General features: G+C 42.8%; 1 protein-coding gene across 1 annotated transcript; it reads right to left on the bottom strand.

Moving 5' to 3' along the window:
- Positions 1 to 20991: 20991 nt before the first annotated feature.
- On the bottom strand, positions 20992 to 39405 carry smad6b (SMAD family member 6b). Its single transcript, XM_076089916.1, has 4 exons — positions 38607 to 39405; positions 36042 to 36098; positions 35307 to 35384; positions 20992 to 21587 (listed from the first exon to the last, which is right to left on the bottom strand). Exons 1-4 carry the CDS (start codon positions 39403 to 39405, stop codon positions 21046 to 21048), a joined length of 1476 nt encoding a protein of 491 aa, XP_075946031.1. The 3' UTR covers positions 20992 to 21045.
- Positions 39406 to 52409: the final 13004 nt, after the last annotated feature.

Genomic DNA, 52409 nt, shown 5'->3' with positions numbered 1-52409 from the left:
ATATATTTTGCAAAGTTGCAAGTACATTTGTAGCATATAGGTTTGATTTATCACATCAATCCATAACATTTACAAGATGTTTCACTGGCTGAAATACAAGTATCAGCAAGATAGATAACATATCCCCACCTAGTGGCTAAACGCTATTACTACATCATTTAACAGTCGTACACCAAGACACCAGACTGGGTCTGAAGGACTTTTTGTGGCAAATAGTCTTTATGGCATATCCTTCCTTCCTTCCTTCTTTCCTTCCTACCTACCTACCTACCTACCTCTCTATCTATCTATCTATTTATCTATCCATCCATCCATCCATCCATCCTGCAGTGGTGGAAGAAGTAGTCAGATCTTTTGCTTAAGTAAAAGTAGCAATGCCACAGTGTAGTGAAAGTGCTAAAGCATAAAAATATACTCAAAGTAACAGAACTAAACAGAATAGATCATTTCAGAATAATGTACATTATATTATTAAATTGTGTAGTTATTGATGCATCACTTTACTGTTGCAGCTTGTGGAGCTAATTTCTACTCCCAATCTATAATAACATATCATATTTATTTTATGAATCTGCAAAGAAACCAGTACCCTAATAGAGTAAAAAAACTACAATATTTATTTCTGAAATGTGATGAAGTAGAGGGAAAAAACAGCAGAAAATATAAATACTCAGTACAAGTACTTTAAAATTGTATTTACAGTAAATACAGTGCTTGAGCAGATGTACGCAGTTACTTTCAACTACTGGTTTATTGGGACACTTGAATAGAACAGAGTAATCGATAACGGTATCAGTAACACCTCTGCTTTTATCACCACAAGTCAAAATGTGAAAAAGACTTATTATAAAATGAATAGATATTGTCTTGGTTTGTATTATGTGCAAAATGACATTCCCTGTGTGTGTGTGTGTGTGTGTGTGTGTGTGTGTGTTGCATTTTTTAGGACTCACTGTGATTATAATTTATTTGTGAATCAGCGCCATTGATTTATATGCTATTGCATAAACACAATTTACAAGTTTATTGTGAACAATGGCCCATAACAGCATTAAGTTGATTCAGAGGCTTTGCAAATATATCTCCTCATCTTACATATGGATGGAATGCAGCACTTAGCCATGATTCATTAACTTCACCTCCAGGCTAAAATGGCTTTCTGTTTTGGCCTGAACCTCAAGCACTTGGCCCTTAATTTACTATTTTATGGATGGACATTGATATCATAAGTGATAAACACTAGATAACTATTTATCATTTGTTTGTACTTTTTTTTGTATTTGGAAAAGAAAGTTTTGGAAATCAAAGCAGATTCCTTTTAGCTGACGACAGTGCAGTCACTGCGCAGTTTAAACACGGAGCTTCACAATGATCAGACTTTCATTTTTACAACTTCGTCACCAAAGCTTGTGGAACTTGTCATTCTCTGAGATCTAAATACACTCTGTCACTCACACCACCACCAAAACTAATGATTGTGAAATTAGTTTCAGAGCAATCAGGAGCTCCCCTGCTAAGCCCCACTGTATCCATATGCATGAAATTGCTTGCGTTAATACATGCTATGAATCGTGGGTAATGCAGTGAATAATTCTGACTGCACGCAATAATGCTATCTTCTATTAGATTGGGGAATGTTGTGAAACCGGAGCCCTGTGGCAATATGCTTGTAAATGGCCATGTATGGATAATTAAGCATTACTCTTGAACATTAAAACTTGCTTATTTCAGAGAGCTGCAGGCAATGGAGAGCTCTTATTGGACTCATCACTATTTTTGGTGTCTCCCTGTAATGTGTTCTCATTAGTATTAGTATGCGAGCAATTGCAAACTTTCTGATCTCTCTTACTGTATCCTGAAAATGGGTTTTCACTAGTAAAAGTTTATTAACAATTGTAATCTTTGCAAACATTCTTAGAAATACTTTTTTTTCAATTATATACAAAGGCAGGTTAGTTTTTTTGAAACCTCACTAAAATGAGTGATTCTGGGATATTCAATAGTGCAGGAAAATGCATTAAACTTATTGCTTTTTATTGTGTACTCGTCTATGTTTTTCTGATCTTCCAAGAAATATAATGAAATATTTAGACAGAAGTATTTGTTTCATAAGAGGAATGTGCTGTACATAATGACATGCATCTTAATACAATACTGCATTTGTGTTGCAGAGACGCATTTTACACTTCCAACACATATTCCTGATATTGTGACCTTCCAACAAGCGACCAACCTTCAGGCAGTCCTTTCTGAGCAGAATGACCTGCGTTAGCAACAGGAGGCCATGCTTTAGGGAAGTAGATGAACACATTCCTCAGGATTGGGCGATGGCAGGAGAGACCCATCCTGTCCCTCAGCTGTTGTGTTTAGGTAAACCTTGTTTGCATCATCTGTGTCCTTTGCTGCAGCCAACCCCATAGTGTCCACCCACCATCCAATCCACATGGGGTTTGTTAGAACATGGCAGTGTATCTGCAGGCCCGAACAACTAGGCCTTAATGAGTGTGATGTAGCGAGGTCAGTGACATGACAATAAGATTTGGATGAAAGGCAGCAGCTGAGGCAATAGTTGTTTGTCTTCTTTACTTCTTTTTTTTTAATGAGCATTTGGACTGTTTCCTAGACTCAAAAACGGATGCATAGAAGTCACAGATGTGGGGGATAAAAGGGGACGTCTGAAGGGGGGATTAAGACCAAACTGCCTTAATTATGTGTCAAATAAAATAGTGTCTTTAAAAAATCTCCCACACACAACCTCTTCAGTTTTAATTCAGTGGTCAAAGTGAAGAATGTCTGTGACACAGAGGGGGGTGCCAGTAAAACGTAATTACACAAAAACAACACTTGAGGCACTTGATCTTGATCAAGTGCCTGAGAAGATACTTTTATGAGAACATCTGTCCCCTGTCTGGGTGTAAAATAAAGCTCAAGACTTTCAGGTTATCAAGTCACTGTGAATTTTACAAGAAATATGTCAATTGAATTAAAATAATTAGTGTGAGGCAGTTTTATTTGTATGTTTTAAAAAGATTGATACATGGTGGTAAAATTAAATCTTTCTAAACCACAAAAAAAGTCTAAACAGAACAAAGACAAACTTGTCTTTAGAATATAATTTTCCAGCCACAAGACATTGTGACGTCTCCATCATAGCCGAACTCAATTATTGTCAAAATGCTCTTCTGCAAGACCCTGAGGATACCTCTGTATCACAAACATATAGGTATTATATATTATTGTCAATTTTTTCTACAACTCCAGGCAGCTTTAGCTTTTCATTCAACTATGTACGATATGAAAATCAGTTGGCATACCTGTGAAACGTTTTGGATTTGTGCAATGTTTCACAGTGAACAACAAGCCTGCATTCATTTTTGTCTTAATGTTACATTATCCTTACACGTTAATGCAGCTTGAGTGCAGATTGATTTAAAAGTACTATAGTTTCAACAGTAATTTAACAAAATTGAATGCAGACTTAATGTTCGCTGTGTTCATTGTGATCGCTGCTTATTATTTGCAACAGTGAAAAAGTACATTAAAAAATCTAAGATTTGAACAGATTTGCAAAATGTTTAAGTGTGATGTTAATATATGAGACCTACAGTAAATGGCCTATTAAAATCAAATCCACTGGTATGGTCTTTTAATGTAATGAATGTCATATATCTGATTTAAGGAGATTGGCAATTTCACCAAAAGCTTAAAACTTTGAAGGTTATTCTGAATGGGCTTGAAATATCTATGATATCTTTGGGTTTTGTCTTCATCTCGGTACTACAGTACCTATCACTAAATAAAAGAGGTCTTATTATCCTTGTAATGGGATCGAAGTTTAATGTTGCTAAGAAGATGATTTAATGTGGCCTCAGGAAAAGAAAACAATCAGTCTCGTTGTCGTCCTCAGCAATCACCTATTTATCTATTATGCATTTTCATATTGCCTCTGGTCAATCCATTCTTTGCTAAGCTTAAGAAGCAGCTTAGTCACACAAAATATTTGTTTTAGTGCTGAGGAAAGGGAGACACTTGTTCTAAGTGAGGTACAGTCTAATTGTATACAAGAAAGGAACATTATTAATGCCAACAAAATGTCAAAAGCACAATCACAGCGTGCCTTAATACAATCGTTTCAAAGTGTATTACCATTCCATAATATTAACTAACCTACTTTTTTTGCAACAAATGAATGTGTGTATAACGTTTCAAAAACAGAAGTGAGTGCCGAAGAAAAGTGGTAGAGCAGCAGCAGCAGGGAGAGAGACATGTGCGCCAGGATTACTTTGCTTCATTAAATACACAACATAGCTGTGATGCCTGTGCTCTTTCAAATCCATATGTAAACCATTTCCTCCCGCCTCCTCCTCCTCTCCCTCTCTTAAAACCTCCGGCTCATTAGTGCTGCCTTTATGACATGGCTTTACCTAAATGCCGTGGATTTTTCCATTCCCTCTCTGGCCCATTTTCAGGCAGCACAGGCTCCGCTCGGTAGCTGAAAGAGAGACCGGCAAGACATTTTCCTGTTTCAGCAGCATTCCTCTGTGATTGCTCCTTACTGTAGTTAGCACAAAGACTTGGTTTTATGCTTTTAATGCACCCACTGTAACTGATGAATTTACACCACATAGACTAGAAGTGATGGAGTTCTTTGGTTAGACCTCAGGTCTTTGTTGCATAATGACCCTCACTGTTTGCACACTGTCAACTGTAGCAGAAATACGTGGCTAAATACAAATGCAGTTGTTCTGCTACATGTTTAATCTGCAGTTCCTTAAATGCAGACTTGCAGAAATATTATGAAAACAATGTTGACAAACAGCTACCAGTCACCTTTGCTACACCAGAACTGGTGTTCCAGACCCCAAAAAGGTAAAATCATCCAATATCTTACAAAACAAATCTGAGACGACAGAAAACTTACCCAAAACTTAAAAAAAACTAATTTGTGTAACAGACAAAACATTTATTTTGCGACCGATTGGAAGAAGCCTGACTCTAGTTAGGACCATTGGACTAAACTACCAAACTGTATATAAAGTAGATACAAATCGCTCCATCTCCACCGGTTTCAACAGTAGAATGCTGTGTACACCTTGATGCATCAGTATTAATAATGTCATATATGATAAAAACAACACTCACTTTTACTTTGATATTGTAAATACATTCCTTCAAATACTACTTCTGTACTTTTACTCAAGTAGGATTTTGAATGAATGACTTTTACTCACAATGGAGTATTTCACAATGCTGTAGTGGTTTTTAGTAAAGGATCTGAGTACTTGTTCCACCACTGCACATTTTGGGTTGAGTGCTCAAACACACCAATAAATAAAGCATGCACAAATAACACACAGCTTTAGTGTATGTTTGGATGTTTGAAGTGTTCATTTGAAAAATAGTTTGAAAATTGTTCATTTTGAAAATTCACACTAAAATCTTATTGTAAGTTTGTGCCCTCAATACAATAATAATCCACAAGGTGGCAATGTAACACGGGTTTGAATGATCTCCAAAAATGTGAATTTAAAGTGTCCTTTCCTTCAATGGCTGCCTCACTATTGTCACATATTGACATTGATCTGATGAGACATTTACAATCAGCAGAGTGCACAATCTATGAGGACATCCTGATTATGTTGCGTCTTTTCTGACATTTACTGGCACTGTTTTAGTGTGATCATCCATGATCATGATAATCCCAACATGTCATGTCTCTGATGTTATTATGTAAAGTCAAACACATAAAGAGTTTTTGGAGAGAGACAGAGGGCAGGAGAGTAAGAGGCTGAAAGCCTGGGCGCCTGAGAGGGGGGTGAATGATCCAGGTTTCCAACTGGCTCCTGTATTTTACAGAGTGGTTTTAGGGTGAGAAGTTTTTTCCTGTTTATCCATTCAATGGAAATAATATCCTGTAAAAAGCCAATAAGTTTCTGTCTTTGAACTCGCTGAGAGTTTTTCTTCCCCACTGGCTTAGGCTCTTTGGTAGAAATGAGGGTGAGCCGCTTGACGAAGGACTTCCCATCAGCCTCCTCCAACCCTCCACACATGTTTCTGATAGACCTCCAAAAGCCCCAGTAATCCAAGGGCAGCTCATTCAGAGAGAAAGACGGAGTGATAAAAACAGCGGTGGGTGAGAAGGAAGAGAAGGAGATATAGGCGAGAAGGATGGAAGCAGGGTGGGAGCACTAAAAGGGGAGGGAGGATAAAAAGGTAACATTTTAGAGCATGAAGCTGTTATTTGCTTCACTAGAAACGGCACCCTAGACTTCCCAAATTAAAATGACAGGGTTGTTTGTTCCTTTTGGTCAAATCATTTGTCTTAAGTTCATACAGTATATGTTCTTCATAAACTATACACACTGTCAGACAGTTTTATTTGTTGCTCTGAGGAGAAACGTTGGAAGCCCAAAAAGTACAATAGATAGAAAAACTCTAAGTCTGACAAATCCAAACATTCTTTTAACTTACTACAAAATTCCCAAACATTTGTTTTTCTGAAAATAAAATAAAACATTCTCTTTATATTAGAGTGTGATCCTTGACATTACAAACATCTTTGTGTGCTTCACTGCTTTTTGTAACTTTCTTTTATAAAGGTGCATGTCACCATGTGTTTATACAAGTGTTTATTTGTACAGTATCCCTAATTGTCAAGGGTGACTCACACCGCCTTATACACCACACACTCTGCAGGTCTTGCTCGTGTCTCAAACACAATGTAATCCTTCATGCTTAATTTCCTCTCGTCCCTCATGAATCACCCTGAAACCTGTGTGGACAGACAAGCGAGTGTAAACACCTGTTGTGGTGCGTGTCGCTATTCTAAAGTAAATGTGAGTGAGTATCAGTGAGTGAGTATCAGTGAGTAGTATAGGGGTGGTAATGGAGGGAGGGAGTTTGAAGGGGGAGATGCTGGCTTGGAGAGAGGAGGGGGATGGACTGTGAAATCAAAAACAGCTGCAGCAGGCTACAAAGAAGCCTCAGCTGGAATAACTCACTCACAAAAGTTACTCTGCTCTCCTGAGTGCAGGCAGATTGGCGCATCCCCAAACACAAAAGACCAGATCCATCCAGCATCCCTTCTCTCCTGTCCGGCTATCCCTTCTGACAGAAAGGAGCGTACTGCTATAAACACAGTTGAGACAAAGTTGCTTGCACCTAACTTTATATTTAAATTTTACTGGAAGTTTAGATACCAAATTTGTCTGGCAGAATTTTAGGAAAATATATAGAAATTGCCAAAAAAACATCTAGAATATGTTGATGTGATGGAACAGTGCAGCCATACAAAAACAGTCTTAGGTTTAAATGTTTCACTCAGTGAAAACATCATATGAAGTCCATGAAGAGCTGGAACAAGCTGATACAGGATATCAATGATACGGTCAGACATGATAGATATCGATACTGCAATATAATATTATGCACACCATGAGAGAAGAGCATGTTAATCACAAATGTATAACCTTAATTGTTTTGGATTATTTGAGAAAGACTAGCCTTATGTGGAGAATAATTTAGGAATAAAAATGGATCTGCGTGCAATCACAACTCACTTGCACTGTGTGACCAGATAATAATGTATGTAATCCAGCACAACAATTCCTTAAATATGGATAATTGAAAAACGTCTGTTATGGTCTATGAGTTAAACTACAGTTTTGTTTTGTTTTTGCAACAAAGTGACCCCTCTCAGTGTTGTATGATTACACATATCACATCTGATACATGCCACAAGGTGTAATATCAGTCACTGCAGCTCACTCTGAGAGTTGCTGGTGACGTCGTGTTGAATGTGAAATAATGTACAATGCTAATTCAAATGCTGTCGATGTTGGCACAGAGAGGAGGTGAGAGAGAAATGGCGGCTTAAGTTTGAGAAGGAGAGCGAGGTCCTCGAATGCAGGAAAGAGTGACACTGCAAACACCGACGCAGACAACACAAACAAGAGAGTGACATGGTTGCCTATAGGTAAGAAATGAAGTACGTTATCTTGAGTGTGTTCAGATGTGCATGTGTGCACGAGGACGGAAGTGTGCGTGTGCACATGGCTGTGTTTAGGGCCTAGAGGCTTGTTTAGCTGACCTCAGTGAAAGCAAACCTCATGACAGAAGGTCTGGCATTGTCTGTGTGCCCGGGCTGCTCTGGAGCCAGACGGTCTGCCGGCCGCTAGCTTTGCTTGCTTATAACGGCTGAGAACATCCGATCCCCTTGGGGAGGAGGGGAGGAGGGGGGGAGGGGGGGCCTCTACAGCACCACTCGCCACTTTCCTCTCTGTCTTTATCTCTGCTCTTTAGACAAGGAACAAGCATTAGCCAGGCCATCAACTGGTATGTTTATTATGTATGTGCATGAGTGCATGCTTGTGTGTGAGAGGGAAGGAAACAACAAGGGGGGTAGATTGAGAAAAGGGAACAAGTTTGGATACAAAGGCTTGAAATGCGAATGGAAAATTTGGTCCGTGAGAGCACAGAACACACACACAGGGAGGAAAAACTGATTTTTCTTGAATTTCATCTGGCCGATCGCAGAAACACATTCCTGTGCAGGTAATCACCGAACGTCTCAGTGTCAAAGTATTTCATTGATGAGTGTGTCCCTCTTTTTTTTCCTTTTATCCAGTTCACTTCCACTAATTCATCTATCACGCAGAGAGAAGGCTGAAGCTTTGTGCTCTGACAGAAACAAATGGTCTTTAATCACCACCAGACGTCCATGTTCAACCATGACAGAACACTTCCACTCCCTCCCCGAGCTGTGTGTTCTCCATGCCCGTCCAACAAACCCTTCGTGGACTCCACACGTGGCCCTCGGGGAGTGTTGGCCATTCTTGAAAAGCCCATGAAGAAAATATGGAACATTTTTTTATGTTTTTAAATTACATAACTTCTGGGTGGAGTATTTCCCCCCCTGAAGTGTCTCAAAATAGTAAGGTCTCATTCTCCGTGCATAGTGTAAGGTGGAACGCAAACAAGTTGGTTGGGAAGGTAGACAAGCATTACCTCCGCTGCTGCTTCTCTCTGTTCACATGTCAGTGTGGGAACAGGTAGCCATCTCCATGACATGGAAAAATGGAAAACCGAGGCAAGAGGAGGACAAACTCAGATTCACGTGGTGGGAGACAGAAAACAAAAACCTGAAAATAAAGAAGGAGGAGATACATAGAACAGTGTAATAGTCACAATATTACAGATATGAACCCACAATCAGGATCAAAGCCTGAGCCAGGGGCACTTTACAAGATGTCAAAAGAGGATCGACCACTTCAAAGGAGACAACTAGAGATTAATTCATTTTTGCTGACGAAGAGACATTAGAAGGAACATGAGAAAAAAACCACTTTACACTGTCTGCTCAGCACCAAACAGCAGGCGGACAAAGTTAGCGACTAGCTGGTGAACATGGTGGAGAATTTAGTTGCTAACGAGAAAGTTATTTCCCTCGGGAGCTAGCGGAGTCCTAAAACAGAGCTAAATTGAATATTGGACTTAAATTCATCACTACTCAAAATAATGTGGGTGGCACAAGATATATTTACTTGCCCTTGTACACTTTATTATGGTCATGGTGTGATGACATTTCTCTACAGCAAAGCTATCTTCTGATCATCTTAAGGAAACAATCATACCATGAAAAAACAGGCAAAGATATTCAGTAGAAAATTGAATGATGTTATTAAAACCTTATCAAATGGAAGCTGAAATCAATATGTTACTCATTTAAAAATAAAGGGCAGTTAATTCCCCACATTATCGTTTTACTGTATGTTTTCTTAACGCGCACATTTTTCTTTCTCACGAACCAATGATTTCTTTTTGTTAACATTTTCATATTGTAAATCCTTAATAGCCAACAGTTTATCTTACACGCTGGGAACAGCGAGCCCTCATCTGCTGCCCAGATCCCTCAGTGTGTGTCCGGTAGCCGACTCCACACTACACACTTACAACACAGGACAAGGCCCAAACAACGCTGCACATCTGGGGCCTCAGCTGGCCACCAGCCACAAGCACTCCCTCCTCCTTCTCCCCTGGTGTACATTACAGCTCACTGTAAACGTACATTTTCATACCTACAACCTGAACCACAACTCATAGGGACGTTCTTTGTGGACAAAGGTCAAACAAAGTTTACACATAACATGGGAGGAAGAACATCATGGCTCAGTGCAAATCCTGGTTAGTTTGAAGGTCATTTCCAAGCAAGAATAGCATTGATATCCAGCTCATCTCAATTCTCACAGGACCCATGTTACATGAACTCAATGCATTCCGGTATGGTGACGTGGCAGGTCAATGATCAGATAGCGAGTGACTTCAAAGAATGCACCAATTCAGCACAGACTGTTCATCCTCCAGATCAAATGATCACCCTCACAGCCGTGATTTCATCTGTGGGAACAAACTAAATATCAGTTCTTAAATCAGCATGACGATCTGCAGGCGGCTCATCAAAGTCGCTACGAGGTTGTTCACATCGCAGACAGAAGCACAAAAGTACTGTGCTATCACATGAGGTGAAGGCATTTCATTTGTTTCAAAGCAAGTGCGCCAAATTCTTTGGAGGATGTTTTTTAAGTTAATTCACAAGTTGGACGTGGTAGCCAATAAGGTGGAATTAAACAGATCCTTCACTTAAAGCTGGGGTAGGCAGTTTATTTTTGGCATCATTGGGTAAACAAATCCATAAATACCTTTCATCATATTGTAATTCTACTGGTCTGAGAGAAAACTAGACTTCTGCGCCTCCTCTTGGCTCTGTTTTAAGGGTTTGTAAAATCCAACCCGTGTCAGGAGACTTCCATTCACAGGTTATTTCAGAGAGAAGGCGTTCCTATTGGCTGTTCTATAGATTCAGATGCATGTCCTTGCAGATGGTGAAGCCTGATTCAACAAGATATCCTGCAGGAAAAGTTGCTCTTGGCATTGGCAAAAACTGCCGACACTGCAAAGGAAGACGGACTCCTGCCAATATCGGCAAAGTGTTTCAGAGATAGAGAGAAATTGTTGCTAATAGTTTAGCCTTCTGCTAACCACAGCCAGAGGCTCGAGGCTCACAGCTGTGGCTAGCTCATGGCAGCTAATGGCTACGGTTAACATTTGAAGAAGGCTAAACTATTGGCAATATTCTCCCCATCTTTGTATTTTTTATTGTAACTAGCTTGAGCCAGGAATCACAGTACATCATCTCAAAGGGGTGCACAGGTATGTGGTTTAATTAGCACTGAGCCTTTCAGCTCTACCAGCTATTGACAGGCTGCAACATAAGCGTAGCACCTTGATTGTCAAAAAAAGTTTCTCAAAATTGTACTTGAGTAAATATACTTTTCTCTCCACCACTGCTAACATAGCCTCAGTATCAGATGACAAGACATTAGGGTAAATACCAGGCAAACTGATTACTTGATACAAAGAATTATATTCTTGGCTGCGGTTTTCGTTCTGTTTGCTGGCAAAGTCACAACAGTCGTCCCCCTCTTCACAGATACAGACAGAGAGATTGTGTCCCTATTATGTGTGATGATATTAAATATAAGGGGAATCTGAAAAATGAATAGTGTTTTCATATCTACAGTATGTCTGCTTCTTAATAAGCTGAAATTAAGTTATTCAGTTTCATACCCAATGCCAGACGCCGAAATAATCTCTTTTGTACATTGTAGAAGAGCCAATTCTGTCCCGACGCTTTTTCCCCTCTCTTCATCTTCCTTTCTAACTGAACAAGGGTTGACAAGTTCTTGTCGTTCCTGGCCGGTTGGAGGGAGACCCAACAAAAGAGCTCTTGTTTGAGACTTACCCCTGTCAGACAGCGCACTTTGATATTAAAAACTCTGCTGAGAGGGGAGAGTTTGAGTAGGGCGGGAAGAGGGGGAGCCACGAGGGAAAGATGAAAAGGATGAAAACAAACTCCTACTGTCTCCTAAGCCCATGTCTGTAGGTGTAACCTCATAATGGACACACAAATATTTGTCCAGTCAAAACAAAATAAAACAGCTTTTTGACTCCTCATGTAGTAAGTGCGATCAGCCTCAGCCTTTGTCCCGCTATAACAACCACCTGCCTATTCTCTTGTATTCTCACGCAGCATTCACATTGACACAGCGGGCCTCTCTTTAGACGTGGACAGGCCTCTTAGCCTGGACTGGAGCCATCGCCAGAGGGAAGAAATCCCCTGATACTGTACCTCACCGACTGAGGACATGCCAAAGACCTGAAATACTAGCAGATGCCCGGTTGTGCCCAAAAACGTGCGCATGCCAGCAAAAATAAACCAACACTGAGGACCAAATTGACCTTGCCCTTAGTTTTACCCTATACCTGACAGTGAGAGCTTGGCATGAGATTTCAAGACGGTAGCTTTGGATTCATGAAGAAGGACTGATCATTCACACCAGAGCCCTGTGGGACATGAAACACATTACAAAGAAATATGAATTTCATTACATCTCTCACAAACACACAATTCAGACAGATTCAGGCCTCCTTCAATCAGCAGCCTGTTCTGGGGCGCAGGAGGAATGAGCGACGGCAAAGCAGATAAGTCTGAACACTTTCCAAGCTGAAGGGACAAGTTGCAGCATGTCGGCCATTCAGGAAGAAAGCAGAAGCAAGTGTAGTGAGGATTTTCTTTTTCTTTCTGCTTGCAAGGCGCCTGCTATTATCCTGATTTTGAGAAGCCCCGAGGGCAGTTATTACAGCATTTAAATAAATTCCCCTAGATTGCTTCATTTTGTTCATACAGGCCAAAGAAAAAAAAGACTGAATCAATTAGAGGAATGCCAGTGGAGAGAGATGTGCTCAGTGACTGCATTCGTCTGTGTGCTGCTTCATGTTAGACATCCTAACGACAACAACATCCCCGGGTGTCTGATACAGCAGGGCCTACTGTACTGCAGCTGACCTGGCTCTTGTAGCTGGGGGCTCATTTCTGTTAGCAATTCTTTGCCATGTTAATGGTTGTAAGAACATCATCAGACCCGTCAGCTCTGACAGGCTGCTGCCACGCGTACCTGCTGCCACAGGCGAGGGGATGGGCGTTCACATAAATCTGCAGAGGAATCTGTGCGAACCACGCCATCCTGCACAGCAACAAGCTGACAAGAGCAGCAGAGATAACAAAGCAGGCAAGCCTTCATCTTAACAGGTAGCAGCCGGAGAGATGGCAGCACAGAGGGAAGAGTTGTCAGAAAATGAATCTATATGATGAATTACAGCAGGAGGAACATAAACATCCATGTAGGGGCTCATGCAGCACTGACTAACAGAAGATGTGTACAGCACAGTACTGGACTTATGATAACAGTATACAATTTGAGGTATTTATACCGAATATATCTGTTTTATTCTACTTTGTACTACTCCACTAAATTACAGACATAAATATGGCACTTTTAACCCCAATATATTTATTTGACAGCTGTTGTAGTTACTCGAAGCTTCTCAGATTAAGATTTTACATAAAAACACACAACAATCTTATATGATACAGTGCATTTAATAGATTCAACCATTAGTTCCAAGCCATGTGAGCTCATCCAGATGACTGTTAGTTGTTAAAACTTCAACCAAAGAGTGATTTTCTCTCCAAACTCCTCAGATGATTTAATTTAAATAGCCAGGTCATTTCAGAAAATTTCCCACAAGTTTCAATGGAGGACTTGCTCTTGTAATGCAATATTTTCAAATGTTGTTTGACTCTTTTATATTAGTAAATTATCTGAATACTCCTTCCACCACTGAGTCAATGTGTGCACTCTCTCCACACTTTCCTAAGTCCTCCATTCCCCGTCTGCCTCCTGTCTGTCTCCTCTCTCTCGCCACCTCTCCCCTGCTCTCTTACAGCCAGGTGCTGACAGTAGTTAGCGTTCACAATCTTTCTGTTAAGGCTTTAACAGGAGCCAGATGAAAGACAGCAGCAGATTAAGATGTTAAACAGCCTCATATGGGATGGCACGGGACGAGTGAAGCAGTAGTGGCTGGAGCGCAGTGGAAATGGAGGCAAACAAAAGCCCAGGAATGTCAGATGGAGATCATGTTGCACAGCCCTCGAGGAATAAGACATGTTATTAACACTGGCTGCTCTCGATGACTGGAAAGCCCTCTGGGGATGCTTCTGTTCTCAAGGGACCCCACTAAAGCACAGAGTATCGGGATCGAACATCCATCCTCTGTGCCAAGTTTCTGTATTTCTATGAAGTTTGATGCAGTCTAATTTGTTGTTCGATAACCCTCAAAAATGAGTTAAAAATTCAAACGCACTACAAATTTACTATACTGTTACCATGAAACAACTAATGAATTACTGCTGAGAGGTATTGTGTTGCTGATCCATAGTATGGAGGAGATGAGCCAACAATTCCTGGCCAGATGTCGCCTCGGCTACTGCAACTATATTGGCAAAGAGGTGAGTATTGAGTGTAAAGTTTCACTGTTCTGGGGTTGCCAAGCCTGACATAAATTTTGTCTTGAGATAGCATCATAAATTCTGCTTTTAACATCCAAGACGATGTCATAGCCCATAAAACCTTCACGTAGGGTTGGACTTATCTAAGCTTGAGTGTATTTTTTGTAGTTTGATTATTGAAAAAATGTGTCCTTTCAGCTAAAGCCTGAGGATGAAGAAACAATCCATGAAGCTCTGAACTCTGAGGTTTATACCAAAGCTGTCTTGTAAAGTACATTTGTGAAAAATAAAGCAAGACTTAAATCTAATTAGTGATTCCCTTTCCCTCAGGGGGCCCAGTTCAGAGACTGTGAAATAAACACTATTGTTAAGTTAATGAAAACCATTGTATGCGGCTGGATTGGCATTCATATCCCTCTTTCCATTAAAATCACAACAAAATGACTAAAAAATGACAAAGACAAGTCAGTTTTGTTTAGCAAGTCTTCTGCATTGAAATAAAATGCTGCAGGACAGCAGCCCAGCAGGCACCACGAACAGCTAAAAGCTGCAGCGGTTTCCCCTCTCTGAGTTTCAAGGGCATCCGCTCTTTTCAAACGAGACTAGAAGGAGCCCTGCTTTTTTAATGCTCTTTTGGACTCCCACCCACCCTCTGAGCTGATTGTGAATGGCGTTCGTGAAGTAATGAGCGCTTGGTTTGATGAGCCAACTCCTCTCTACATCTGTGTGTCGCCCCTCTATCACACAACGAAACAGCTCACTCCTTTGTTTGCTTTGATACGTTTGTGTGTACGTTTGATGATCTGCAATGGAATGCAATATGTTCATTTTGACACATTTAGTTTAAACGAGAAAAAAAAAAACAGTCCATCACGTGCATGTGTGCGCGCATACACACACACACACACACACACACACACAGACACACATTCCTGGCCCCTCGCTGGCACTCATACACTCAGCAGGTATGTCAGTGTGGAGACAGGCGGTGGTGTGTGCCCCAGGAATGCGAAACCTGACCTCTGTGCTGGAATTTGAGCCTCCTCACTCATCTTCACTCTTCTCAGAGATACGCTCTCATAGCTGGGCCTCACACTGCCCAGCAGAGTACTTAAACTGCTACATAAAGTCATCTCCAACAACTGAAGGGTTGGTTTAAAGTGCTGGCACCGGCTTAATGAAGATCTCACAACACACTGGGGACAAAATAAGCATCAATAGGTCAGCATTAGCAATTCCTGTTTAATGTATCAAGAAAAATTGAAAGGAATAGTTTCACATTTGACAAAAGATGCTTATTTGTTTTCTTACAGATATTTGGATGAGAAAATGATTACCACTTTCATGTCTGTGTATTAAATATGAAGCTACAGCCAGCAGCCATTAGCTTAGCTTAGCATAAAGACTGGAAACGGGGGTAAACAGCTGGTCTGGCTCTGTCCAAAGGTAACAAGACCTGCCTAACACGTTACATTTCGTTTGTTCAATCTGTACAAAAAAAACAATTGTGATTTTTCGAGGGGTTATATGCTGGACTATGTCTTGGCTGCAAGCTTTAACTTCTTGAATTCACAGCTAGTTGCATGGTAACCTCATACTGAATGCACTTCAGGAGCTACAACATGTCAATTTGTGAGCTTTAGAGGTGCTGGTAGGTGGATTATATTTCTTCAGACAGTCTTCAGGCAGTCTTTCCAGTCTTTATGCTTAGCTAAGCTAACTGGTTTTAGCTTCATATATACCGCACAAACAACATTTTTTTGTTTACAAAATCCTAATTTATTCCTTTAAGCAATTCTGCAAAATAAACTACAATGATGCAGCTTTGAGAAAGTTGCAGTGGGCAAACAAAGTGTGTGTGAGAGCCATTTATCTGCAGTCTGCATGAGATGGGGCTCTACTGCAGGCGGGTAAAACATAACAAAACAGAACCAGCGACGTGGACATCTCGGCTCCTGAGGAGAGGAGGAAGAAAGCCCACATGGCCTAACCGCCTCGGCTGCTCCAACCGCCCAATCAGCCCCAGTCCACAGAACCACCGGCACTGCAGGCCAAACCTCAGACTGGAAGCTTGGAAGGCAAAGCAGTGTGACTGCATTTCCTGAGTCCACCCCATTTAAACTCACAATATGGAACATATTAGGAGCCCTGTAGAAAAAAAGGGGGCAGCGTTCCTTGGTCTTCTCTTTTACAGCCCCTCGGAAAAAAAAAAGGAAACTCTGTCAGACTTCTAAAAGGACAAACTGGGCCTGTGGAAAAAAGTAGTTGAGTTCTTGGCAAAATCAATGAGCATGACATACTTTAATATATAGGATTACTTCTCACAACATGTGAGACTCAGCGTTAAGTGAATGTATTTTGTATTACTTAGCAGAAAGTGTAAAACTGATTTGTGATTGGTTCACTCAAAGAGTAACTTAAAAAAACCACAGGCAGGCACAACCACAACTAGCACCACTGCAGCACACTGCATTCATGTGCTATTGCCTCACAATTTAGATAGAAGGAGCTGGAGGGACTTGATTATAGCCCATAAGGCAACTCGATTAAAGGACTGTATAAATAATAAACATTTTTCAGACAATATCACACAGAACTCAGCAAACACATCTTTTCTTCTCACCAGAGAAATAACGCATGCAGACAGAAAAGAAAGAAAACTTGGGCTCTCCAACAAAAAGGAATATTAAATAATGTAATTCTAGCTGTTTCTGCAGTGAATGAAGTCTCGTCCCTTGGTACGGGTTAACTGAAAGAGGAATCCTAATTTTAGGCGGAAAAACATCCTAGTTTAGTTTGAGAAACTGAGCGGTGTCACTTGTCACTTGCTTGGGTGCACTTAAAAAAGAGACGCCTCTGTTAAGTCAGGGTGAATGTGCTACAGTGAAGATGGAGTGAGACTTCACTCTGCTGCCCGCTTCAGCCTTTTGCTCTTTCGAAGCAGAATGGAAACAAATGCCAATTTGACAACATTTACCTGGGAACTTCTTAAAGTTACGTAAATCAACGAGAAACTGATTTTTTTTTTTGCTAATTCAGATCATCCAGATAATTCAAACATCCCTAAAACATTTTTAATATCACTGGATGCAATAATAAGGACCACTGTGCTCTCATGATTTGAGTTGGACAAGGGGAGGCAGCAATAGGCTGTTGATAAATGCTGTCAGAATTGAGCCTGAGGGTGTGTGTGTGTGTGTGTGTGTGTGTGTGTGTGTATGTGCTCACACTGTGGCATTATTTTAACCTCTGTGGAAACTCACTAAAATAAATCATTTTCGTACGTCAGAGAGGCCCCTGTGCACCCTGTAATTACCAAAGGGAGGGTGGGAGAGCATCAGGAGGAGGAGCATCAGGACCAGGCTGCTTTTGGCCTCTGAAAAACCACCTAAATGCTTACTCAGTGGTCTGTTCCAGGCTAAGTTAGAGGCCTGCAGCACAGTAGCAGGTTCGGGGAGATACAAAACAAAATTGTCACTTTGGAAGCAAGATATATCCACACAGCAAAGCAATAACGAACTGCTTGTGATGGCTGTATAGACACAACACACACCTGTGCAGGCAAAGACACATGCAACCCACACCAAAGCACAGACACATCAGTCACGTCGCTTCTCATCCGTCCGTCTTACATTCAGCCTATTAAAGTGGAAAAACACCCAAAAGGAAAAGTCTCCCTTGCCTGGCTTGCTCTGCGTGCCGACCCATAATCCCCTCTGAGAGCGTGGATCCCCTGTGCGCTGGCAAGTGTCAGCAGGCCCAATAAGTGGCGAGCATGGCAGCTGCAAGGAGCCATAATTAACACCCTCAGCCAAGGTGAGAAGACTTCCGTAGGACGGTGTTCATGAGAGAGAGAAGGGGGGCAGGAAGTATTTTGGGCGCTCTGTGTAATCTCCTTTTGTTTCAAAAGGTGCTATTACCTCACTGTTTTTTACTGGGGCCAGATGTGCAGGACAGGGTCATCAAATGGAGTGAATAGTAGCGAGTTGCGGTAGTTCCACATCTGTCCGGCTTAAATGACCTACTAACTCTTTCATACTGTTCGTTGAGGCTGAAATCTCTTTTGGTTGAGATTATTGCATTCATTTATTCTCACATTGAACCAAGGGATGCTTTTGCAGGTGTGCTCACCTTTTGTTAAAAGGGAACAGGTGAGTTTAGTAACTTGATTGTAATTATCAGAGAGACCTCAATCCTTTGTAGCCGACTGTGAACATGGAGAAGCAGGCTTTAGGAGAGGCTTACAGACAAGAATCTACAGTCAGAGGAATGTACTGAGGCTTTGGCAGGACAGAAGCCATAATAACAGGGTTTTGAAACTCAGAGCTTTAAAAAGCAGTTGTCCACATACAAAGCTCAGAGAGACTCCTCTGTGCACAGAAACACAAATGCAGATATATCCACATGTAGCATTTCTGTATCTTTTAAAGAGAGTGCGTTGTGTTTGTGATGCTGTGAAAAGTAGCTACTATGTTTGTTTTCTCTCTAACATCCATTTCTAATCAATGCAGCGCTGCAACTACAGCTCGGTGAAACGGGAAAAAAAATGGAACAAAATGGCGGCCGTTATTTTTTTGTGGCTGAGAGAAACACAGACGTCTCCAGAAAATGATTGAGGGCTGCAGCCTGCTAATCGATACCATTCCTGAGCTCATGGAGCGCACAAAGCTGCTTACATGGCTTTTCTTTTTCTCTCCTTCATTTTGCTCCGAGTCAAAGTCCTCCTGCCCACAACTATTCCAGCTCTGGAGCAGAGCAGGCGTCTCTCAAGAGATGCAGCTTCAGTAGATGTAGATGTGTGTTGTCGCTTGGCCCCTCCCCAGCCCTGTCTAATTAGGCCCCCTCTCATACCCTCTGTGGTGGCTTGTGTAATCTGCCCACTATGTGTCTTCGCTCCTCGCCACCCCATATAATTGTCTGCCAGTTCCTCTCCAGTGGTGATGTGGGCCCTTTTCCCATAACAGAGACACAAAGGAGCAGGATAATGGCCCCCAGTTGTAGGGAAGAGGTAGAGACAGAGGCGGAGTGGAGCCACTCCTCTCTGCTGTTTGAACTCTACACAGTCTTGGCTCCAGACAGTCAGCAGGCCTGGAGGAGGCTGTCTGAGGCTTTACGGAGGAGGCGAAGGACGCAGCACTCAGCAGAGCACGATTGGAAAGTAGTATTTTCGACCCAAAATACGACAACCTGTCACAAAAAAATCGCCCCGTCTTCATTGTGTCTCTCTGCTGAAAGAACATTCCTCTAAAACTTTAAAAGAGCTCGTCCAACAGTTTTGATTTATCTTTGAGCCCACTTTAAAAAACACATTTCCTTGTAACTGCACAGTTCAGCACTCATTAAATCAGAGTGTTACTGAATGCCTCTATTGCTGAATGTTGGCAGAGACCTCTGCCCCCCCCCCCCCCCATCCCTCCTCACTACCACCACCGCCAATCTGACAACCCTACACCAGCAATTATGAAGGAAGCCAGCAAAACCACATCCACCTTGGCTGAAGTATTTAAGATTCCAGTAGGCTTGTAAAACTTCTTGGTTTCTCTGCATACATTCCAGTATCACTGTGGCGGTTTCAGGGTGGCGCATCCCCCGGTCAGTGACAACAACGTCCATTGTGAGACGAGCTGGCTGCGGGGACCTGCGGCCACGGGACAACGATAATGTGCTGAAGTAGAAACACCTTCGCAGCGATCGCCTAACTGCTGACACCGAGTAGTTTCATCCTCCTACACTGTCCACTACTGCACCATCTCTTCTTGGTCCTCACTACGGGGGCTCCTTAGGACCTCAAGGACATGTGGATCAGTTTTAAAAACTAGCTATGAACATGTTGCTATAGATGCTACTGAAATATAAATATAATCAGTTGACGGCTTTGGTTTTTCACCCGCTAGTGGAGACATCACACTGCTCTTCTCAATGACCATTCTGAATAAACCGTGAAATGATCGCACTGATCATTTTCTGCTTGGCAAAGATGAGCACAAGTTCACCTCTGATCTATATAGTATCTGCTCCCTGGCTAACCCTGGATCTAAACGTCAAATACCACACAAGGACATGTACCTTATTGCAGTAGAATACATGAGTATAATACATGATGGTGGACCGAGATTTGTAAAGGTTGGCATTTTAGACAAAGCACAACAGGTCGGGTTAAGTCTACTGGTGACCTTGTGGTATCAATACACTTGTTAAGATATCATGAAAATAAATCAGAAAGGAATATTGAAAGTGTCAATCAAAGAGCTAATGATGCAGACCAAACAAAGATAATTATTATGCGAATCCTTTATTATCAATGTGTGAATGGTGTTAGCTTTTTGTCTGGATATTAATAGTATATGAAAACTATACACCGAATCCAGGCTCATCCTAATTTTGCTGTATAATTTCTCAAGTTGGTATTGAAAGATTCTTTATCTTTATATATATTTATATATATAATATATATAAGCCAAAGTGCATTTCCGTTTTTTTTCCTCTTGTCCATATACACATTGCACCATACATAAATAATTACATTGTAAAAATGACTCCGTATTTACAAGTATAATATATATTTCATATAATATATAAAAACTTTATATTAAATCTAGGTAGATGATATTTGGGATAGTTTGTGGGGTCCGTCTGTGTTATCTATGGTTGTTGAGGAGGATCTCCAGCCAGCAGGGGCAGGAGGTGATGAACTGTCTTGAGTAGCAGGGGCCCCAGCCCTTAGCAAAGCTGATGCGCACACTGTTGGGGTCATAGGGTCCGTCCAAGAGGTCAGCCTCCGTGGTGTGCCTCAGGAGGCACGAACGCTCATAGTCAAACACCTTGATGGAGTAGCCCGGCATCACCTTCCGCACCACCAGAGTTCTGCTGTTAGGCACGTCCAGGGTTGGGGAGTTGACAAATATGGGGTGCTCACTGCGGTTATACGCCCAAACACCATCCGGCTCTTTGCTGAGTAGGATGCCGTAGCCGATTTTGCCTCGTGTGCGCTGAACTGTGCTGCTGCGGTGTTCCAGGTTGAGCTGGCCCAGGCAGAAGCCCGTGCCCTGAGGTAGATCATAGAAGATGCTGACGGAGTGCTCGTACACTGTGTAGAGGCGACCCACGCGTGTGCGGTGCTCCCAGTACGCCACGTTACACCAGTGGCTCTGCTTCGGGGCATCAGGCGACATACTGGCATCTACAAGAGACAGGGACGGTCATTAAACAAAACATAAACAAAAGCAAAGAGGCCTAGTAAAAACGAAGGCTGAAGTTTTAGGGGATTAACTATCTCTTTTTATTGTTCAGAGCAGATGGCCACACTATAAATACTGAAGGAGGCACTGTATTGAAATCTAAGCCTTGTATAAATACCACTACATGCACATCCGTGCAACAGACACACACACGCCAGCACGCACGCAGGCTACTATACATATCCTGGGGGTGGAGAGTGCAGTGAAGTCAGTCCAACTGAAGACCTGCAGTTTCCTCCTCTGCCTCAAGAGGGCACTGTAACGATTAAACACTGACCGTGCAGCACAGAGGCTGTCACGGCTCCTCACACATGCACTTTCAAAACAGATCGTGTTTACTAAAAATGTATTTAGGATTAGACTCAGTGTTTCCACTGAAAATAACCTCCTGCAAGAGTGTGTTGGGGCTGGATAAAAAGTTTGCCTGTGCGCATTAAACACTGCTTAAGACAAAAACACTGTTTTCTTTTTACAGTGGACCAAAGTTGGCACCTCATTCCTAAACATCTCTGTCCAGTAAATCAGCTTGCTAATTCAGTTTTCATGGCTGCAGTCTGTGAACTCTTTCCAGTGACAGCCCTCAGCACTCCAAAGTGAGTTACTGCTCCCTGGGTGGACTTCTATCTTCACTATAGTGAACAGACACACAGCACTGTTGACTACTTTCAGAGGCTGCTTCAGTCCACACTGCTCAAAGCTGTCATACAGTTATACTGCTCGTAAAATCTGTGGTATGAGGAGAGGGGTGGGTGGAAGAGGAAGAAAAAGCACAGAGTCCCATGATCTCACATCCGTCTCTTCACCCTTTACTTCTCCAGAATGAGGGTGCCTCTTTCTCCTCTTTCCTCGTCTTCCTCACATTCCACAAGAGTGGGGGTGACGGGAGAGGGCCAGGCAGGGGGTCCCCCTCCCCCCAGCTCTTCCCCCTGCTGTGGGCCCAGGGACGGCATTCAGCTCCCTGACAACTTAGCACAAGCCCGTGACCCGCTGACCCCCCAGCCTTCATGCTATCAGCTCCCATTAACTCACACACAGAGTGATGCCATTATTTTGCTTCAGAGGGTCTATTGGCACAGAGGATTTAAAGCCTGGGCCTGTGGCCTCATTCCTTTCAGTCTCTCTGCTCTCAGGGCTTAATGACCGCCCGCCCCATTAACAAACGCCTTTAAGGTGGAGCATCGCAGATCCACACAGCAACAAATGCCTCGCTCACCTCCCACCCAACTAAACCTTTCTGCTGAGTGACCCACACTGGTAAAGTTTATACAAAGATTAGCAAAAACGTTGACCAGACTTGCACAGACAAAACGGCTGCTGGTTCAAGGCTCACTGTGTTGTGGAGGGGGAGGAAAAGAGTGAGTGAGTGGGGATGTGTGGGTGGGGGGAAGCTGCAGACAGGCTCTCTGTGTGTTTGCGCACACACTGATGGCTGAAATGACCCCCTCTCTTCAGGGGCCCCAACATGCATGTGCCATTAGTGAATTCCATACTCCAGCTCCTCCACTCTGAGCTCAGCTTTTACTTCAGTGCGGCTCGGCCACACAAAGAACTCAGCCTCAACTTATTTACGGCCCTCTATTGTCTCAAATCAAATGGAGCCCACACATCAAGGTAAACTCACTTTGAAAATGTGCACGCAAACACAAAAGACCAAATGGCTACCGTCTCCTCCTTTTTAGATGGGGAGAATAAAGCAAAAGCAATTTGGTCAATAGTGTCTAGTTTTCACACGTAGCCTGGAACAAAGGTAGTCAGTAAGACTGCCAGGACCAGAAAAGAGGAATGAGCAGGACAAAGGTTAGAAATGTCTCAAATGTTAAGCCTCAGAGAAGACAATGAGCACACCACGAGCCAGGCCTTTTCCTGTCGCTCTGTTGTGTTAAGCGTCTACGTGTGCCTGTGCGCACACGTGCCTGCTTGGACGGGGATGAATATCAGCCATCGTGCTTGTGTTTTTGTCCTGAACTTGTGTGTTTTGGCTAAGTGGCAGTGCTGAGGTGAAGGCTCTGAAAGAAGAACTCATTGGGATCTTTTTAACAGAGCAGATCTATCACCATCGGCAGACTGTTTGGACAATATCACCAGGGCAACTATGGCCTCCAGTGCTTGCCCTACATCAAATGCTCAGTCTTTGACATTTTTAAGGAAGCCTTGATTCTTCAACTATGTTTGGATGTGTCTGAATATGTTGATCTGCCTTTTCCAAATTGATATACGAGAGCATGAGGCCAGCTTTAATTATCATTATAAGACCAAACCTAAAAGGCGGTGAAGGAAGGGCGTGTGTCTTCCTCCCCTCTGACCACAGCAAACGCACCCAACTCTCTGCGACTCCATGTTGGGCTTTCAGAGGGTCTGCTCAGGGCGGAGCCATGACGGGCTGGGAGCAATTACTGGTGCTCTGCATCCATTTAACCCTGCCACCTTTTAACAGCTTCGTTTACCCATTAGAATAGTAGCGTATGTTATTATTGTTATTTTATTCTCAAAAGCCTCTCCTCTTAGTGTCAGTCTCAGAGTCGATGGACGCAGCCACAGTATGGCCGTTGCACTCGCCGGTCCTGTTGATCTGAACGTGAGAAGGAGTTTATCAACTCTGATGACTTACATAACCAATCAAAGTGCTGGTTTAAAAATAGTGCAGATATGTGGATTTTTAACGAACACTTCTCCAACCACAGAAAGCATTTGGTGTGCAGAGCTTGATTTCCACAAGGCGGGAGCTCCATGGAAACCATGTGAAAACGTTGATTTTTCTGTTTCCCTGTGGTCCGTCTGACTGGAGGAATTCGGAGTATCAAAAGCAGGCCATCAGGTCTGACAACAAACACAGACTTTTATCAGTTCGCTGGAACTCAGAAATCAAACAGCGACACATGCTCAAGTGTCTGCAAAACAGACAAAATGTAAAATGTCAGCTTTCGGTATAGGTTTAGCATAAATTATTATGTGAGAAAAAGTGAGAGCACTAGAAGATAGTCAGCGATGGAGGAAGAATTCAGATCCTGTGCATAAAATCAAGCAACGAAAATGTCACTTCAGTAAACGTATTTAAATATTTTTGGCAAAATGTATAAAAATTAAGTTAAAGCCCCTGTGAGTGTTATAATATGATGTTATTCATGTAAAAGTATCTTTTTACTGTTTTAGTTCATGGAGAAGAAGCTAATTTGAATTAGATTTTACATTTTGGGGTTTAATCTATAACAGTGCATCATCTTTTATTAGATCTTCATATATTGTGTTTGTGAAATCTTAATCTGATAACTAAAGCTGTAAAAGTATGTAGTGGAGTAAGAAGTATAAAGTTGTATGAAATGGAAAAACTCAAGTACAGTACAAGTACCTGAAAGTTAAATTTTTGCACAGTTATAATAATAATTGTACTTTGTTACATTACACTACTGATGATAATATTAGGCTACTGCGATTGACAAAGGCCAAAGAAACGGCAAATACTGCTCACGATTATTGCTATTAAACAGTTTTTCATCTGTTATGAGAGAAAACCAACACGCCATTAACACAACCCTTAAATATGCCTGTGTTAAACACAACTTGCCCAGGCCTTTTCCACAGGTTTACATATGGAAAAAAAGCAGATTGCCCTGCTATGAGTTCCTTGAGTCTGGATACTTACTACTAAGTACACAAAAATGGGGGCCTGAGAGTTTCAATGGCAATCCTTGATGATCATCCAGTAATGCTCTTAAAGACAGCATGAAAAGGACGGGGGGGGAAAGGGCAGAGGGAGAAGCAGAAAAGAGCTGCCCCGGGGTAAACACAGCTCCGCAGCTTTGGAGTGAGATGAATGGGAGGCCGAGTGTCAGGGACAGGCAGACAAACAACAGCTTCCCCTCCGTGCTAACATCTCCCCACCAAGCTCCGGGGCCACCTCCATTATACTTCATCTCTCCTAATCCAGAGCGAGATAGGGACATTACTGCAAAACTTTGCTGAAGAAGGGAAAAAAAAGAAAAAACACTGTTGCGAGTCCCTTTAAGCAGTGCAGTCGAGGGGAGGAGAGCAGCGAGGAGAGAAGGAGGGGGGGGCAGTCTCTCATCCTGTGCCAAGGATTAGATTCCCCTCCAGCTATTAGACTCTACCAATGAACTGATAGGCTGGGGGGCTGCTGGTGAGGAGGGGGGCATGAGGACTGTGTGTGTGCGCGCCTGTGTACACTGTGGTTGTGTGTGTGACAATTTAGAACAAATTATTTTCTTTGAGCATTCCTGTGCACCCCACTAATTTGTTTGATTTAACTTTCTTTTACAACTAAAATAACACCGTTGAACTAAAGAAAAAGCCTCCTGTTCAGAGTATGGTATGGCTTTAATTCTCTAGACAGGGGTTCCTACAGGCCAACTCCAACCTCTGAGCAGGCCACATTTAGGCTGGCGTCTGGGCTATCGCTGCCATCAAAGTCGGCTTTATCAGACAGACACGCTAACTGGAGCTGCTCTTATATGTCTATGGATTTTTCTCCCTGAGGTCTGGCCTTTCTCTGCTGAGAGAGAGAGCAAGAGAGAGAGAGAGAGAGAGGGGGAAAGAGAGGAAGAGATATGTGCTGGGAGAAAACACTGTGGGAGCCGGAGAAACTGAATCCAGTCACCAAGCCTGGCTGGTCACAATGGGAATGCTTTACATTGTCATCCACTTCCTCTCCACTTTCCCTCTGTTTCTGGATGACCCCATGAGGGAGGAAAAGTGCTGTACCCTTGATAGCAGATAACTAACAGAATCCATAAATTAAATCAATAAACAACAGAGGGTGTAAAAAGCACAGGAAGCTAAGGAGGCTAATATGGAGGAGCCGTCTGGGCGCGTGAGTAAGAGACCACTGGTTTGAGGCGAGAAGACTTTTTTTTTAAGACGGAAGAAAATGTGCTGCTCATTTCCTCAAAGTTTCCTCCAAAGCTCTGCAATGTGTGAGAGACACAGAGAACAAGTGATGGTGGTGATGCAAGTGAGGCCTAGGAGAGTCCTCCAGTGCATGTAAAGGCTCTGTGAAAACTGTGGGGAATGTTTGTAAATGTCATATCTACAGGCGGCGTTAAAGGCCAGCGGAGTCTGAGAGAGCACAGAAAGCAAAACACTCAGCGAACATCCTGCTGGGTGGCTGCGGCCTTTCACCTCCTCATACAACCTATCTGTTTGTGTGTGTGTGTGTGTGTGTGTGTGTGTGTGTGTGTGTGTGTGTGTGTGTGTGCGTGTCAGTGTGTTTGTTTGTGAGTGTGTGAGGGAGGGAGTTTCGAGCCAAGAAGGCTGGAGCGTTTTGAGTAGAGGAGACCCTGCACATTCCTAAACACCCCCCCTCCTCCTCCTCGCTGTGCCTCCTAACTTCCTACTCTGGTTAGGACTGTGGGGGGTGGGGGTGCATCAAGAAGGTTGGTTTATTTCTCCTTTAAGAGTCTCGGTTGGTGAAAAATTCTCACCAAATCACACGTCACATGAGAGGGGAAGTGTTGGCTGTGTGGTCTGACACTTTTACATACATACTTATATTTGATTAATACTTTTCTTCAGAGTCGAAAAAGCAAGATCCTAGACCGAGGGAAGAAACTGACTTTATCTGGCCTATATAGCCAAGCTATGTCGAAAGCTTGGTTTCAAATGAACAATAACAAGGAACTCTATTATTACGAGTTATATTAGTCTGACTAATTTAAGGCGAAAGGTAGATTTTGGTTTCCACCGGGCAGGGAGGTGAACCAGCTATAATGGACAGAGTTGCCGTTCAAACAATGGTTTCCTATTGATCGGCCCAGTGGATCAGAGTCTGTGAGGAGAATGTGTTCTGTCAGGATAATGTGGCACCAGAGTTTCTGTTTCAATCACAACACTTGCTGGGCTGTAACTCACACTGCTCCACCGCGGGCATCCAGACACCAGCTCCCCAAACAAAGACAACTGTTTCCCCCCCCCATCTCCGACAAGGCCGCTCGTTCACAACAAGCAAGACATTCATTAAAAATGCAGGAGTGAACATTTCCAATAATTCACAAAGTCCTTCCCTGTCAACATCTGTAAAAAATCTTGAAGCTAAAGGGAATGGCAGGATTTCATTAAGTAAATTATGTGCTGGCAGTCACAGAGAGGGGAAGAGGGGGAAGCTACAGCCAGACCTCTAATCTAAACCGTACCCTGAAATGCGACAGCCTGACTGCACAAACTGAGCCACACAGCAAAGACTTCAGAAATACACACAAATAAAAGATAAGTAAAACACACATTACAAAAGTAAATACAATTTTCTCTGGGGAAGAAAATCAATTACAATTTTCAAATAAGCATGTTTATGACTTGTAATAAACTACTACTGGCAAAACACTTTCTTCCAGAGTGCAACTTGCCTTGTGCTTTGTTAACTTTAGAACATGAGGACATATACACTTGGACATGCTCAGGAAACAATACCTTGGTCAGAACGGGGCACTAAGCCATTGTAAACACTATATTATTAGGGGTGTTTTGCTGGACCATTCACTCAAAATAAAGGTTTTCTGTTCCGATTTCTGTTTTTCTGTTTTCTGTTCCTCATCTTTTGGGATCAAGATCAAAGGCTCCAAATGATGTCTATCAAACTTGGCCCCACTTTGAGACGAGGGAGTGGAATGAAGATATAGCCCCAACAGATCAAGTTCAAGATAAGGAAAGAGAAAAAGAAAATCAAGTCCCTGCCTCTCAGTTTGAACGTGTGCAACAAAGAGAGAAATGAACAGGCCTTGATACACTGGGAGTTTACTGCTCAACACATCAACAATGAGCTCCTATCCTTTCCCTCCGGCTGTAAAAGGTTTGTGTAGAGATGTCGGATGACATGGGCCCCTACAGTTAATCCACACACAGCATTCTGGAGGCTCAAAGAATGCGCTGGCTATTCTGAGTTTTAAAAATACTGACAGCCATAGGTTCAGGCACAACTGTCAATGCTCCTCTGGGGAGGAAGGAAAAAAAAATAAATCTTAAATCTATTTTCGCCAGCAATCAGACCCAAGCCTAAATCATAGCTGGCCAAGGCTAGTATCTGGATTTATAATTGTGGGTAAAATGGTCAGAAAATAAAAACAGCGTCCACAACTGGCACCTCCTTCACCACTGCTTGCCAGGCGTTGCAAGGCTAGCACATTTACAGTGGCCAGCTCAAATGGAGTATTGTTCCCCCTCTCAGCCTTGAGAGGAGGCACACTAAAACACTAAACTAACAGTTGGACATTCCATACATTTTTAATGGCATTGCACGCTCTTTATTTGTTGCTGTAACCCTTTGCCCTGAGCTGAATGAATGGAGCTATTGGTGGAGGCTTGTGCTGCGCTGAAGGAAGGAAGAGAAGATGGTAACAGCAGCACTCCCTGAGCACACGACAAGATTAGCTCACTCACTTTGTTTGCCAAGGTAGAATATGGGGCACAAATTATAGCCTGAGCACACCTCCTGTTATTTCTACAGACAGCAATTTCTATCTGTGTGGTAAGCCCTGAAATCAAACATAGTCCATCTTATCCTGAGCACAGTACACTCTGCAAATTCAAATGACAAGCGCAGCACTGTGAGCTTAGACTCATAGTTGTGTATGAGGCTTTAGATTTATCTTTATCTGTGAGCCCTTCAGAAGTTAGTCAAACACCCAGCAGCACTGGCACCACTCTGGCTTGCCAGGCCGAGACAGATAAATATTAAGCCCAGCAGGCAAGTTTCTGTTGACATGTAAGGGGTTTCAGGCCTCTCCAAGGACTGCTTTAGATTAGCATGGCTTTCACTCTGCACATAGAGGTCACATTACCTCACCACTTCTAGGAACTGTGTTGCCAGTTCTGACTGAAAATCCACTCTTAGAGCAAATTTTGTGTGACGAAACCCCAACACAATGACAACTACAACACCCACCCTCCATCTATGTGACAATTTAGAATGATGAACCTGGAAAACACAAAGTAAAAGATCTTAATCAAATGGCCAGAAAATCTTGTTGCAATCTGACAGATGGGAAACAAACTAATGCAATCACACAAATACAAACACGCAACACCCTTCTATACACATCAACAAACATGTTATATTAGTGAGCCAATAGTTCATCTAGAACTTAGAGGAATCTGAGGATCATCAATGTCATAACCCCCAAGAAAACAAGTTGAAATGGATTTCTGACCCACCACGGTCTAACAATGCTGAGAAAAGGAATATGAAAAATGGCCTTATCGCACTTATCAATGGCTCTTTTTCTATGTGTATGTGTGTTACGTAAGGGGAAACGGAAGCCAGCCTCCCAGGTCAGGAACGGATACTTGAGACAGGGACTGAAGGTACAGGCCCTACACTACTGCAGAGAGAATAGAGCACAAGACCCTTCAGGATGTATAGCTACAACCCTCCACCCCCAGTTTAAAAATGGACTCTGCGAACTGGACATGACGAACGGGTGAGAAGAGCCCCCTCATGTCCCCCCCCCCCCCCCCCCCGAGATGCTGGCCTTCTCTTCAACATTCCTCAGTCTCCCCCTGTCAAAGGGGCAATTCACCGCCCTGCATTGCTACAAAACCCAGGCAGCTTTTTTAAAACAGGATGTTTGTCTGAGGCCTCCTTCCCCTCAAATAAACAATCCGCAAAACCTGATTTCGGGAGGCAGGGTGGAAGCACTCGAGTCACATTATTTCCACATCCCGTATCCTGGAGCATTGGGGCTCCTGAGGGAGTGTGGGCGGCCAGGCGCTGGGAAGGCTCAGGGCTGCGGTGGAAACCTGAGGCCATGTGCCAGGCGGCAGGGGGAGATGAGCCCGGGCTGCTTCACTCTGGGGTCTGTGGGACTGAGCAGGGGGATCATGCCTCGAGGTGGGGAGGGGGACATCGCTAACATGCTGATGCAGTTGTCACTCCATCAGGCCATACCTCTGTCTGAGCAGTGCAGAGTCAGTGTACTGCTGCTACATAAAGAGAGAGCTAGATGTCTGCACAGCGGGAAACGAATACTGTATATACAAAACACACCACATTTTAAAGATAAAGGAGCGCGGCGACATATATTAGCGTTCAATTGAATATGATAATTCCAGAGCTATAAATGAAGCATTTGGCTGTGGATCTGGGTGTGCTGTAAATGATGTCACCTACATTATGTCACCCAGCATCATATAAGCACAGGGGAGAAAAAATAGAGCCCAACTTAAAAGAGCCATCAATAAAATACGAAGAAAACTTCAATGAACAGAAAAGATGATCTAATGCGGAAAAACATGAGACAATTCAGAGCAAATGAAATGGTAGATGGGACTTGCATTTATACAGCGCCTTTCTAGTCGTCCGACCACTCAAAGTGCTTTACACTGCATGTCAACATTCACACACACATTCATACACTGATGGCAGAGGCAGCCACACAAGATCCCACTTGTTCATCAGGATCTAAACTAATTCACATTCACACAGATGGCACACCTTTCTGGCGCAATTTGGGGTTCAGTATCTTGCCCAAGGACACTTCGACATGCGGACCGGTGTAACCGTTGATCTTCCGATTAGAGCAGGACCCTCTAAGCCACAGTCAAATTAGAGGTGCAATTTATCCCAAATGTTTACAAATGCATACAGTTGATATTCTTTGAAATTGGATCCCAGCAGAAGTGGAATCATATGCCTTCAAAGTCAGATCAACTAGGACAGGTCCAGTCTAATCTACTTTAATCAAGAGAAGCATTGCGTGCCTTGATTAGACTGTCTTATTATTCCATGCATTTCCGCTGTCTCTGACACAGACAGAGTGAAGAGTTTGATACTAAGGGCCTCTTCCTGACACAGACGGGCAGGCTGTGATTAGTATTGACTGCACGATTTAATTAGCTTTGCTTGTGCGTGTGAATGTATGTCAGTATGCCTCTGCACTTAAATGAGGAAGAAACAAAGACTTAATATATAAACAGAAGCTTTACAAATGCGTTTTCGCGGTCCCAGCATCTCCGCATTGTACACTGTAATTTCCTTGAGCAATCTGTTGCGTGACTCACGTGAGGCCCTTCCCATCTATCTACTGAATGCCTTGTTCTGCCTGGAAGAATCAGTCAATACCAGAGGGGACCTGACACAGTGCCTGTCTGCAGACGAGACATCCAGGGAGACAGCGCCGGCCTTTCCTGCCGAGACAGGCCGGCAGACGGAGGAGGGCACTGTGGGATTACTGTGTGGGAACCCTGACTACCTGCTGATGCCCTCTTCCCTCCAGTAAGCGCAACAGCAGTCTGTGCTATCCACGTCTAACGACTTTCAATCTTTCCGCTCCTCCGGTCCAACTTTCCTCTCCTCTCAGGAAGGAGAAGAAAAAAAAAAAGAAGAGGAAAATAAAATAAAAGTACGACGACTCAGGTCACTCTGCGTGTCTTTTGGTCACCTGACCCAGCAAATCTGAGGGAGCCCCTCCAGCTACATTGGTGATCTCAACTTACACCAACAGGAGTGTGTACACACAGTGTTATGCTGACAAATTCCACTGAGTTGATTGAGGACACAACCTCTAATGACTGAAGAATGTAGATAAACTGGCGCCGTGATCTTACAGCGGTCTAAACCTGGCAAAGAGGGAAGGCCTGCGTCATCCATTGTACATTACACTTTGTTAATATGATAATCACTACACACAGTGACACTTATTGCTCTTTAAATGACCATATCCTCAATGACAGAAATTCTTAAGTAGCAATGCAAAGACATCTTGGCATACCTCCTCACATTGAGAGCAGCATTACAACGAAGAAGTGACAAACATGAAGAGCCCCTAATGTCAGAGACAATGTGACTGACATAATAGTTTCAATGTGTAGGGGAGAAACACCCCCTCAGACAGTCATAGAGGAAGCAATGAGACCCGCTTCAAAGGGCTTCACTCTGAGGTCCACACGACAAGGCCCAGGCGGTGAGGAAACAGGTGTGAGGGCAGACTGGGAGGGTAGCACCAGCAAAGGCACATTCCCTCACACACACAGTGCTAAGGTATACAAGCTGGGTCCGCTCATGACGTAAAGAGATATCACAGAGCGCCTGCTGGGGCTGTCTCTCCCCCTCACAGCCATGTTTAAATAAGACACTGTGAATAGTTCAAATGTCTATGACCACACAGTAACTGGAGGTGTGACACTAAGAGTAATATAATAATGTGCACATGGGGAAGCTGAGAAAATGTAAGAACATTTTAGCATTTTAACAACTGCAAGAATCAGCCAGAGAGAAATGTATCTGCAGTTAAATGCAACTCTAACACTAATGTGTATATATAGTGTATGGATTCAAAGACATATCTCATATTCACGTGGCACTAAATAATCTAAAGCGGGGGGAGAATTACTTTTCGAATTCCACTGAATACATTTATTATGTTGATGGATATGGAAGAACGAGCTTATCTACCAAAACAACCAGTTCTGATCCGTTTCTCAGCCTTTGTGAGATGCAGAAGAATGTTCAGTGGGTATTTCTTTAGCCCCGGGTTGTAAAGTGCCGTTGACTATTTGACTACACGCCACACATCCACCAAGTGCCCCCCAGACTTGCTTTTTAAGAGGTTTACTTGTTCCTGCATGAGGGGTGGAGTCTGGATCCCATACAACTCTGGTTACAAACAGACACTCTCTCTACCCGAGCTGCAGGGGGATTCACAGAGAAAGTCATCTCCAGGTCAACACAGGATAACTTGACAATATGCATTACATGCCTTCGTGTTAAAGCAGAACTAAGTGGGCTGTATGAGAAGGCCTTCAGGCTCTTGGTCTTATGATGGAATAAGCTACATGGTGGAAGATCTGTTTCACTGACAAGATGCTGATGGTTTGTTTCACTCAACAAGGACACTCTTTTTTGTATCTAAAAATAAAGAACAACCATACGGTCCAAATGCAACATGATCAGAGACAAACTGGCGACACGATTCAGCTCACAGCACCAGCAGAGCACTGGTCATTCTGCTGCCCAAGTCCAAGTTGCGGAGTGTGTCCCAGCCAATGCAGCGTGATCCGGCCTGGCCTTCACAAGCAGCGACACAGTTGGAAGAAACCAAAGCCTAGCATGTCTAGATCCTCCCTCCTCACCACAGTCTCTGAGGAATTGTGGTGCGCGCTCTGACAAGCCCCTCATTTGTTGACTCAGGGAGTGTCGCCGGGCCATGCTGAGGTGGTGACAGCATGTGTACCGGGGAGGAGGGGGGCCCTTGCTGACTGAATACTTCACTGCCAGGTAGCCATGTCAACTGCTCAGTGTCCAGGCCTCTGAGCCATGGCAGAACCTTTAACAGGAAATGTTGTTCCCTGCAAATGAGGGCTCTGACTCCCCATCTACATGACACTGTACATGTTGGCTACGGAACCGAGCATGAAGTGGGAGGCATGCTTACTCTATGCCATGAGAAAGGAGTGTTTCATTTCAAATCAGAGGACAGGACTGTTTCTACTCGCTTCCTTTGGTGTGGCCCCATTCACAGGAGAAACTCCATTTAAACCCACCCCTCCCTGCAGCCCACTTACAGCCAGGCTTGGTAGAGTTGTATGTGTGAGTGTATGCGCACACGCATGTGCACAACTATGTGTGCTTGTGTGTGTTTCTGAGTGAGCTTGGATCTTATTACAGTTTGATCCCACTCAAATATTTCTGAAAGAAAAACAGAGGAGAGGGGAGGCCAGCTCTGTGGCCAACGCACACGCCCCGCTGAACCTCTGCACCACTTACAATGAAACCTTTATCTTTAAAGCGCCGACTGTTTGTAATGGCCCTTAATGAGAAGGAATAAAGTGCAACATCAAAATGAAATTACCTTCATGAGCTTGCATATTCATCCAGTTACACTCAAAAGCTATGCAGAGTAGAGTACTGAACTGTACAATCTGAAAGAATTATACCTCCTTTGACTGTAAAAAAAAACAACTAATCCCATTTTAGGACAATGCAGCACTGAACAAAGTCATGGTAGCTCTGTGATATAGTCACGTGCTAATATGTTGATTCATAGATTGTATTATTTAGTTTTAAAGCAATATGCACAGACATGCAAGACACTTATCTCTTATTTACAAATGAACATCTGTCTTATGAGCTTTATTACTCAATCTATCAACTTAAATCATAGTTCATCTTTAGCACGTGGGTGATTTCATCATCAAACACATCTTCTCATCATGGTGCTAAACTTAATATTTTCACATGACAAAGTGGAAGCTCTTTTTTGAGTAATGTTTCTTTAGAAAGTCACACTGTATTTAAGATAGTTATTGAGTCACTATACTGGCCCTTCTACTTCAAACAGCTGTTCACACATATATCCAAAATCAGGTGAAAACATAATGAAGTTGAGTTGATATTTACTTTAGTACCTACTACATGTCCATACTCACTTCTACGTACTGTATGTCAAACCACACTTCTGCTGCAAACAGCATTTGACCACCAGGGGCTATACAGTATGTCTACTGTGCCAACCAAACAATAAATGCCCCCTTCTCTTACACAATGTACATCACAACAGAAAAACACATGAGCTTCATTTACTAATTACTTCAGTATTCACAGAGTGGCTCCTCTGGGATGACAAACTTCTGTTAGTTGTTTATTTCTCAAATAAGGACAAGACATTTCGGACATAAACTCCTTATTTGGAGACCGGTGACAGTTGGAGAAACACACCCACCTGAGAATTCCCCTGGTGTGATATTTGGTGAGCTGGCTGCCTCCGTTTCAGTGTAAGACAATGTGGAGTCTGACAGATCTGCGGGGACACAAAACAGAATTTATTCATCTGCAACTAGCCTGATCTGTCACTAACCATCAGCACAAGAGGATCAATTGCTGCCTCTTCATTTCAACGAGAAAATGTTTCTTATTTTGCATCAAATTCAAACAATTAGCACCCTGTGGGGCTAATCCCATAGTGGATAACCTGGCAACTTCACTAACAGGCCTTTACCTGATGACATCCCCCTCGACCAGAAACCTCAGCTGTAGTTCAGCTTGCAGGCCCAGCTAGCTGCCAGGCTCCAAAGTCCCAGCAGCCCCCAGTACATACTACCCACACCATACAACCCAGCTCTGGCTGGCATGCTGACATCATGCCACATGCTGGCCTAGGTCTCATCTCAAAGCTGCCATGCAGTTTGCCAGTAACTGTACCCAATTAGAGCCATTAACATTTTCCACATTGCTTTATTTCTTTTTCTTTCTGTTAAACCAGAGTATGAACAAAAGACTGTCTGTGCCCTTTGCAGGCCCTTAAGATCTGTAATTATGAATGAAAAACACAATAAATCAAGTCATTACAGTTTTACAACTATCCGGTTACAAGTCATAACACAGAGGATCAATGTTAACAGCAGAATTCTGACAAAACAATGAGGATGAAACATAAAGCGCCAGGTGTGTCACTCACCCAGTGGCTTGTGTTCTTCATTAGGGGAAAGCCTCGAATAAGGAGGTGGGGGTGACTCTGTAACACAAAACAATTCAAGTCAATAAGCTAATAAGAGGAAGAAATACTGTTTATAAGAAAGAAAGAATCTAAAACTCACTAAACATAAGAAAGTCATATTTGAGCATTTCAAACTTAATTTAAAGGAACTGTTTGGGGGTCTAAGGAGAGATTTTATTAAGCACTGTTTACATACTTTGACTAATAAACTGTAAAAATGAATTGTGTGTTGACAAGTTCCTCTGATGCAAAGCGGCTGACAAAGCTGGTTAGTGAAATAACTGTAAACACCGTGTAACAGATCCTTATCTATTGAATGTTTCATATTACAACTATTGAAGCATTTTCACTTCCATTTGAAGCTCTTACAGCTTTGTGTCTGCACTACAGACAAGGTCATTAAAAAGCTAATAAAGCCAACAGAATACTATGTTGTTTTCTATTATTTAAGCATGTTTTATTTAACTGAAGCAGTCGTCACAACAACTTTGAATTAGCAGTTTGATGAATCAGAGTACATTTCTGCTTTTTAACTTAACACTGTGTCCCTTGATTTAATCCAATAAAAAGAGGAGAAATGAAGTGAATAACTTGCAGAAGAAGGAAAGCACAAAGGAAAGAAAACTTTGTGAGCACACTGTGACCTCGCCTACAGAGAAAAGGGGAAGGAGAAAAGCATAATAGCAGCGGGTCCTTTAAGAGTGGCGGCAGTAATTGCTGGGATCTGAACTCAGTCACTCAGATACACAGCTAGTCAGTCTGGCGCCAGTAGTATGCAAACTGTATATTATCACCACTCCTTCACCTAAATAGCATGAGGGGACCTCCTTAGGACAAAAGGGCTTTTAGTGCGCAACTTGAAACTGATCTCATTTGAAAAGTGTAATGCTTTGCAAAATAAAAGGAAAAAGTTTTTGTCCACTTCAATCCAAGCCCTCTGCAACACATTATACATTGTTTTATTCTTTAAAAATTCTTACATAAGACCATAACAGAAGAAGTCTATTTTAAATCACTCTAAAAATCAAACCCTAGTAGATTTAACAGTGTTGTCAAATGCTTCAGCACGACTTGATTTTAAGCATTGACTTGTGTTTTACAAATGATTAAAATATGTTTCAACTAAAACGCATTTCATGTATTGAATGTTCGTCTCACATAATTCCATATCTCTTGCAAACAATGTAAAAACCACTGATTACGGTCTTGGTTCAAAGCCCCCCTTCTTGAATAGCATGAAAGAAATACCAGCTCTATCGGCCCACGCATGAGAGCATGTGAGATATGTCTACTATGAGCCTTGGTCCCAATATGGGGTATGTGCCCCTCTCCCTCTCTGGAGTCAGTGGGGTCGAGTGGCCGAGCGTTTAAGGTTTGCCAAATCACAAGCTTGCCCCCCTGCCAAACCTGAATCTGTTTAATATAGGTCAGGGAAGTTCTGCCATAGATAGCTCATTGATTGTGAAGCTTAATCCTCGACCACAACAACAAAACTGATCTCAGCCACTAGGTTCAAACCTCTGATTGAGTCTTTACTGTCATGTCATACACTGTTGATAGTTCGACCTATTACCTGGCAACAGCCCTGCAAGAAGCAGAGGTAAGAACCGAAAACTGCTGTAGTGGCAATTGCACTGAGGTATTCAGACGCACTGAAGATGTCATGTACTTTATGTTATCATGGAATTCATTGAAGACTTAATGCTAGAATAGCCATAAGGACAGCAGCAGTACTAACAGTATCCTTCATCGAAAAGCCCAGATGTTGTTGGCTAGTATGAGCGATGCTCTGGTGTACACCAAGCTGTTTATATACAACTTTCCAGGCAACTCAAATCTTTTAAAAGTGACCAACATATTAAAACAAATCAATATTTTGCACGTGTTTTGGTATTTTTGCTGAATATACTAAACTTAATCACGATAACCTCAGAATAGCATAACAATAACATCAAGCTGGCATACAAGTAGACTCTCACATTTATGTTTCATTAAATGTGCCTCAGCTCTAAAGGATTTTATTATTGTTCACTTTGCCATTAGGATGACTTGAGTAATAATGAACGATTTAATCAAACGGCCAGCCTTTCTCTATCTCTCAGTATGAAAGTAAGCCTAACAATGCCACACAAATAAAACATGGTGATAGGGAAATGTTTTCTGAGCCTATTTCAAGGCCCTTAACAGTTTTACGATCTTGCAAAGTTAATTTCTGCTTTCAATATGACCTTTTTAGTTCTCTTTATAGTAATTTGGCAAATGGACAAAATAGGCCTCACTGTTATGTCTCTGCAGCGTTTACTTGTAGGTTTATAGAACATAGGAATGTCCACAAGTAAAGATGGTCGTCTACAAAACTGTGGCTAAAGACAGGGAAGTCAAAGACAAACTAAGGAGAAACAAACAACATGGACCCAGATGCCTTCATGCACTACCTGGTGACTTTACACCCCCAGAGGCAGCATCTGGCTAGGCCTGTGTGGTGCTACATACAGACAGTGTATGTGTCCTGGCAGATGCCCTTACCTGGCCCACAGAGCCGGCTGTAGTGATAGGGGTTGCAGCATACTGCCGGACTGTCCGGAGCCCCAAAGCTCTTACACTCACAGAGCGGTTTGAGCTGGGCAGGGTGCTGGAGGTCGGACCAGCGGTACAGTTTACACACGAGCAGCTGTGGGGATGCCACATGGCCGCCCAACCTCAGCTCTGTCCGGGGAATCATAACACAGTCGCTCGGCATCCCTCCTCTGGACTCCACCGCCTCTAGTAAGGTATCCAGCGCTCTTTCCTTTAGCCGTTTTAAAAGAGAGTATGTGGCCGATTTCAGTTCTTGCTCCAGCACCGAGCGTGGCATCGCCTCCTGCGCCTCAGGAGAGCCGCTATCCCGTGGTCCAAGGTTCCGCAACACGAAGTGACACGACCCCGGATCCGGGGTACCCTGAGCCGTCTCCGGACCCCTGAACTCGGAGTGGTCCCGGTCTTTAAATAAGCAGCACGTCACTGTCCTGCATTCTCTGTCCTGTATGGAGCGGGGGCTCCCCTGCTCCTGGACGCACACTGCACCCCCATCTTGGTCCGACGTGACCCCCAAGCCGCTGCTCTCCACGGGGCTCCGGGTGCACACACCCCCTATGTCCCCTGCAAGAGACCCGCTAGGGGTCATCGGTGCGAGCTCCCTTTTGGGAATCTTCTCTGGGTTGTTTCCGAACAGATCGTCCCGACAGCCCTCACTAGTTTTGCCATTTCCATCTTCCCCTTCGTTATCTGGGATCAAACGGCTTCTCCAGAGTCGCCGCACAAGACCTGAGCGTTTCGTCCTGAACATACGACAACTTGAAAATCTATATGAGGGGTTTTATTCTTGTACGGATATCCGAATATCACAGATACTTCTACGGTCGTTGCAAAACATTAATGTCTGTGAAATGCCGTGCAACGCATGCACAGCCAATTGACGAGCATTTGTGGCAAAACCGCAACATTAGAGGGAAGGCTATTTTGTTGCATTTACAACAGCAGAATCGCGCAATAAATGCACTGCAGCATTCCGATCAAAATGCATTCATTTAGCCGAATGTGCTGCAAATGACCAAGCGGGTGAAATTGTGATTTATTATCCAGGATCGCTGCGGAATTGATTGTTTATGTGTTTGTTACGAACGAATGAAAAATGGAGAATACATAATAACATAACATAATATACTTGGAAGCATAATCCAAAGCCAGAAGCCTTCAACGAAAGACGGGAACTCGCAGCCTGAAACAGTTTCGGACTTTTAACAAGCTCAGATCTACTTTCTACACCGGCACGAAGGGCATGAGGTACTTCGAGGCGATTTAATCCCAAGAAAAATGCACTACAAATCAGGATCCGTGTCGTCTTCTTGTCAGGGGACTTCTTAATTATTATTTTTTTTTTTTGTTACAATCCCAACAAAATATCCTCGCGAGTAGAAATTACATGAAGAGTAACAATCCGGGGCTGAATCGCGCTCCTGCTTCTCTACTCGGATCTAAACCAAACTGCAGCCCAGGTCTCTTTCTTTCTCCCTGTTTCTCTCTCTTTTTCTTTTTTTCCCCCCGCTTCCTCACACACACACACACACACACACACACACACACACACACACACACGCACGCACACACACTCCTCACACACACACACACGCACACACACACACACACACGGGGCCCCCGAGGAGAGCGATGGAGCCATTGGCTGACTACCATCATGTGCTAGTCTAGACACTTTGGCGGCTGTGAGCTGCACTGATTGTTGCGCAAACAAGGTTTCAAGTTTCTTAACTCTTAAAGGCGAAACACCCACCTCTAGTTTTTAAGTTAAAGTTACGAAAACTTATTTAGATCTGCGCTGCCGGCAGGATGTGATTGTTATGAGCAGGGAAAAAAAAGTAAATAAGGAACTTTCATGAACTGAGTGGTGTTTTTTTTATTTTTATTTCCCCACTAAAAAAAAATCAGTTCATTTGTATTTTTTTAATGGGGATACAGGAACATGGGCATCGATGGTAAATTTCATGATATGGACATGCATCAAATTAGATTTTGGATTTTTTTTTAAATGAGGATTATGAATGGTAAAGACAAAGCGAGAACAAAACAAGAGGCCAACATTTAAGTTATACAAAGGGAATAAACCTCTACTCATGTAAAAAAGCCAAGAGAATCGTGTCAAGATATTAGCTTGTAAACATTTGCGATGCAGTTGCGTTAATTGAGTTTGAAATATCTGATCGACATTTTTGAAAATACAACAAAGAAATGTACTAAATGGGACATTTTACTGTAAAAATACACTTGTCAGTTCTCTTTGTTGGACAAAGTAATGGAGACACTACCTCCCAATTATCTCAAACATATATTTGGCACTCATCTTAATATCGGTCCGATTGATTTATCAGTTGGGCACTACTGAGAACCTCCCAAGTGTTGCACGCTCCCGAGGAAGCTGATTGCAATCATGTGAATAGAAGCTGCTGGCAACAACATACTGCACATATATTAAGGTGGTAGCGTGAGTATTTACATCATATGTAACTGCTTATCCTTTTCAGGGTCACGGGGGGGGGGGGGGGGGGGGGGGGCTGGAGATGACCAGCTGACTTTGGGCAAGAGGCAAGGTACACCCTGGACAATCACAGGGCTGACACACAGAGACAGACAACCACACGTACATTCATAAACGGGCGATTTGGAGTCAACAATTCACCCAACCTGCATGTCTTCTGACTGTGGGAGGAAGCTGGAGAACCTGGAGAGAACCCACAGTAGAGAACATGCAAACACAGAAGGGCCCAATCCTCTGGCTGTGAGGCGAAAGAGCTGACTACTGTACCACCTGTATTTACATCCGCAGGTAACAAAGTACTGCTGACAAGGACTGCAGTGTGGAACTTCAAATTGGGAGAAATTTGGTTACCTTCTCCAAAATTGTACAATTAATATTTATAGTAGGTAGTGAGAATATGCACTCAGCAGCTATAATGAAAAAATGGGCTGCCATATTTGGATCCCTCGGCCATTGTTTAATAAACCATGAAGTAAAGAAATAACCAGGATAGATTGTCACTTAACTACAGTGAAAAATAAAACAGAAAATGTCGCAGATACAGCTCCATCTAACATACAGGTTAGCCTGATAACTCATTTTGTTTTTAATCACAAACTTTTGTTCTGCATGGCTGTTCAGTGACATGGAGCACGACGATAGCAGAAAGGAGAAAAAGTAAAAAACAAAAACGTGTGAGTACGCTTGTCAGAACTATAAGTGTGTGTTCAAGGAGGAGAAGAACATGACGAGGCCTTTGCTGAGTTCATGGTAATGCTGTGACAAGATGGGAACAGCCCAGTACCAAACATCAGACACGTTTTCACAGTTTAAAAAGCTAGTCTAGGCTTTTTGAATTGTTCCTACAATTACAATTCTGACCTTTCACACTTTCAGAGCCGGCGGTCTTCATGTGGCGGTCTTCATGTGGAGACACAACAGATGAATTCTTCTTCACTGACGTCTCTACAAGTCTGTCTCCACCTTATCTCCTGTTTCTTGTCCCATCAGGGTAAACGGTAAACAACAGACTCTACTTACTATTGTAGGCACACATGCTCTCAATGCTATTCGTATTTTTTTTTAATGATTTTTGCTGTAGAAAAACAGAAAACATTTTTATATTAGTCACATTCTTACCTATCTGATGTCATTAAACATATAGGACAATCGTGATTACAGCTTAATTTAATTTTGCATCGTAAGAGTTAAAATATCCTGGATTTAAAATCAGTGAGGCAAAGCCACACCCCAATATGTATTAACATGATCCAAGAAGTAATATGTTCAACAGTACGCACTGCCGATTGGCTAAAAACAACCTTGAAGCTTGCCCGCTGGCACAAAAACCAAAAAATCACACCCAATATTGTCATGAATGAAATACAATTATTTAATTGTTGGTGATGTGCCAAAAATATCGTTCCACACAAGACTCTTCACACAATATATTACACATATGACATTACTATTTCATACATGTAATTCCTTAAATTCTTTTCAGTTATTTTAAAATGAGACAATACCCGTTGAAACTCTAAATATTAAACTTGAACTGTTACAATAATTGTCATTGAAGAGTTAAATCATGAGCGATGGAAATATAAAAAATATAAAAAAGCAGTTGTTTGTTTCAGGATTTGAAATATTACCAACAAGCTTTATACTATGAAATGTGAATCGTAAGGGATGTTCTGAAACACACACACACACACACACACACACACACACACACACACACACACACACACACACACACACACACACGAGGACATCTCTGAAGCTTTCAGGGTTGCACACCAGTGGAGACTCTGCAGCAGCAGAGTGTGCCAGTGTCTGAAATGGAATCAGGTTTCCCTGGCAGCCTTACGGCTTTGGGGCAGAGGGAGGTTACTGAGGGTGGACATGGAGGCCCTCATGCCTGCACTGTGTTAGAGGCACCTGTTGCAAATGCATTCCCCTTTGTAACTCAATCACATGTCAGACAAGGAAAAGAAAACTGTTATTACAGAGCACCGCTTCATTTAAATCATTGTCATGCAATTTTCAATTAAGTCAAAGGAAAACCCAGCCGGCTCATAAGTCACCGAGGCCGCTCTGCTCTGCTATTCCTGCTGCTGGAACTGATTCACGTGAGACAAATGTCTGAAAGCATCAGGAGCATGCAGACATATTAGATACTTTGAATCTGGTACAGCATAAGTTACATACGGATGATCCAGTGACCCTGTCAGAGGGTCTTGACTCGGTCACTGCTACAGGGAGTTAACTATAGAACCTGTGCGAACATCTACCACAAGTTGACAAATAGTCAAAGTTACTCTTAAAAGCAAAATTGTTGAAACATATTATATAAGACCCTCTGCAAAACGTTCCTCACACACCTTCCACACTTTCTAAAATGTATTCCTTTCTCAACACAAATCAACCTTCCAACACTTATCGCTTTATAGGAACAGTAGCATAAACCAGGTACATTTGTTAAAATCACAAGGAAATTCAGACTTTCAGACTTTCATCCTGACATCTTGATGTATCCTGCTTAAGCCCATATTTGTGTGGGGATCCGCACCGGATGAGATTATCTATAGGTGTCAATCAAAACGATATCATTCAGAAAGAGGAGGGTAGTTTGTACGGTTACAGATCTGGTTTTATTTGTTGGAATATTTATTGACGTGAAGGGATATCTGATGCGGTAACCAATAAAGACCCATTTACTGCTTTTACAGAATTCAAGAAAAAAAAGTTTGAAATAAAATACAAGAAAGGTTACACTTAGTTCATTTGGAGGCATTTAGGCTTCTTGCAAAAGATTATATGATGACATGCACATCAGAAAACAACTCTTTTTCAATTTGTTGTAATTTAAGTCTGTCTGTGACAGTGTGTATAGGGTTCTGCACAAATGGCTGCTTTATAATGTTAGTGATCTAACAAAGCAGAAGATTTGCTGCTGTGTATTGTGAAAGAGTGGATGACGTGAAATGGAAAATGAAATCTAGCAGGTTTTTGGTCGCCCATCACTTTCAACAGACACCACTTAATTGCTGATAATGCTGAATCATCAAATACACAGAACTATTACAGCATCAAGATGGGCTGTGAGAAATTCCTACATAGAAACATTTTATGGTCTTCAGACAGAGCATGCCACGTAACCACAACATCCCGAATCCCGAGCTCGATTCTGTCCTTGGGAGCCCTCTCTCTCTAACCCCATTCCTACACTGTCCTCTTTCAAATAAAGGTGAAGCTGCCCCAAACAATATCCAAAAAAAACGAACTGTCAGGCCAACCATTGCTTAAAATAGGATTGAGGCTATCTCTGTGAAATGTTGCTGTGGCGGCACAGAATGAAGGTACAATCGTTTGCACCACATGATGACCATGTGCTCCAGTGTTACAGTGCAATGAAAACCACTATGGCTTATACATAGAACAATTTGTGGTTCTACAAAGAAGTTTATGGTGTTAAGTTGGACGATTACTCGCTGGATTCACAATTTGTTCCTGTTGCAGCGAAGAGCCACATTTTCAAGAAGTTCTTCAGACACTAATGATTCTATAAAGCTCATTTCTAAAAGTACAATTGAAAAAGCCACCAAAACCCATCTGGCTGTTTTTTAGATTGAGAAATCAAAGTTTAGGCATTTGGAATTTTCATCCTAGAGTCCTATCCGAGCTCTACTCTACTAATGTGTGCTGCATGTGTGAAAGTGTGAAAGGAAAGACTTCTTCAAAGAGTAAGAGGTAACTGAGTATGCAGATCTAAAACAGGGCACAGCTGTTCACACAGGCCTGTCCCTCGGCCTGTGAAGGTCCAGGCCCATGCACCCCTGGAGACCCCTGGGTAATAATGCGGTGGTCACGCCAGCCCAGCTCCCAGCTGACGCTTCAGACCAAGTGGGCGTGCAACTCACATCAAACATGTCAGAGAAATAAAATAAACAAACTGTTGTACTTACAAATCCAGTAGAAATATATATATTTTTATTTTTCTATTATAGGTCCTATTCCAGTGTAAATCCCACGTCAGACAGAAACAACATCAAGAACAAACTAGCTCCGTGTAGCAGTTGATTATTAGTGCTTGAACCTCATTAGTATTGTTACTTAATGTCTGATACAAAAGTATGTAAACCAAGCTTCTGATCCAAAGATAACTCTGATAATTGAAACATATCATACCATCTAATGTGATGCTGCATTTACAATAAAAGAACGTGGTGTCAAATAGTCAACAGTGTCATTACAAGCATTACCAAAGTATCGTCTCGTCTCCATTTGGTTAAGGGAACCGGTTTAAAAGAGATCATGCTCACCCCCAGAGCCAATTTGTGGTAATGAAATATGGGCCTAATTAATTAACAGTTTATTTGAAGGTGATCTCAGCTCTCTGGCTCCCTAATTGATCAGCTGTGTTAATGTTTTTATTTTACATTTTGATTCTAATAGTCTCTTTCAAGCAAGGCATGTGTGAGATTTGGTCTCTTTCCTGACTTTTTATGAATAAACTGACAAACAAAATAAATAGTTCGATGGAATCCAAGGACAAATAATGAAATGTACAGAATTAAAGTGTTTTACAACACATTGAGGAAAGTACAGAGCACTGAGGCGAGAAGAGTGAACCCTTGACTGACACGGCTGTTAGGCATTGCAAAGATTGAAACCTGGTTAAAATTTCCAAATTGCTCAGAGTGGCAGTTTTAGGAGTTAAGGGCACATAAGAGAGGTGCGGTTTAATTTACAATTTGCTTTCTAGATACATTATCTATATAAGAATTTTACATCTTAATGCTTAAAACCAAACTACTTCAAGACCATAAGCTTATATAAAGGTCATTGCATTTCTCGAACACGCATTCATTTATTTTATAGCTCATATAATTATCCAAGTTGTATAACCATTTCTTTGCAGAACAAATGTGATATAACAGTTGCATACCACATGTGCACTCCAATAATACATGTAAATATTACAAAGCTTACCTATTTTTTGTTTTTTGCTGCAGAGTGGTAAGTGTTGCGTATCATGAAACTTGAGGGAGAGAAAATGCAAGAGCCGTGGGGAAAGAAGCATAGTTAAATCTTTAATTGGAGGCAATTTGATTTAGCTGTGTTGGAGACAAGGAGTCCGGCGAGACAGCGCCTGAGGCAGTGTTTTTGTCATCATCTTTTTGTATCAGTCAGAGTAATTCGTGTCCCCAGGGGCCGGCTGTCAGTAGCAAGGCTCCATGAACACATTCCTTCTGATCCAGGCCATTATCGGCCCATTCAGCAGCACTGGAGCCTGCTTACGTGGGCCTCTCTCTGGGCTGACCTCCTGGGCCATCGTCTGGGCCTGACTCAACACTCCCACTAATCCACACCTCAAAGACTACAAACACAAACTTAGATTAAAGTCTAGGGATGAAGTCACGACCAGCCACATGAGCATAACATGATCAGCACACAATCCTGTCCACAGTCCGCAGCCCGCCCGCCCGCCCGCCCGCCCGCCCCAGCCGACTTGGCCTCCTTAAAAGAGAAAGTCAGCAGAGCTTTGGAGCTGAGAAGTATTTTTGACAATAATAACATATCCCCTTTAAATCAAATTTCAGTCAAATATTTGATGTTGTAGACAGACTGCATTTTATACACTTATAACTCATTTAATTGCACTGTCTCCACAGTGTGATTTCATCTTAATCACCATCAAATTCTTCTGAGCTGCAAATTAGGCGTGCCTAAGAGCAAAGGTAACAAGCCCTGTGGTGGGAGCCACACCCTGTCTCGACCCAATACAACCCCCACCCTTTGGAAAATCTCCATTTGTTTGGATGCTTTTATGTCAATATGCAACATAATCACTGGCTGTCACATCCATGTGGTGCCACAGGTTCTCATTTGTGGGCGTCATCTTGCCCCAGGGGTCCGACTTATCCAAAGGGGACTTTCCTGTTGCAAGCAGCCTCCATCAAGCCAACATTTAACGGCACACACATTGAAATGTATTAAACCGTAGCTGATGTTATGTATTTTTAATATGCTGCCATTGCAATTTGCCTACAGTAAAGAAGAGCTGACTGCAATTATAAAATCATAACTACCACAGAATTATAATTAGCTGCATACTTGCACTCAGTTCGTTTGAGCTGTCCAAATGTGCCTAATGCATTCATAAATTTCATGTTGGACTGCCCGTGGCTCTTTACACAAGCAGAGTAAAAATGAAAATACTGTTCCAAGAGAGGAGCACTCGAGCCAAAGCAAACTGGCAGCGAGCACATTTTCACACCTCGGGAAGATATCACACGCCCACATTGGCACAACATGCACATGCAAATGTTCGAGAAATTTCATATTCATACACTCAATATTTCCATGTATGTTTAAGCTTGACAAAGGGAAACATGGTGTTTTGAGAACAACAAACTTCAATCCTCTTCAAACTTCAACAGTGGCAGTATATTGCAAGAAGTCAGGAGGGGGCCGGGGAAACACTACAGAGAGCACAGGCACTCAGTGCGAAGAACTGTACTTTTTAAGGTTTCCCGAATGCTAGTAAATCGAAACCTCCTAAAAATCCACAGTGAAACACTATGCCAAGTATGACATCACCCCTGCACAGACATGTTTTATGATTTTTTACTTCATTTACAGAGACCGGGGTTGGGCAGGCCACAGAGTCCAGTTTAAAACTCAGTCGCCACACTGAACGGCAGAGACTAGTTTTGCGAGTTGAGTCATTCATTCCAGATCTGACTGTCAAGAAGAGTTGGGAGAGTTCAGTTGCTGTTTTAGGTTAAGTTCAGTTGTTGAAGAGTTTTACTATTTTTCCTACTGAGTCAGACAAACTCATGGGTGCCTTTCTTTGTATCAGTTTGAAGGTTATTTTGAACACTGTTGTCGGCCTCGCTTTGCTCCATTGACAGATGTCTATCAGATCAAGCAGTGGCTTGATCACACCTTCTGCTGACGGTTTAATACTCTGTGACCTTTAGCCTAGCACAATAGCTTTTCCATCCATTTAATTTTGTTAATTTGTTTCTGAAGTAAACGGAAAATTGTTAAATTTTGACTGACTGTGGACACGTGTAAACAAAGCTGAAACTCAGAATTATTTCTCAAGGTAATTTTGAAAAAACATATTATGGATTGTGTAATCCTAGAGAAAGAAATATTACTTGTATTTAATATTAAGGAAAAATGTTGTATGCAAGTGTAATCTTTCTTCTACACATCTCTGCACAGAAAAAAAACTGTCTCCTTCAATTGGCTTTTTTGAATCCCAAAGGCCAGTGTACATCTCTGAACTTGAGAAATGAATTAGATGGTGCATTTTGCTCAGTATTTCCTGTTGTGTCAGGACCACGGATAATAGTGTTATTATTGTGCTCTGTGAGTCCCCCCTCCATTTCCCTGTTCAAGGATGCTCATTAGAAGACCCACCAGCTAATCTGGTGTTGGGGTCCTGATAACAACCTTTCTTGGCGTCACTCTAGTAAATTGCCGTGACTCCCTGTTAAAAGCCGGCAGTTGATAGCAGTATCAGGAGACAGGCTGCGTTGGGGAGACAGAGTGTCCGGCTCCAAATGACCTCCCAAAATAGACAAGGGCCTGAAGACCAGGGGCCACAGGCACCTCTAGCCGAAGCAAAGGAGCTCATGCAAGGCCAGTTCAGGAAGAACATGTCATCAGAGACATTGCTGTTAATGGCATGCAGATATTCAAGGGAGGCGGCAGACACTGAGTGACCCCAACCCTCAGCCTTTAGTTCTCCCGCTGAGCAGAGCCTTGCCACACCACAGACAGGTCAGACATGGAGCCGCCTGTACAGAGTGGGAGCCACTCAGTACCACAGAGCTGATAATGATTATGGCCAATTCCCTATCAATAACAGTGTAAGCCGTGCTCCGTCTCTCTGGCTGTGGCCAGAGGAGACACACACTCTGTAGCTCCCAGACCTGACTGGTGACCTAAGACACAGAGAACGTCTGCAGCCTTACGGGGCAAGAACCTTCAGACAGTTCCATATATGCACACCATTTTCCACATGTAGCTCAAACATTTCGGTGAGCTGGTTAAAGCAGATTATGCAAAGTTGAGACAGCAGCCTGTTTTCATTACGTAGCCTGCACTGTCTCTCTTCACCCAGGGATGCCGTGATTTAAGCCCTGCTGGTGCAGTGGGGTCAGCTCTGTGGCCTCGTCTTTCCCCAATGATGATTTACTTGTGCCCAGAGGGCACACTTTCCCCTCTGCCCAGGCACTACCATTGGCTGTGGTTCTTCACTGAAGAGTCACTTGTAAGAGTCACTTGTTTGGTCCTACACAGGAAAAGTAATTACCGTCCCTGATGCTACACTTCCACGGCCGGGCCCCATGCAGTAAATCAATAGGTGAGGAGACCGGGAGGCATTGAATCATGGACTGAAAACAAGGCAGCGCCAGTGCATCCGAGCTGGACCTGTGCAAAGCTCAGAGTGAGGCAGTGTCAGAGGATGCTAGCAAATTATCCTGGTGATTCCTTTGAGCTTGAGAATGAATACATTATTGAGAATGCAAACATTTTTCGGTTTGAAAATTCCTGACGTACCTGCAGGGCAGTTACACATTACAGAAAAGTGAAATTGTACATCCCATGGCAAATGAATAACGATTATAGTACGGGCAGATTGCAAAAAACATAGCAAACGCTGTAACAGAACATATGGAGTTTATTCCTCTGAATGAAGTGCTCTGGTGAGATAAAAGATTTATACCCAAACTCATTTGGTGAAATCCACACAACAAAAAACACAGCAATGTACATTAGCCCCGAGTAAATGTCTGGTCTTTACAGCCTGTTAAAAGCATGCACCCATCACTGACAGTGCTTTATTGTGATATGCTCAAATATCCAGGGTTGAGAATTGAGAGATTGGATTCATTTCACCACAACTTTGATACGAGTGTAGTGTCTTGCCAGTGTCATGTTTGATTTTCTGTGTCGACTTATTAGACAATCTGAGCACGATCCCGTTATTTGAGCTGGACAGACGTAAATCTGCACAGAGATGATTGCAAACCGCAAATGCCCGATATTAAACGTGTGATTTCTTTTCAAGAAGGCGTCTGAAGGTTTTCTAGTTTGTTTCATGTAGGTTTTATCTATGGATATGGATAATGCTATACAATGTGGTCAGAATCAAGCAGTTTCCTAGTGACCCAGCAGCAGCAGCTCTGACCGATCAGCTAGTTGTCATTACAATCTTGTCATTACTAGTGCTTTGGGAGATGAATCTCCATGTGTCTATTCCAACAGGCTCCCCTGACACTGCCAACGAATTAAAATCAATTGGTTTGTCTCTTGTCTTTAAAGCCCTCGGCAGCCTGTGAAAAATGGATCCTCTTAAGAGGTAACACAGTATCCATGTGGGGCACAAGTCCACAGCATGACTAATGGAGCTCCAGTCTATATGCTAATGCTACATAACACAACACTAATACTGGCTGCATTAAGTTAGCCATGATACCAGGATGATATCATGTTTGCTGAAAGGAGAGCCAGTCGATGAAAAACGGATGATAGCACAAAATACCATCTTCATAATGCTCCACACCAGACATAGCTGTGTGCTGTGGGGAAAGGAGCAGTGGTCATTAGGACTCTTAAAGGGCAACAACTCCTAACTTACTTGATCTCCTATCTGGGAGGAAACTGTGGATCGCCTGCCAGTCTGGCGCTCACAGACTCCCTGTGTGACCTAAGCTAGTAAGCCTGCTCAGCGCTCACAATAGGTGGCCCACTGTGGCCCACGTCCCTGGTGCTTCAGGGCCTGGAGAAGGGAAGGACATCCTGGTAGAGAGCATAGCCGGAAAGAGTGTGGCCATTTCAGTTCGCAGGTCTATGCTTAGAGGTCAAACAGGGCTTTTTTCCCCCAAGGGGCCTCCACACTATTTCCCTCTCCCTCCTCCTCAAAGACATTCCTTTCTCTAAACCTTGCGTCCAAAACAGTTCAGATCCCTCAACATCTCAATACTTTCCCTATGTATGGCCTTTCACTTAGTTATTCAGAGTTATCACATAACTTGGGCCGGCATGATAGCCAAGGTTATTGCCAAAAGTGAGACAAACATAAAGGAAGAATAGCCGAACTGTTATTATGAGGTCTCAGAGGGATTTCCTCCAAGATCTAATTTCAAGGAGCAAGAAGCATGCAAATAAATGTGCTTATGGTGAAAATGCATGACCCCAAACATAGTCAGACAGACACATGTTTGGTGGAAGCCAAACATGAACAGCCAACCTGTGCCTCGTGTAACCAGAGCAGGGTCTCTGGAGAGATCTTAAGAGAGCTGGGAAAAACAATTGGGGACAGTATAAAACACATGTTTCAATGAGATGCTGCAGCAAACTTCTCATGGCAATGTTCTCCTTGAGGGCAACACTGGAGCCACAAACCAAGGGTTTTCCCAATGTGTCACCCACTCGAGGAGTATTAGTGTTTGTATTACAGTGTCTCTCTGTCCTATAAACAATATGTCTCTTGTGACAGTGAATCAGACACGGCCTGTCGGCTAGCCTCTCCGGCATCAGGCCTGCTTGCCAGAGATTGGCTGGGGGACTGCCGCAGAGCCATGCCATTTGTCATGCTGTATATTTACAGGCTGTGTCAGAACAGGGCGGGTGGAGCGAGACGTCTCCGCTCTGCGCCTGACTCCATAGACGCCAGGCGCAGAACCTCCCCTCATTCATCTGTTTACTTTCTAAATAGGCCTCTGTTTGGACTTACATCAGTGGGGAGAGAATATCTAAGAAAACTAGGAAGGAAATCTGTGGAAAACAAAGGAAAGGGAAAGAAACTCTCCGTGATAGAGACTGCCCCTCGCTGTTCCTGATTACGGCAGAGTTGCAGAGTGCTTGGCGCCATCAAAATCGGCCATCCAGGCAGCTGGGCAGGCCAGACAGGGGAGAGGAAGACTGGTGGTGACGCTTGCAAATACCAAGTAGGGGACTGTTAGGCAGCTCTTTCAGTGTTTATGTATTTTAGATGGCTGTTTTTGATTTTGGAAAGCAGGAGAAGAAAGATAGACGTCTCCCACAGTTACTACACTTGTTTTCAACGCCAATTATGCAATACAACCTGTTTTGATTTTCTACATACTGAACGCCTGTTACATCTTTTCTTACGTATATAATCTATAAGAACTTTTATGAATCACATAAAGCCTCATATCTTTAAACATTAGAAGTGAACAGAGGAATCCAACGGCAATAGCGATGATGCAGTG

This window comes from Anarhichas minor, unplaced genomic scaffold, assembly GCF_050575085.1.
Source record: "Anarhichas minor isolate MPS153535 unplaced genomic scaffold, ASM5057508v1 ptg000011l, whole genome shotgun sequence".
Taxonomy (NCBI): Eukaryota; Metazoa; Chordata; class Actinopteri; order Perciformes; family Anarhichadidae; genus Anarhichas; species Anarhichas minor.
Note: the sequence above shows the minus strand (reverse complement) of the source record. Positions and strands in the feature narration are given on the sequence as shown.

Coding starts and splice junctions, on each gene's coding strand:
- smad6b (XM_076089916.1), bottom strand. CDS start 39,405: ATGTTCAGGACGAAACGCTCAGGTCTTGTGCGGCGACTCTGGAGAAGC. Junction 36,099..38,606: donor CAGCCGGCTCTGTGGGCCAG/GTAAGGGCATCT, acceptor TTTGTGTTACAG/AGTCACCCCCACCTCCTTAT. Junction 21,588..35,306: donor CACACCAGGGGAATTCTCAG/GTGGGTGTGTTT, acceptor TGTCTCTTGTAG/ATGCCAGTATGTCGCCTGAT.